We start from the raw sequence: 71,350 nt of genomic DNA, 5'->3' as shown, positions 1-71,350 counted from the left end.
GTCCTAGGCTAGACGCTGCCGTTGTTGATAAGCAGCACAAGCCACGCTCAAGCCTATTTGTTTGAGGCATTCACAGTAGCTTCATCAGGCTCCAGACCGCACACGTCCTAAGCAAAGACAGTTGCCCGTACTCGCCCCTCACGTAGAATGATTGCAGTTCCCGAAGATACAGCTTCCTCCTGCCTATCTCTCGCCTTAAGAGCTTTTGCTGCAAGCTGATTTGGTAAGCAAACTAACACACCGCAGCTATCTTCATTGAGCCAAAGAAGGGGATCTTACTTCTGTTTGTTTGCCGCTTTCCTGTGGTTCCTATCTATCGCCGAATGTCACAAGTTCTTTATGACTCACGGTGAGTGTGTGTTTTGCGGTATTTTGATTTATGGTATACACATTTAAAGCGGCAGAATTTCTCCCACAGAGCTATTATAAGCTGGTCCATCTTGTGCCACATCTTGTCGCTTAGTTAGTAACGGCGATATTACAAAGGTAACTAAAGCAAGACAACGTTTAGCATCCTTTATCTTTGTTTGTCTACATCATGCATGTCTATCCTAGTGCCGCTTGTAACATTGTTGGCCAAACTGCTCATAGCAACATGGTTTCGTCGAAATCCGCGAAAATAGCGTGACACATCGAGGAAGGAAAATGTTGTTTATTCATTCCAACTGGTGATGTTGGTAGGTGGGCCCCATGAAGATTATATGTCAAGACACACTAATGGGGATTACCTTCCCGCGCACTAACCTTCCGGAGAGAAGTAATCGTTGAGCAGTATTGCCGGAGACCGGGGCGACATTGCGATTTCCGGTTGATCGAAGGATGAGTTCATGTCGCACTTAAGCAGAACACCGCGGGCACTCATTTTCGCGCTGGAACTAGTAGCCGGGTGACTTTACACTAACCTGAGATTGTTCGACGTTTCACTTAAACATAGAGCAGGAGCACAGTTTGTTGATGGAGAGATTGGAAGCTGTAAATGTTTGATCCAGCTGATGTGAGGTAGAGCGGAACTAGCGTTGTTACTCAAAAATAGCGTTTTTCGCACACTGGAGCCTGGAAGGATTAGGCCAGTTCAGATAAGAGGTTTAGTGTCACTAATATATGAAGAACTCTAGCTTGTTGGCCCTCTGGATAGCAAAACAAATAAACAAACAAGCACACGCCTCTACGGGCGATGGACACACACAGTCCTCTGCTTGGTATCGTTCAACTTGTGCTGTTCTTATTTGTTGTTCACCTTCTTTAAACGAGAAAAACACAGCTTAGTATAGGCAACAAACCAGACTGGCTCTCGGCGATCTACTGACCCAGCACCCAGCAGCACGGACAAGATACACCTCAGATATTTGAATTTTGTTAGTTTGCAAGGCAAGACAGACAGACTCTCGCGCCGTTGCCCCGTGAACAAGCTGTATCGTCGTGTACCGTGCACAAACACACGTATCCACACATCAAGGAGCATATCGAGCGACACCAGGGGGGAATCACCTCCGGCTGGCTGTGGAGGTGCGAAGTGCAGTCCGTATAACCGATTCTCTGCCAGAGTAGAGCTAACCTATACAGCCGAACGAGTCAACCGGTGCCGGCCAGGGGGGGTTACTTGGGTACGAAGTCCTAAATATAGAAGTCCCTGCCGCCAACACTCAATGACTCTCCCTCCTAGGGGGGGAGAGCCACGTACGGTGGAGGAACAAGCGATCTGCCGAACTGGTGGGGCCGTCATGAAAATAAATACCAAAATATCGGTCCACACTAGAGGCGCTTGTTGCCGGAGCTGGCGCATCCGGCCGTACTTGACTTATGGGTGTCTCGCTGAGGACAAGAGGTAGTGGTTGATTGATAGTGAGCAGAGGGGGGATGGATGAACTCGACCTCCGGCTACCACACTTAGTTGCACTTTGTCGATCGGTCGAAGGTGCACTACCAGATATAAAAGCTTCTGGACACTGGTACTCCGCAGCGACCACACTAACTGAATATGAGGAACTCCGCTATACTCCACTGTGGTCCAGATAGCAACTGACCGGCACCGGCCAGAGCCGATCCGAATGGCCTGGTTATATCCCCGGTTGGGGCGTTTCGCGGACAATTATCATCGATAAGATAATTCTATTATCGCGTTAAGGGAGCGACACTCACGGAGATGCGCAGTGGGTGCCCGGCCTAAGGCATGTAGTAGTACGTGTTTCTCATTCCATTCCGTTGCATCGTTCCCCCGGGAGAGAGGGGAAAGAGAGATGGAAGCAAAAACGTGTCGAAAACAGCTTGTTTCGATATCGACTTCATGTTTTTAACCCGCTTTATATATATCGTTGCTCCGTCGGTCAGCTTGTAATACTCAAAGCGCATCGCCCTAGAGGTGTAGCCACAAGACACATTTTTCGTCACCGCAAGCTCATGATAATAGTTGGGAAAGTCTCGAGAATCACTTTTGGAATAACACCTGATGGAAGAATTTCCTCAACAGGAGCTAAAACTCACAGCAAAAGGCGCTCACGACAGACGATACCAAACGCACGGGTACCTTTCTTGAGGGGCATGTATGTACTGCTGGCGTTGTCGCTTCTTCAAACAGTGGCATCCGGGATGTATTGGATCCAAGTATCAAGCATTGGAACAGGCTGAGCGAGGCAGGAGCCGATTCGCTGGACTCATCCATCTCACTCTCGATCGACGGGTTAGCCTCGTCGAACTCATGCGTTCGACGTATCCTAACGTTCAAACGGTGTGTGCCGTTGGATACGGCAAAAGGACGGGCGGCAGGACCACCTACACCAGCGTACCCGAGGCCAGAACCCTTTCTCCGTGTTGGACTCGGGCCTGCATCGCCCTCTTTCCATTTTAGCCCGATTTTTATGAGGCAAGCTGCACCAAACAAGAACAACAAATGCATGACAATAAATAACACAACACGCGGTTGCCACTATCTTCTGTGTAAGTTATTGATAAAACATTTCAACCTCGCCTGAGCCGGTAAGACTTATGTCGCCCAAAAACCGAGGGGCGGGCTGATTTCACAGCTCAGGTAGTAGGGAAGGAGCATGCTTATGCGACTGCTGGGAGAGGTCTGTGCAGGAAGCAGCTGATGAGCACGTGGACTGTTGAGGCGTGCGCCGGAAAGCCTAGCTACATTTATGAATGAACTTCTGTTCCGTTTCCTACTGAGAGGGGAGGGGTGAGGACTCCACAGACTCAGACCAGATACCATGCGGTCAACGATAATGGCGGCGTACGGTGATGCGTATCGCTGCAAGTCAGCTGGGCATCAGCGCGACATCGGAACGGTCCCGTTGGCCGTTTTGCAGCTATTTACACCTTTCCCGAGTAGAGTTTTGTGTTTGTTTGTTTGTGAATGAAATGCCTGCTGAAGGCGGCCTACTTTGACGACAAAGAACGACGGGTCTTCCGCATGCATCCGTTGTTGTACATTCGGGGTCGGGGCACCGCCTTTAAAATCGGGTCGTGCGTCAGCTGAAACGAGGTGGCGGCAGGAGACATAGGGGAGCATTTTTGCGATTTTCACTCTGTCGGATCAGTGTTTGTTTACAGACGGCGAGGGAATGCGAACGCAGAGTCCGTCAGTCCCCGACCTACGGTTACGTTTTAAAGCCATTTCCTGTCTTCATTTGGAGGATACTTCTGCTGATGCTGTGTTTGGCGTGAGCGTCATTTCCCCATGCGACGAAGATTTAGATATCGGTTTGATTGTTTATATGATAACCAAAGCAAGCTAATGAAAATGTCATAGAAACCTGCTCCGGGTATTTCTCCGCGTTCGTCTAAGAATCTTTTGCGACTAACTCTCTTTATTTACGTAGACTGAACGCTTTCCTTCCGGGGGTGAAATCTTTAATCACATCTCAGGCATTGCGTGGGTTCAACCGCTCCTAACCTAAAAATAGTTGATTTATAGAAACGTGAGCTGTAAAACCACCTCCATCGCTTCGAGAAAAAAAGGCCTCGATGTCGGTTAATTCGTATACGATTTTACACCCCGGTAACCTAATCCGTAATGATGGTCATACATCGTTCATACCGATCGCCTGCTAGTGACAGTTTAGAGACATTTAATTCAAGGCGAATTGCGATTGCATTCGTAAATTCGGATCATTTTACCGGGGATTCGCAATATGTCACCTCGGAAGAGTTGTGTGTAAGCACTGGGGATTTGATGCTGGCGTTCTTCCGCGAAACTGACATTCACCCCACGGATGGTTTGAACGGGAGATGGCCTTCGGCGCTCGGAATGTGTCGTCGATCGATTTCGCCTCCGAGCGTCATAACTTGTCACCGCACATCAATTGGTTCGGCCGCTTGTAGTCGCTTCCTCTAATAACGTGACTAATTAATCCCCGCATCGGAGCGTCGAAGAAATTAATCACACCAGGAGAGGTCCGGGCGCGGTCGTCTCGCTGGCGCCTCTTGCCAGCAAAACCCCGTCGCTACGCCTCGCTCCTTTACCCCCTCCTCCTGCTCCAGCGTCGATCGACGGCACTTTTTTCCGAAAAAAGAGACCAACTGCCGCTTCGCTTCTGCTTTTCCGCTCCAACGACAACGACGACGGCGAGGGCAGCCCACCCCAATTGAACGGCAGCCAAATGAGACTATTGACGTGGAATGTTAATATTTTTTTTAATACCGTCGTCTTTAGTCGGCCGATATGCTTTCGATATGCTATCCCGCGTTGGTGAGACGCATTCGGGAGTGCCCTCTTTCGGGATGGCTAATTGGATGGGATCGACTCCCAATTGGGGGACCGAAGTAGTGATTGATTGCGTTAGGCGTTGTGGATGTTAGGTTAGGGACTCACAAATAGACTTTAAATTGTGTCCAGTGGAAGTCTCTATGTGTCCAGCTGATCTATTGCTGGGAGCAGCTACTATTGCTTGTTCCTAAGGACCACTGCGAATTCGTCAGACATCTGATACTTGTTTTAGAATCCTCCTGTCGAATATTGATTATATCCGCGAGCAATGCAGTGGTTTCGGCATACCAAAAAATACTATACGCACTCAACATTCCGAGATCAGCAACAACATCCAAATTTCTCAATCGGTGCCATGCATTCAAGCTATAAATGAGTCTTCTTTTCCAACGTGTCTCTGCCTTTCTGGTGGCATTCGCGTTCCAATTCTCCGATCGATAACTTTCCTCAAAAAAAACAAAAACGCACGACAACTGGACAGCCCGGAGAGTGTCGACGCTTGGCCGGCTGGATCATAAAGTCGGGTAAGGTATGTGCTCGTCTCATTCGGCGCCAAGCGTCCGGTTCAGGTCCAACGGTCAAGTCACGGCAGGTGAAACCAGCTCACAACTGGTAGGTGTATCAAGGGAGCCCGGGAAAGGCGGGGGCGCGCAAGGTGTGGCGAGTAGGAGGAAGTGGAATGGAATGGAATGGCGTTTTGGGACTCGCTGGGCAATCCAACCGGCTGGGCGTTTCACCGTTGAGCGAAACCATGGTTCAGCTCGAAATACCAGAAACAACAAATGCCGCCAGCGAACCTGGTGCCTTTCGTTTGATGAAGTGCATCACAACACCCACCAGTGGAGAAACCCAGCGCAAGGTGCAGATGCATAAATATTTTCGAACGGTCCAAAATCAACACCCACCCTCCGAATTCTAACGGTCAGCTTTGGCTTAAAAGAAAACTCCGGTCGACCGTTTGGTTTGTTGTAAGTGGGACTACCTAGCGTACCACAATCAGCACAACTTGATGTCGGTACGGTACCTCAACTCAGACGGCTGTATAAACATCGAACTTGCCGTGAGCACATAGCTTCAAAGTACGACCACTCTTAGGAGATTAATCAATGAACTTTCCGACGGAGCTCTGGTAATGAAAGTTCTCCAAGAATATCGAAAATGCGTGAAGATGCTAGAACCACTCAGTATTAGGAGTTCCATACACAGTGTATGCACACACCGATCAATTTGTTGACCTCACCGTAGTTGGAGAAGTGCTGGTCAGCCAGACAATGTTCCATCGACCGGAACAGAAGGAGTAATGAACGGGCTCCACGACTTCCAGCTTCGGTGTTTTCAACTACGTTTCTTCAGGTGTGTAGAATAACTTTATATTCGCCTCGTATTTTGGCCAATTTTGCTCTAAATGTTCGGCTCAGACGTATCAGTTATCGTCGATAGACCTTTCATGTGATCTTTTCGTTTGGTTGTAACAACTCAATAGAGCAGCCCTGGAGTTGGTCCCATTAAATACACTAGATGACCCTCTGACATGTGAACATACGGCGTTCATGGTCACACGGCTTCAGTTGTCCTGTTGAAATACTCCTAGTGTGCTTGAGCAGGGCCTTCAAAAAACATCGCTTCTAGTTCCTCATCTTCAATCTTTTGGACCCTATGGAACGTTTTTCATGTTTCAAAACATTGTTTCCCTCTTTTAGCCCATTACCGATAAGTTGCTTCAGCTAGGGAAGGGACTTTTGGAGTTGACACAAAAACGAATGGTGTATTAGAAAATGGAAACCCAGGATGATAACTTACCTGCCTTCAGCTTGGACGTGGTTTCCGCTTCGATTTCCATGTCAATATCGAAGGCGAACCGCTTCCGGGAGTTGTAATCGTTGGTGTTGCTCATTGTGGGATGGTTTGTAGGAGGTCCCAGTTGGTTGATAGTTGAATCGAGGTTCGATAAGATTCACTGAGTTTGGAGTGTATGATTCTACCACTTATTCACTGTGCAACACTGATAATGTCGTTGCGTTTAAACTCTGTCGACGATGCACTCTTTTGTACACTGTTTGTAATCGTTTGGTCAAACACACTCTCTGAAAACAATCAAGAACAATGTAACACGTTCCTAGAAACAGGTGGGTGTGAGGTGGTGTTTTCAAACCCTTGCCATGTCCGGAAAACTCCTCCCGGACACGAATGTACGCGAACTCGGTGGTCAAAAAAAAAATCTTGAGAAATGAGGCTAATTTTATCGATCTTTTTTCGACGCCGAGGGTACCGGTTCTGGTCAGGATGCCGGGTTTTGGTGTTCATAGAACGGCACACAATACACACAAACAGAGACACGCAGACACCAATGCACACGCTGATAAGGATTTTTACGACACTAACGAAACGAGGAAGTACGAAGGGACGACCCGACTATACTGGAAGGAAAACACATTCACATCGCTATCCTATTTAGGATCCCGCGGCCTCCTTGTGTGCTCCACCCGTATGTGTGTATATATGCACGACCAACAGCGTTTAGTGTCCACTCGGGGCCGTTGGCAGCATATCGGGGCAAACCAAAAAAACTTCGAAAAGAAAAACTAACCTAACGTTACTGCAACAACAGTTGCGTTTGGTATGAGGCCTGGTCGCTCCAACGTAGCTCCGACACATGCAGCAGTGGACTAGCGGAGGCAGACTAACTGTTTATGATACATGAACGCATTCAGCAGCATGAGTGAACCTATCGTGCCGCACTGGACAAACCGACTCGGGCGTATGTGCCGGCGCAGTTCGCCGAGATGAGGCCGAGATTCAAACTGAATAGCGTGTTCAAACGCCGTCTCCACGGAGATCACGCGTTCGCGAACCATTGCGCTCACTCTCTTGCATTCGCTCATTGGCAGGTCCGAATGGGCAGCCGCCAAAATAAGTGGACATTCGCGTGACAACTGGCTCATCTCTGCTGGAGGAGTATGGCCTAGCGCGATTCGTCTAGAAGTGCGACATCAACGAATACGTTGGGGCATACGCAGAATCCACCGCTCGCCGATGCGCTTTTCTTTTCCTGAGAGTCGACGACGGTGGTACGCATGTGGCGTTGCTTCCCGAGAGGGAAGCTGCACATGTTCTGGAACATTTCCGAAATGTCCTTGCGCCTTCGCCAACCCGATTCCGGTCTCTTTCTCTCTCTTTCTTCTCTTTTAACACCCACATTGGCACCCTGGACCTATATGCATTTCTCCAAACAGCTCTTGTATTTTGCGAAAATGATTTCACTTTCAACTGCTCTCTGTTTTCATTCCTATCTGCTTTCACTCGGTCACTTTGCAACGGTCTACAAGCTCAATTAAAAGAAAAAAACAATATTTAAAATATTTCAAATTAATGAAAAGTTATCATTACACTTAATGGCTTAAATTTTGCCACAAAAAAATAAACCTACACTCGTCTCATACGTTACTTCATCGATCCATTTAATATATAATATTTCGAGCAAATCAAAAAGAAAAATCTGGTAGCAGGAACGGTGGAGAGACGGAGCAGAAAGGCAGAAAGTGACCGGATCTTCCTCAAGTTGAGACGTGTCCAAATCCGATGTATGCTGTGCCTGTGTGTATGTGTGTGTGATGCTGTGAACAGCAACGCATTATCAGCTGATGGAACATCATGTTTGTTTATGCGTGTTTCTTTTTTTTTTGTTCTACTATTATTATTCCTTGTTGTCGGAGTTATTCTGATACCGCGGTTCGGAACCGAGAGAAAGCGTGTTGTTTTCGGCCCTTGTTTACGTGTGGGGTCACTTGCGCGTGCCTTCGTGTTGTAGGGTGCTGCCCGGTTGGATGACTACTTTCTTTTTCCCTGATAAGAAAGGCAGTTTCGGTGGCTCGGTTTGGCACTTTACCAATGGTCTCCAATAAATTTGAGCCTCTAGAAACGAATGTTGGCACTGACTTCTTCGTTCCCTTTCCGGTTTTCCCAGCTGATCCGGTATAGGATTGAAAAAGGCGATACAATGCACTGTATGCAGACCGATGTACAAACACTCCGGCCGGATTGCATTCTCGAGTGGATCGATTTTGAAGTTCGCCACAACAAAAATAAAAGGTTCGCACCCCATGTGTGTATGTGTAGGAGGGAAGGAAGGGTGGGGGGGGGGGGGGGGGGGGGGGGGCAACACTCTATTGGCGAAACGAATACAAACGCCACTCGACACTAGAACCGTGTTCACAGGTGTGTGCTCGGTGGGTCAGTGGCCACTCCATCGGATGTGTGATTCCTTGCACAACAAACACTGTACGTTCTGATTCGTGGATAAATGCTATGCCCTACAACCTAACGTTATCTAAAACCAAACAATGCTGGTAGCAGCGAAAAGAAGGCTCGGCCGGCTGAAATGCTAGCGATTCGACACGTCTATCGGAGATACCTAGCGCGAGCGAGCGTTGTGTTGGACTGCGTTGCGATGGAGTGTAACGTACCGAAATGGGCACCGGCTGCTGGGGCTTCCGCGAGCTTACTATAGCATGTTCGGCGTTGCGCCGCTTCCATACGCCAATACGGGGGGGTATATGGTGGGCTGCATATGCATACAGAGACCAGCTAGTCAGTCGGAGAGCCAGCCAACCAACCAGCCAGGCAGAGTCAGCCACTGCCAGCCGCGCTCTGCCTGCCATGCCCTGTCGTCGACAGCTTCGAAACCGGACTATCCAACCGGACCATTGCGTCGCCGTCGAAAAACACACAGCCGTCGTCGGCGTGGTTGTGTGTGGAGGCTGTCCCTTTGCACCATAGGCTATTAGATGGGAAAAGCTGAGGCAGTCAAGTTCAGGATGCTTCAGTGGCTAAGTTGACTGAAATTAAATTTGTTAAATGGAAACCAACTACAATTAATACTCCTGAAGTATCTTATTTCTAAAAAATCTAAAGCGTTACTGACTTATGTTACCTTTAAGGAGGATTCATTTCGGTGCGAGTTTAATTGCATGTTGAGTCGAGAAATGATTTAGAAGAATTTCGACTTCCCGGATATTTCGTGATCACCTTTAGCAACCTTTAATAAAAAAATATTTAAAAAGTTAGTCTCCGATTGCATGATAAATTCCAACTGTGCATCATCAGCTAGCTCACACATATGGACGCCTCGGTGTGTCTTGCGTAGTGTGCATCGAAAGCGTCCGGATGGTTCTTAATGTTTCCCCGCCTGGATGGTTCACGTTCGCGAGTGTGCGTGCGTATGATAGTCCGCAAACCCCAAGCTCCCTCCCCAAAGTCGGGCCCCTGCCCTAGCAAGATGATATACTCGTCAGCATCTGATGTTAGCATAAGCCTTTCGTATTGTATTCCGCTATAGCAGACAGGTTTTCTTGGTGGGAACAGGGAGCCCGTCGAAGCTCCACACACTCGGTCGGTATTGAAGCAGAACGTAAAAATAATAAAATAAAAACAAAAACTTAAACTGTACGTCAGGGCAATGATGGCGTTCTTGCGTACACGTGTACACGCGGATAGCGCACGCGTACGCTCGCGATAATGTGCCGCACCACTACCACCGAGGCAGCCAGCCAGCCAGCGGGCAACGATTGCGATAAAATCGCATCAAACAATACCATTCCACATACTGCGGCGCCACCACCGAAAAGTGTAGCATCTAATGTGCAATTATTAGCGACGCAGTTCGTTTGTTTCACGGCTTCATCTGCGTCACGGTCGCACTATCCCCACCCCACCACCTCCCGTTCCCGTTTGTCACGGTTCTTGGATGGCCATTGCGAAAAGGTGCCGGTTGCGAGAAGGTGCTAGATGCGCCATGAAACTACTTTATTCTGCTCTTAACCAGACTGACACTAGCCGCACTGTCGATGCGTTGAGAGTAATGGAAAGATTTGCTGCCCATGCATTGCACAGAAAGCAGACCACAATGCAGAGCATTCTTCTTTATCCAAAATAATCTCTAACGTATGAAATCACACTTCTTTTCCTGAGCCTCAACTAGCACGAAGAAAAGTTAAACATGAGACCATAATTTAAACGACCGTTTGAAGAGATCGATGTTAATCAGAACCAGATAGATTATTTAAAACCCGTATCAAATCCTGTCAATCAAGAAAAGGTAGGGCAAGACTTTTAGAAAGGAGGAAACATAGCATAATCTCTAACGTACGAAATCATACTTCGTTATCTGGGGCGCAACTAACACGGAGGAAATTTAAAAAAAGAGACCATACGACCGTTAGACGAGATAAATTGTCATCAACAATTGATAGACTATTTAAAAACTGCACCACACCCGGAAAATCAAACAAAGCTAAGGTAAGATTTAGAATTAAACCACAAAAAAAGAGTCAATAAAATGCCCCGAGTCGCACTAGTGTTTTCAGCGTCGAGTCAGCAAAAGGGCTGCAGCGAAGTTTTTTGCTACTGCGTGTTACGCGAGTCACACCTAGCCCGAATGAAACACTTTCATGACGCTCTTGGAGGTCGCCGTGCCGGGTTGGAGGTATGGCCATGGGGGGCGATATTTGTTTACTACTTTGTACACAAACGGGACCCTCTAACGTCTAACGTTCCATCAGTCTCGCCCCCTCACGCTACCAAAAAAAAAAACAACGATGCCGCTTTGGTGCCCCAGGTTTTTTGCGAGTTCCCTGCCATGCTGCGCCTCGCCTAGGAACAAATTATACGACTATAATAACACCCACCAGTCGTCAACCTATCTACCCATCCGCAATAGAACATTTGCTTTCAATTGTAAACTTTGTGTAAATTTTACAGTATGTTTTAAAAAACCAAGGCATAGCTTTTCGAGAGGATTTCTTTTATATCTTTGCAGGAAAATATAAAATTAAAAAAACTCAATTCGAATGAAATATGGACGTCACAAAATTATTATAGTTTTTTTTAAGTAAAGTTACTTGCACACTAAAACAGGGATTGTTAACAAAAAGGAGGTTTGTATAATTTTGACGACTTCATGCCATCATTGATTCAAAGGTCTATTCTGTTTCGTTGTTCCATCAAGGGAAATACTATCTGGTACCTTCTGACAATACAAAGTGTTTAGGGCACTGGTTTACTGCAGTACAATAACATAAAAAGATACTTAGTGTCTCACTGCTGGTGCTCGACATCGGAACGCTGTTTTAGCAGTCGGTACACCAACGTATTGAAATGCTGATAAGAGATACCCACACCTATGTTTAACGACGAATAAAATAATCATTAACGACAGTTACAGCCGGAAACACACATCACAAATAGAAGAAAAAAAAGGAGGCCAGACCATCCGTCCATAGTAATAAACCATAAACCGTAATCAAGTAGAGGGCTATTTCGGACTCCATTCTGACATACCTTTCCGCCGGGTTATGTTAGTTTAGAACTGAATATGTATATTTGCATTCGTTTATATATTAAAATAGAAGCATGTTTTGTAAGAACAGCTGTACACAATTTTAGAGCTTGGCTCCCAATGGTCAACGGTGCCGGTTTCCCGACACCTTCTCGGTAAAATTGAATAAATATAGATTAGTAGACATAGAAATTAGTATACATTGATTAACTTGCGAACACGCTGAGCTCCCTGGAAAGCTGGAGATCGTCAAGGAAGCATGGTGGAGCAGGTAGAAGGGCAGCCTTTCCGGGTTGGAATCCGATTCTGCCGTTTTTGCTTTCTTAAATCTTCCTCAAACGCAGCTGTTCGTCGTCCTCGAACCCTATAGGATTAAAGGTAGAGCATACATAAATCGAGACCAATAAACGAATCAAGTAATATGAACGGTTGAACCTACGATGATAACCCGCCGAGCAGCCACCAGCTTCGTCCGTTGGGCCATCCGTTTGAGGAGAAGGCGTCGGCGGCGGCGTGTGTTTCCTAGGCGATGCTTCCTCATATCGCCAAGTGGCGCACTGTTCTATATAGTATCGATCGGTCTGCTCCCCGGTTAAACGTCCGCCCACACCAAGCAGCTCGATACGTTCGAGCTGCTCCGCCGGACAATCGTTGCCGCGCGTCAGCTTGCTCAGGTTCGCCAGCAGGAACTCTTTGTCTTTTGCCTCCATGCCGAGGAGCTCCTTCAGCAGTCGCACCTTGGCAATCTGGGCCCGGGACTTGGCGCGCAGGTAGTACGCCGCAACACCCATCGTCAGCAGTACGCCACCGATGATGGCGGGCTTGGTGACGTAGACGAATATACGCCAGAACAGGTGCTCTTCGCGCAGCTTCAAGATGCCCTGCATGAACAGCTGGTACATGTACTCGGTGCCACGGAACGGACCACAACCGGTGCTGACCGGCACCTGCGTGATGATGTAGCCGTGCGTGAGCAGTACACCGAACAGCGACACGAACACGAGCACCAGCAGGAGCGTTTGCGTTTGGCTAGAGCGCCAGAGACGCACCGGCGGCTGGCAAAGGTAGATCAGCTCGAACTTGTTCACGTAAAACACGATCAGAAACTTGAGCGCAATGAGTGACACTAGTAGGGGTGCGAAGAGGACGCCAAACCAGAGCAGTGTTTGATTGTAGACCAGCCGGAGGCTGTGCGTTTCGATGCAGAACGGAGGCGGCGAAAGGCGATCCAGTGGACCGATTGACCCGTAGTGAGTGTGCAGCACGTACCGAAGGGCTCGAAGCGCCGTGAGCAGCAGCGTAGAGACGAGAAAGTCGACCACTATCAACCGGTACAACTCCTGACCGATGCCCGTCTCCCAGCAGCCGTCGGAATGTTCGCGCGTCAACCAGAACGCCAGCAATACACCCACGATGGTGGTCTGCAGCAGGAAGTGCCGTAACAGGTTAATGTTCAGCTGTGTCGCCACCTGCCGGTACTGCTCGAGGCGACCGAGCAGCTGGCAGGCGTACCCGAACGCCAGCATTGTGCCGTTCGAAACGAGCGCTACGTACAGCGCGGACCAGTCACTGAAATGCTCCGTCTCGCCGAAGCGGACCAACAGCGCCCAAAGCGCTGCTCCGACGGCACTTATGAGGGCCAGCACGATGAGATGGGCCAGGGCGTGCAGGGCGGTGCTACGCAGTCGGAGTAGTCGGCCCTCCGCCGGCGGTTCCCTCTGCCGATCGTCCAGATAGGCGCGCAGCTCATGCAGAATGCTGGCGTGCTTGAGCCGGGCAGCCTTCGGGTTTGCAATGCCGTAGTCCCACGAGCAGACAATCTTGTGCGTGAGGAGGTTCTGCACCGTCGCGCTCGACTCGATAAAGCTGATTCGGTAGGAGCGGCCCATGCTGACCGAAATCACGACGAACGTCGCCAGCACCAGCAGTGTGATCGTGAGGAAGTAGGCGTGCGGCAAACTATATTCGGCCGTTCCCGGCACCAGCGTGAACGACTGATTGCTGTACGAGCCATAGTATAGTACCGAGTTGGTAAAGTAGCCCTGTCAATGAAATTATAAGAAAAATTGATGTCACTTAATCGAAAATAGTTGGTAAAGGAGTATCTCTGGTTATGGGCCACCCTTAGTAACATTTGGTCGTAAACAGATTCCACCGAATTAGATAATGTGAAATTGCATAATGTTTAGTAGGAAAAAAGGAGCGTAAAACGGAACTAGGCCCATAACCGAATATATTCCCATTATCATAACCGGATACATCACATTACATAGGGTTTTGAACAATGAAAGCTTAATATGAGTGTGTCAATAAAGAAATCTACTGCTTGCTCTTTGTTATCATACGATTCTTTTCTTTTCTTACCCAATTCACAACCGGATGGTTGTAAAATACGCATTGGACCATATTATTTATCTTTACTTTATCTTAACACTTTCAATAGCAATTGCAGCAACTAGATAACAGATAAGTGTATTGACAGAAACAGTTCCAAACAAGGGAATTGCTGTATTGACAGAATGATTGGTTTGGAAGTCGGCCCACTCCAATGAACTCACAGTCGGGAAACCCACCGAAAGTTTACAATGATTTCCGTTGCACTAGCTGAATATGTTGAGTTCAGCAACAAGGTATCCAGTAAAATTGTATATTACAAAAGAAACACAAAACGAATGACCTGTAGCCCACAAACAACTTACCGAAGCTGATTCTATCCTCAATTGCGCAGCATTGGCAAGCATGCAAATTGTGGTTAATGAGTAGAGAAGAAACAAACGGTTTGCTCCTAAAATTAACAAACCTTTATCCTCTAGCTCTGTGTATGCCCGAGGAGGTTGCAGAGTGATTAATATTTACCTCACCGGTGATCAGATCACTCAGGTGGAACTGCATGCGGCCGTTGCGCAGCGGCAGTACCGAATCGTCGTGCCCCGCCAGCAGCTGCGGGAAGGTCACGAACGAAACGATAAACAGCAGCAGCACACAGTTCAGCACCAGCAGTCGGCGCAGAAACTTGAAGTAAGCGCTGATCCGGCTACCAAAGTGGCCCTCGATCTGCTTCATGCTGCCGTAGAAGAGCTCGAAGTTGGTGACGAATCGCTTGGCCAGCTTGGCGGCACGGGCGAGGTACAGCTTGCCGCTGTACCGGTAGCGACGCAGCAGCCCGATCGATTTGGCGCGGGTCGTCGCTCGCCGATGGACGGTCTGCGCTAAGTGCTCCCGGATCTGGCGCTTGGTGGAAATTTTCTGTGCGATTGATTTGATCGCCTCGATGCGTAGCTGCTCCGCCACCGGATTATCCTCCATCAGCTGCTCTCGCTGCCCGAGCTCCTTCGTGATGTGGTCCACGTCGAAGACGCTAGTCGTGATCAGATCCCCGTCAACAGAGAACGCTAATGGAAGGAAAAAAGATGGCATATTAAGCTCATCTATCAGATGGATAAAAATCTATTGCGCGTTACAAACTTTTCTGAATCCGGGAAGGCATCAGGCGAAGAGTTTTGTTGTAAACAGTACGCTTGTTGTTCTTTACGCTCCGTCCAAAGTTGCTCGACCAACGCCGGAAGCTCTACAACAACACAAAAGAAAGGAAAATAGAGTTACTAAGTGCACCGTCCGGTGAGACAGGACATACATGGTTACCGTAACTCACTTGCGAAAAGCTTATATTTGTTCCCACTGGCCGCTGGTTGCTTTCCCGCGCACCGACCTGAAATCGATCCTCCAATACGCTTCCGCCGACCGTTTGCTTGCCATAACTAGGTCCACTGAAACGCGCCGTTTCTCCACCGTCGGTCAACTCTTCAACCGTGTCAGCATGCTGCAGTACCTCGATTTTGTCCTCGTCGCAGAGGTTCCGTATCGAGCTTCCGTTGGCCATGGCGGATTGACCAATCCGTCTGTCGTCTGTATCACTGGCCTCGTTGTGGAAGTCCGCATCGCTCAACATTGTACGATGACGTACCATGTTCATTGGCGACTCTGGCAAATTATATTACAGCCCAGCAGCGACACTCCGATACGGTTGGTTTGATTGCCAGTTTATTCGGGAGCTTGCGTTTCGGATCACCTTCTTTTCAGCATCTTGCTTCTGCCAACAATCTTTCAATACGCACTGCCAGCACTCGCTGCCAGCTTCTGACCACTTCAAGGTGGAAAACTTTTTTCTCAACAACCCCACCCCGCGGACAACCCACCCATTGCTCCTGAAAACTGGTCACAAAACATCGGGAAAGTGTACACAGTGCATGACAGCTGTGAAGGGTAAACACAAGGTTGCTGCAACGTAGGTTACTTGCTTCTGATGCAGTACCGCTTCGTTCTATTACCCTTGCTATACCCTTTACGAACCTTTTACATAATTTTACAACATGGATGTCCTGTTAGCATAATTTTACATAATTTTACAACTCACATTTTTATATCTAAAAATACATACGAAATCAAACGCCCGATAAGCTGGACTGCCCAAAGTGCTGCGTCGAAAAATCTTCTATTTGGCAAAGCTGGAAACGTTGGGGCATGTTCCCGAAGAAAAAGGTCTTACATAAACCGAATGCAGTAATACAGTTTTACACAAACCGAATGCACAAACCTCCGTAGTGACACGTTTACGCAAATGCTAACAGTTCTTCGTAATCCTGCACAGCGGTTAGAAAATGATTATCGAAATAACAACGATATAAAAACAAAATACATATGTATGCACAAGTCGTTTTATACAAATTTTAAACCGAATAAAGAAGAGTAGTCACATTAGATTTTATCTTTAACTATATTTACCGTGCTATAGCATAAAATTCGAAAAACGATTCAAACGGTTCAACGACCAACTGTTCAATTTACGATAATTGCTGATACGAAAAAGTATCGGTTCCATTGCTCTCTAAAACACACTGATCGGTCGTGATACAGTACTGAAAGGCCAGTAATTTACAACGGCTGCAGCAAGTGTTGAAATTGCTTGTGAGAGTTTTCACATTATCTAAGGATTGTTTGTTGACCTCCATATTTTGATTTCTCTCCGGTGGGAACATATTCAGTTGACTAGAAAAGAAAGAAGACATTACAAAGGACACATCACATAAGACGCTAGTTTACTACCAGGCTAGATCGTAGGCGTAGGCGACCATGGCAGGTCCAACCATCGCATTGATTTGATGATTCGTATTCGGTCTTGGATGGAGATCAAACTCGTGCCACGATGCTCATGAGAAATGTTCTAACCGGTCTATACTTACGTTTGCTCGAAAAATAAACCATTTTGGCCCATAATACCATAGTACTAAAGATACCTTTTCATCTGCGGGACGGAGGCGACAGGAACATCAGATACCATAATTTATTCAATTAAATTCACCGCAAACTCCACAATGCTGCCGGGAAAACTGCCGGAGGAAAACAGTAATGATGGCCACTGGATAAATATACCCAACTTCTAAAATAGATACCGCGGGTGCCTCATGCCCAGCAGTTATAATGCCAATCGATAGGCTTTAGAAAATAATCACCGTTCATTTCCACAGGCCTGCCTTTTTAGAAACATAACTATGTTCAGGCACAGTAAGCCCGGTTTAATTGAGGGGTGGTGAAAAGTTTTCTGTGTTTGGGCGTTCTACCGGAGCCTTGCTGACTTGAGTTTTTACCGTCACCCTTGGATACGGATTTCGGTAATACATGCATTGTTTAGGGTAGGCCAGAAAAGTGTTGGTCTTATTGAGAAGCTTATCAGTAAGAGCCAAGAAATTGGGAGGCAGCAGGAGAAACTAGCATTGATTCCTAGGTGGAACATATAAGATGTAGACTTGAAGATGTGCATCCGTACAGTCATTGTAGATAACAAAAAGTTGAAAGTCATTCAACGGCTAGGGAATGCTGGCGGAACGTTAAAAACAAACTTGCTCCACCGGTGCTATAGGTCATCGATGAAAAGGCTACTTCTTCCATCCCTCCCCCCTTCCACTTTACGACGTCTACCCAGCTCGTAATCACCACTAAATGGGTCCTCGGTCCGGGCTAATGACGATGGAATAGTTGTAATCGGAATGGTTTGACTAATGATAAACTCTGTAGAGTGAATGGGCCAACCAGAGAAGGGGGGGGGGGGGGGGGGAGGGGGGGCAACGATGGAACGGAGTGAAGGTATAAAGGCCGTTTGTTACACGTGTGCATCTAGTTTCATTGAAGGAGTGTGAGATACACATGCACCTTAAAGAATGCTGTTTTGCAGTTAGGGTAATGGAAGGCAATATGTACTCATTGCGATAAAACCGTTCATTTCCACAGTTCATTTAAAAGAAAATTCGCAAATCATATCACATTGATTCTGTAACTTATCTTTTATAACCATAGAAGGATCAAAAAAGAACTCTAAAATTGTTACTAAAACCAATACTTTTAAGAACACTTTACTACACGCATAATTCAATTATTATTCAACTAGAGTTATTTGATTTTTTTAATTTTTCTGCATCTTCAATTCCAAAACAAGGTGGACATATTTAAATGACCTTATTCATAATTGTTCATAATGATCATTTCCAACAACAAGTTAAAGTTCGTTATATTATAGGAACAGTTTTCATCACTTGTGAGTTATTGATATGCAATGCACAACCGTGAGTTTAGAAACAGTTAGTTAAGAAACAAATTTAATTAGTTAAGAAACATTGAAAGAAAAAAACCACCGGTGACTTTTGCTCTATTCTCCCCTAAGAATGTTACATCATTTTCCCGTTACTTACTGGTGGTTACAATTCATATGTGTTCTTTTGGGACACATTTTGGGACACATGTATGGTGCTAGAAGAATAGAAAGAGGGTTTGTTTTCGGCATGAAGAACGCGTCAGAAAACATCTTAGATGATGAATGTTTCGCTTTCCTCCATGACTGGATAACTGACACCGTTTAAGGCCATCATGTGTCACATGGAGCAAGGTGGCGGTGAATACCAGCGGTCCACCATGCATTCGATTAATAAATCTCATTGACCAGCAGGTAAACACCAGCATCAGCAGGCCTTCCTCACTAATTCAGGGACGTACACACACACACTTCCTGTAGCTCCGCAGCGAAACTGACTTCATTTACTGTAATGTGGTTGCTAAACGGCCCTAGGGGGGGAGGGGGAGGGGGGGGGGGGGGCAACGAGATGCTGCTGGGTGCTGTGCTGAAAATGGTTTCGACAACCCCTTTTCTGCCTCATTTCAAACGTACGAGCGGCTTTATACTTCAAGCTCCCTGCCGTTTGCTTGTTATTTCGTCGGGAGTTCACACTTTTGTATTTGCACCAGCGTTGATCGATGGTTTTCCCCCTCGGGTTTGATCCCAGATGCTGCCGAAGGCACCGGTTACTACCGGGAAACGCAGCTGGAATGCGGCCCGGAATGGAATGTTCCGCTCGAGCTCAGCTCCATTTGCCAATGGTTCGCTGAAATAGGTACCCGTTCTAATAAAAATTCTACATTCATTCGAAGAATAATCGAAGGGCCAAGTTGGAAAAAAACACTGTTTAAAATCCACTAATCGTACTACAAAAGGTAATGAATGATTGATGAATTCAGCACCTTACGTTGCGGCTGAGGTAACAGACATGTTTTTGGGGGAAAACAAATTGGTGGTTTTGAGCAGATGGGGAGGTCCACCTGGATTAGGGAATGCGATAAAAAGCATCAGCACACCCTACCGCTACTCCCACATGCGAGAAAACGAACACACTCCTCCTGAGCGCGGTACTAATCCTTCCGACATTAAACCGGTAGGTTTCATCTCCAGATGCTTATTGGATTCGGGGAAGTAAAGATAGCGATGTTATAGGTGTATGGTGATTCGCTGAATTTCACCCATGATTGTTCTAGACGTTCGCCGAATAGTCTAAACCAGGACCTTCATAGACTCACATGTATGAACATAAGCATACTCTTGGTATTTTCTTTTTCTCTTAGGCAAGCAAGCTACTAAAGCCTAAGCCGTCTTTGTCCGCACAAAGGCCTAAAGCTTAAGGGGGCATTGTTTGCTTCCTTCCGGATAGGAACTTTAAATTCACACAATTGATAGTGGTTGAAGTTTCCCAATTAGTACCAAAATTAGTCGTTAATGCTCTCAGATATTTCCCAGAGGTTCTTTCCTTTTTCTTCTCACTTTTAATCTCTTTAGTATTAGTAATTTAAATCGCAGACACAATTCTTGTCAACAGTCTCACCCTACTCGATTTTTGGAAACTCTTATTGCACTCTCTTCGAGGGTTGCTCTTCGCCATATGGTTCTGTTTTTTTTTTTTTGGCGCTCCTTCACTTCCGAGTGTCGCTTTGCAAAGCGGAACGCCGCTCTAAGGCATTTGCCTGAGAATCGACACTCTAAATAATCAGCCTCGATATCAGCCGGCACGGTTGGTTTCTCCTTCCCGACGTGGGCTGCATTCCGCGAAGGACTAGAAGCATACGAATTTTTCGGTATTAACATTGCACGCGTCAGGCGGAACACTTCGCCGACGGTGGAGCGCCCTTTTCCGGACGAACGGAAGGATCGCATAAATCCTGAAACTAGAGCGCGCAGCTTCGCGAAAGGCTCGTCGCCTGTTCTTTCCCCAATTGTTTTTTTTTTTTGCTGGTACGACCCTAATCTTTAATCTTTCACAAACAACCACGGGTTAAATCGGCCGTAATGCGGGATTCATCGATAATTTGGGAAATTTTCCAAACATTTAGTTCAGGCATCGGTTTATCAGCATGCGTGTCACGCACCATCACCACCTCTCGCATACAACGCTGCCGTGGCAGTGGCGGTGAGCTTACAAAGTTGCCTTCCTTTGCGGCACCCGACAGGCTCCAATTAAGCGAGCCGAAGTATGCAAAGTAAATGTTCATCTGATCAGGGAATCGTAAATTAAACCACATCAAAAATTTGTGACACGTTTGATGTGGAAATCAATTGCGTCGAGCGTTGCAACGTCCTTTGGAGAACTTACCGAAATGCCAGCTGGTGAGGATGCATCAGTATGTTTTTTTGTTGAATTATTAAATTTTCAGGTCAATTAATTAATCTTAAACTTTCAGAAGCGTTCATCTATTGCTTAAAATGATTGAATTTCACCGCTCTTCATGAACATTTAATTAAGGATTAAGCAAATGAAACATTCAAACCTGTAAGAATTCCCTACCACAGTTTAAATTATAACAAATGTTGAAATTGATCATTTCAAAAAGGTTGCTAAACGAATACTGAAAATAATTGGATTTATAGTGCTTGTATTGTGTCTTTTCCAATGTTTAACTGCCCAACATAAATCAACTCATGGAAAATGAAGAGTTTTCGATATCTATAGATATTATAATATTAAATCATATACTGACTAATTATTGCAACAAAACAAATGTTTGTATTGGTCGTGGAAACAACTTTTAAAGAATTATTTTTTAACGAAAATGTTCCACCGTGTAGTGGAACTAATAATGCTACAAAAATCATACAGTTTAAAGATAGTTCTAATCATATGTTATTCTTGTTTTCGTTGTTGACAGTTTTTCAAAGAGAGTAAAACAACCAACAACTGTTTGGTTAAAAGAAGAGATTTTAGTGAATTAGTTTGCCAAGTTTGTTTTGGTTTAATTTTCCTGAGTGGACTGTGACAAATTAAAGCTTTTCGCTTAAGCGGTGCATATTTCACCACTTTCGGGACCTTCGTCCTTTCCTGCACCGTTGCCTTGGAGTGTTGTTCCATTTTTCCGCTTTTTTACCGAAAATCAATCACCTAGCCTTAGCGAGCTCTCGTTTTCAGCACTTTGTCGTCACGGTAGCAACGAAAAAGCTGGCGCATGCATTCCACACAAGTGTCTCCTCGTTCCGGTGCTGCACCAAAACTTAGCTTAACGAACGAACTAGCCGGATGAAAGGGATTTTTCACGGAACCGCTTTCTCGTTACTCGGTTCTGCCGAATTGCGTGGAGCGATCCATCGAGCGCGATGTCGATGCTCACATTCATTGAATGGTATACCATCAAATTGAGCTTTCCCGCTTTTTCGTGTGCTCGCGCGTGTATGTGTGGGTGCATGGTTGAGCCATTATCGATGATGAAATTATGCTGGAACCAATTGGACACGTACTCAAAGAACGCTCGCGTTCGACGAAGCTACAGCTAGCTGTTTATGTTTTCTTTTCTTCTCCCATGTTCGACTTTCGATACTTTTTCCCGAACAACGGCCACCCCTTCCCCATACGTCCGCGGTGATGCGATAATGAACCAAAAGTTGGACCATCGTTAGGCCGTCCTACATCTTGCAGGCTCGAAAGACTCCCGGCCCGGTTGTGTCAAAAGGATCCGACACGGTTGGGATGGTTTTTAAATTAATCTACACCCGACCGGCACTTCTCCCCGGAGGGGAATCTTACGCGCGCACACACACACACACACAATGGTGTAGCGGTCCGATGCCGAAAGGATTCATAAGGCTTCGTGTCGCGAAGACGCCGGTGCTGGGAGGAAAACTGATAGCATCGCGAATAGATCGAGAGGGAAATAATCGGAGCAACCCTTTCCGAGAAGGCAGCGACACAGTAAAAACAAGCAGCTAAATAAAAAAAAAAAGGAAGAAATAAACAACAATCAGGTCGTGAATGAGTGAAAGTGAAAAGTGGCGGCGCGAAGCCAAAAACCGGCCCACGTTTCGGCATGCTTCCCTACGAATCCTTGGGCGTGCTGCTGCTCCCGATGCCGGCGGTAGTTTTTCCGCCATATAACTGAGGTAAAATGAACTCCGAAAGTGCGGAAAGTGAGCCACAGGTGCCGTTGCAAGTGCGGTGGCACACAGTGATGAGGAAAAACCACCCCTCCCCATTCGGTCGGCAATCCGGGGGGTGGGAAATGCGAGACGCCGGCGTAAAACTGGAGGGAAAAGCGTCGGGAAAAGCGCCGGGAGTGTGAGGGAGAGCCGTAAGATGTAAGTGAAAAACGCTGGCTGGGCGATGGGAGCGCAAGGAAGACGCGGATACGGGGGAGTGCGAGCGAGACGGCTGGAGGTGGAGCGGAACGAGATAGATAGAAAATGGCGAAGCGCGCCACGGTGGGACAAGGTAGAACAATCAAGCGGACATTACAAAAAACCATCATCGTATAGATGATTGATTGTGTTTTACTAAAACATGAAAAAAAAGTCAATTTTCTATTGAAAATCTAATTGAACCTATTGTAGTGTCAAAAAGCTTCGAGGCATTGGCTTCTATCCGACTGATACCTTTGGGTCATGCAATACTCCATACCTCACGCGGTGGTAGTATGTTGACTTAACAAGCGTTTGGGAATATTTTATTTTTATTTTTTATATGAGAAATTCTGAATTGCAGCCAGTCACCCACTATCTGGGTCGTTGACCGTCAGTATTAAAAGATTGCAACCATGTTTTTTCTTCATTTTATCAACAAAAGCATGTTATTAGAATGGCTTATTTAACACGTTAACTACCACGCGTTTTAAGTACACTTGTTTTAGTACAAGCTTGTTTAATCAAATTTGTTTATAATCATATTTGTTAAACCGATGGTTTTCGAAGGCCAAACAAAGACTTTGCTTCCCGAAGAACTTGTTTTTAATATTACTATAGTTTTGATGTTGCATTTTCATTTATTTATTCGTCAAAAACATTTTAGAACTAATAACTGCATTCAACGTGTTAAACTAGAAATTTGTTTTGATATTCGACCATTACATCTCAAACATTCGTATTCATTTTAGGTTGACTAAACCATGGGTATGCTACACTTTTACACTTTTTTAAGTTTGGCATAGCACAGCTAAAACCTTAGGGATTGGTTTGAATTGATACTGAGGCTTTTTCATAGTTAACTATCTGACCAACATTGCATACGTTGGCAGCCAAGCGGTTTTAGCACTCTTTTTCAGTACAATATTTTTTGATAACAATTTGTTTATAAAATAATCAAAGCGGTAGTTTTTTGACGCCCAAGCACAGACTAAGCGTCCCAACGAATTAGTTTTGAATACTACTATAGTTTATATGCTGCATTTTCATTCATTTATGGGTTAAACACATTTTTGAACTAACTGCAGCTAGCTATCAAAAATGATAGCCATGGTAGTCAACGTGTTAAGCTTGAGACCAAAGTCAACTTGTTCCGCAAACGCCCGCCACTTTTCCCACCGTGCGCGCGTTCGTGTGGCGGGATCCGGACACTGCGAGGGCCAGTGTGCACTACCTGATGCTCAGTACGCCACGTGCTACGGTGCGTTGAACAACGGCATCCGGTTGCGGACCTTCGGAACACGCAGCGAAAACCCCACTCGGAACGTTCGCATTGACACATTGGGCTCCGGCCGTTGAGCCGGTTTTGGAGGCTCGAGGCTTATTTTAATTTGCGTTGGGAAGTGTCGTTGAAGTGGTACCTGCATTAGAAGAGGGTTAGTTCATGCTGTGTTTCCCCCTCCCCCCCTGAAGTGCGGTGCTCGAAGCAAAGTGAACAACTTGAGGACAGTTTTGTGCACGGTTTTAGTTTTCAAATTCGTCTGCGTGAGCGTGTTTTCGTGAGTGTTTTAAATCCTGCCTGGTACTTTCTATGCCATCCATCGCATGCGGAGCCCAACATTTCGATCAACCACGCAAGATCAATCAAAATGCTACCCCAACGGAGCTGCCAATGTTCTGGAGATCCCTTGATCCTGTCGTGATTGCGGGTGAGGAAAAACATACACACCGGTTCCGCGAAAGAATGGATGTAAAATTGATTGAATTTGTTATGCTAGGAAAACTATAAAACTGTCTGAGAAAAAGGGAACAACTCAACGATCAGAAAGAAATACCACTCGACGGGAAGAATATGTTGAAACCGAGCTAAACGACTGCAACTTTCACAAACTGTCAAACGCATTCTGAACTTCATCTATTAAACGTAATTGACATCGCAACGTAGAATATTTAATTAGTGCATCGTTTTTCCTTACACTCAACAACCTTTGGTTTGGTTAATTATTCACTCAAGCACTCAATCTATTGGTTTTGTCCGCCCTACAAAGCAATCGAACTAGTTTTGTATTTAATTGGCTTGATGTCTGACATGTTTAATTAAATTAAATTATTTTCTACTAAGCCTAAGATTAATTGAAGCTAAATTAGATTGAAAATTCCCGATCGCTGAAAGTTTCTATCATTTAGTTTTGTGCTTCTCGTGCGTGCTTTAAGGAGGTTCTATTTCTGCACGGAAACGTAACACGGCAAGCAGTGAGTTATTGGATGCGATATACACCAATTTCAACACAAGTTAATTCCACACTTGTCAAGCAAGTGCGGTCGACTTTTGCCGGAAATGAAAGCCCTCGTGCGCTCGTTGATGGTTTTGTCGGTCAAAAAAAGCACAAGGGCTGTTCTTTATTTTGCGGAGAACAATTAATCGGTACGTCAGTAAAGATCTATGGTTGGTACGTTTAATGTTTCCGACGGCGCGTTTAGAGACGATTTGTTCGCTGCCGGAAGCATGGGTTCGTTTGAACTTCGGTTGACTGCTGCTGAAGTCGAAGATAAACAAGCCAAGAATCACATTGTGCCCAGCATCTTTTTCCTTTTTTTTTCGTGTTCACTACAAAGATTTAATTTGGTCTTGTCTCTAAGAAAAACTTTTTCTAGAAAGTTGTATCTGTTTGGGAAGGACCAGGAAAACGCTTAGCTCAAATACACAAATGGTTTACGATCGGGTCATTGAGTGGAGAACAACTTTCCCTACCAAAAGGTAATCACAGTAGTTGATGGCAAGGTAGAAGAAAGGTAAAGTGCAGTAGTTGATGGCAAGCAAAGGTTAGGAGGGTCTTCAATAGAAGAGAAACTTTTTTGTAGGAAAAACAAAAAAACCCCGCAATATGATGCTCTACCGGAAGGGGACGACCGGGTTCATAACAGTCAATTCAAACACAAAAATAAGAGCACAAAACTGAACAATCCATTTCCATGTTCCCCGTGTTGAACTGCGTAGGCAAGTAACTGGGAAAATTGGCTCCGTTCATTCGACGCCCAATCCCTGGCCGAATCCCTCCTCCCCCCCCACCCCCTCCCTCCCCCTTTCCACAAGATCCACTTGTTTGTCGTGACAAGGTGGTGGATTGTGGTAGGAAGACAAATAGAGGTTGTCGCCTCAGGAAGACCTATGAATGGGTTCCGACACACCGGTTCGGCGACGACTTTCTAGAAGAAAAAGGATAAAGCGGCCATTGTGAAGAACCTTTTTAGAGGGAGCGCGAAAAAAAAAATCCGAAAAGTGCTGAACGCTTCACGGTCTACAGGTGCGGTCGGTGTTACTGATACGTTTCAATTGAAGTACGATCATTTTTAGTAACATGTTGAAAGTGCTGTTTCGTAACGCATTGAAAAAAAGTAAAATATCAGAAATCCATTATTAAACAAGAGTTGCTCACAAAGAAAGTTATTACCGAGAACCGGAGCGCTTACATTTTTTTCGAAACACGCGTTTGCTATTTTCAAACATTCCAACAACTTTACATTTCTTAAAACCAGAATTCTATTGTATGTATTTTTCGAAGTATGATTGCGAATTAAAAAGTTAGGAGTTATTTTTATTATTTTACAAAAAATAGCTTTTTTTATCACGAGCGCGGTGAGTTTGGGAAATATTTTACTGAAAAGTAAAACAACAACAAATTGCTTGTCAATTTTGCTCATAGAAAATTGCAATTCGTGGAAAATAATACCTTTGGAAAGTTATCGATTTTTTCGTACGAAAAATTGGCTTTGCCATTGAAAACTTTTCAATTGAATAACATCAAGGAACATCAGTTTTTAAAATAAAAAGTTTACTGTTGAATCTACTGCATGCTTTTGGGGTCTTCAATTTACAGTTGCTAGAGGTCACCAGCACGCAGGTTAAGGTTAAGCCTCTACCTTTAGGGCGTGATAAGTTAGAAAATGGCAATGCAGCGATTTGGTGCATTTTGTAACTTTTAATAAAAAAATTAATTACCTGCCAGCTGGATCCAACGGACGATTTAAACACATCTAATACGTGATTGATTTTCCAATTTTTTACACGTTGCCTAACATCCAAAACTACATCTAACAAAATATGTTTTGCAGCATTTTCGTACAAAATAGGGAACGGGAAAAAAACACTATGGAATGTTCAGAAATTCGTTATTTTGACGTCAATTTGTAACGTCCGTTTTCATCATAGAAATATGAAACTAGCTTTTTGTTTAAAAAAAATGAAATAACTATCAAATATTTAAAACTTTCTGAAAACATAAAAATAGAAAAGATGCTAAAAAAGTGAACTAAACACTAAGCCATTTATAGATCAGAGTACTCATTAAAACAAGCCGAAATGTCAGAGTTTTGAAATAGAATTGTCTCAAATTGACAGCTAAAAAGTAATCGGATATTGTCTTAAAGGAATATGTTCTAGTGTTTCTAGTAGTGTTTGTTCTGTCAACATTTTGGAAAGTTTGATATACACAACAGCCAACCCGAGCTGCTTATCTCGTCTATTGCAAGCATCGATGGTTCATCCATTTTAGTTGATCTTTCAATCTTTTGGTTTGTTGTTCGTATCTGTTATCGTGTCCACTATCTCTTCGCCACCTTCCCACTCTCTTCATGGTCCAGGTTTAAGCCGATCAAGTGTGCCACTTCCTCCTCCCCACCACAGGTTCGGATTAGGTTTTGGAACCCGCGCGGCGCGTCACTCACGGTCGCCATTACGCGAGACGGATGATAAATTGCCGCCGGTGAATAATTAAGCTAATTAACTATTAGCAAAGCCCGGCCGCTGAAGATCGCTCGTGCGGCAACGACCTCTTGCGCGACGACGATGATTTTATGGGCAGTGATCTGTTTTGCGGGCACCTTTTTCTCTTCCAAAAAGGTGGTCACATTAAGGTGGCCCGCCACTCGCTCCCTCCCTTTCGCTCGACGACACCTCGGTGCGTGGTGGACGTAAATTTCCCAAAATTCACCACCAGCAGCCCACTGCCCCGGGGAGGATATAAAATATATGCAAAGGGTAAAAGCTTGCCGTGATGTACAGCTCATCCCTATCCGTTGTCGCACCTCGTTCGGGCATCGGGTGTTGCAGCTGTTTTGTAAAGCTACCTTTGAAAACCGCAAGACGCAACGCAGCTCTCATCGAGCACTTTGTTTATAGTCGGTTTGGCGACACCGTTTAGGCTAGCAAATTTCCACCAACTCGTGGATATGACACGCGTAAGCAAGGGGTGGATATGCTCACTTGGCAAGAGGTGGAGTTCTTTTCTGAGAAATTCATATGCCCTCGAAAGGAGGCTGAAAATGTGAAATAAATAATTTGGTATGTTGCAGAGGACTTACGAAAAACACAATGTTGTATTCAAGATAAATCTCCTTCATTCTCTCACATATAGGTGTTGGGTTTTGGTTTGGGATTCGAACCCACACCGCCGAGGGGTTTACATTTGGTTTGGTTCCAAACATCTCTTCTCTATGGATAAGAAGGATAGTTTGATTAGTCATAACCACAATATTATTCATTCTAATGAACGAATCTGAGCGATCGGGTTTTTTAAGAGATCGAGATTGAAAAAAACAATGGGAAACAGTTGAAAATAGAACTCACTTTATATATTCGTACAGAAGTTTAACGAGAAATACAGAAAGAATAACTCAAAATGCTTCCTGTGTAAAGTTTGATTGCAGTGTACCTTTTTTAAACTAAACGGAACTCCTGGAAAGCATGGTGAAAGATCCATTTGAATGAATCTCGCCTAAAGCTTCATATGGCGATACACTAGCCACGGTTCTATAAATTGTCGTCTTTCATAGTTTATCTAAGAATTTGATAAATTGTTATATCTGCTAGTACTTCATGTACTAGAAACCAGTTTTGTTTGTGAAATGCTATGGGGTGAACAATTTAGATCATACAGCCCCTCCGAGCCAATGTGCCCCGGGTTCGAGATGAATATGAAAGTGGAATATTGATGTGAAAAACATCTAATACCGTCTGCGGCCTGTGGGACTTTCAGCATGACCCGCCTGTTACGGATGGCGGAACGGTAGGGACGGTCGATTGGCTTGCGACAGATGTCCACATTCAATTAGATTGGCAAGCAAACAAATTCATAGCGTTCCCCGTTCTGCCGGCAGGTCAGCTGTGTTACGGCATGTCACCCGCCAAACTCCGACCGAAGCGCGGAAAAAGTTTAGCTCCAGCAGATTCCCGATAGGCACGTCTTCTGCGAGTACGTCGATATTAAATCCGGCCAACGATGGCGAATATTAGACACTCCAGCAAACCGACTGGGGACTTGGACCAGAACTTTCAGGATTGGAAGGCCACCTTCTTCCTTTCTCAGAACTAAAAAGGAGTTAATGAACTAATGTTCAGCGAACCATACTGCAGCCATGTTTGGACTACGCCAAAAGGCACATTCTGGAAGTATTTAACGGGGCAAGATTTAATCAGTCGATTGTCCTACTTCGGGAATGACTTCCTGTTTGGAATGCGGGCTTCTACCAAAAAGGTCCCATTAAGTTGAACCAAGCGGATGAGCTAAGCTCTCTGCATGATCGGCGGCAGTCGACCTTCACCCTGTGCCGTTCGTCAACCTGACCCACGTAAGATGCGGAGCAGGGCGATCATTAGCGACGATCGTGGTCGTGTCGTAAGCTCGCGAGTGTGACGCTGTTCACGCGTATATGATTAAAACCCAGCCGGTAGCAAAAAACCATGGAAGCTGATGGATAATTAATTGGTGCTGCATTGAACCTCAGCTGAACCGTACCATTTAATCAGCTAGCCAAGAGGGAAAGAATACCGTTACCATGTGTGTGTTGCAGAGCGTAAGTCATCGTAGGCTCGATAAGTACACCATGTCCAATATTTTCTCATACACTTTATTCACTGAGTCGAATTGTGCTGTGTGAAATTCTATTTATTCATTATCTTTCGGAGTTCATTTTCAACAAACTGTACAAAAAGTTTCGAGCTGCGGAGAACAGCCAAGATAGGACTTAAATATAATTGTATTGTATTGTATACGACCATTAGAAGATGCCGTGGGACTTACTCGCAAAACTTGAATGAATTATCAAGCCTGTCAGGAACGAGTTCAATACAAAATTCAAACGAGGTATACATTAAGTAGCTACTGATTTTGGATTAATTTCATCCTGTAGCTGTCTCAGAATGTTCAAAATAATAGATTGTGGTCCGGTAGAACCTAGGATATTTCAGATAGGAGGGTATACGCATGCATCCCTGAAGCTTTTTTCCATCCAGAAATGGCGCCAGGGTCAACACTCTACATAATAAAGTTGATGTTTTGCTGAAAGGGAAGGATACTATGTTTAAAAAGGATGGAGCATCTTTCATTATTATTTGGTACCCCGATGAATGCCCAGGAACTTGGGGGGTTTTAATGAGTTATTTCGACTGGCCATACATGCCATTCACATATAAATAAAAGATGTCCACTGAGGCCGTAATTAATGCCGTAATTCTCCGAACTAGGGGCGAAAATCCCTTCCATTAATCCATTCATTACGGCTACGATCTGTACGAGAACAAATTAGACACGGTGTATGTTTGTTTTTTAATGCTGAACTCTGAAATTAGGAGAACAGATTTTTAAATGTAGCTTCTAAATGGGAACAGAAACGTTACATAAAATTGAAGGACTACCGAATCTGATTGGCAAACCACTTTGTCACAGCTGCGTGCCTGCCTACTTAAATACACAAATGACCTTTAATGAAGTGAACTTGTGGCGAAAAGTAGACCGAAACGGGCAAGCGGACTCCCTTCGGGGAGGTGGGGAAGCGTGAAGATGTATCGCGATGCTTTTCCACCACGGACTCGGCCATCCTTCGACCATCCTTTCCGGGGCCGCAGCGTGTCCTGTTCTTAGTGGGCGAATCCATCTCCCCCTCCCCCTCCCCTCATGCCCTGCAGGCTGTTGAGTAAGTGGGCGCGTGTCCGTGGCCTTTTTTCGGTGGAAAACTTTACCATCGCCTGTCTGTCAGCGGACGGACCGTCGCACCTTGGCGTGGGTAATTTCGTGACAAGCGTATCCACCGGGCGAATCGGTGGCTCCCCGGGGAGCGGTAAGCGTGCGGGTGAGGGGGGGAGGGGGCGCAAACTTTTTCCTTCCAAGGTGGATAATTATGGGTGGCACGAAGGGCCGGCAAACATGAGCAGCCCGAATCAGACAGCGAACAATAAGAAGTTGTCTTCCATAGTTGCCCAACGAACCTCGGCCGGTTCCACGTATTTGTCTTGCCTTCGGATTTCCTTTTTTCGGTAAGCCTCAAAATGAACCAGCAGGCTTCAGTTTCAGGTGCAGCCCGGCGGGGACGGAAGCTCAGTTTGGTCTCGGGTGGAAACGACTGACCTTTTGACGGCTCCATCGGTGTCGGACACCAAAGTACACACGGGAGTGTCCGGGACGCCACGAATCGCGATTGCAATGCGCGCTGGATTGCGGTCGGATCAAATTCGGGCTCGGAGCTCCCGAAATTGGGGATACAGTATGTCCTGAAAACATTTCACCAGCAGAAACATTGCGTTGCGTGGCAGGAAATATCCAACCGATCAATGGAATCGTGTTGGGATATCGATTGATATTGAAATATCGACCAATAAGTGTTCATTTTCAGCGCACCTGCGTTCACAATGCACTCATTCGGCAAGATTACCAATAGTTCATCCATATATCTGCCGATAAAACAGCTGTCAAACGCATACACATTTTTCGAGTACTTGGTAATATCAACAAATATTACAACCGTGTGTGGGGGGCACGACGCTTATTTAGTAGGAGGGTATGGTAATTGCAAAAAGCTATCCTTTGGAAAGCTTAATCTGTTTGTTGTTTGAATCTAAACAATCAATACATTTTATCTAAAAAGATGATGAAGATGTGTAAAAGCCTGCTTGGCAGTCAAAATGTTTAAAAGTTTGGTAGTTTCAATTAAATACCACTGAACGATCAGGTGGTGAATGTTGTCGCCATCAAGACAACAAACCCACTCACATCTCATCGCAACGAAAACAAACCTTTTAGTAGATTAACCACCGCTCGCATACACCCAGATGCTACAGAACTACACTTTTCTCGATTTCTAGAGGTTGTATTTAACCGCCCACAATAATTATAGTCGAATAGTAAGATGGCTATTCTTGGAGTCGAACCCATTACGAATTAGCCTGCCATTAGAGTTTGTCTAAATCAAATTGAGTAAGTGATCAAATTGACTCATTTCCAACGAACGAAATGCTTGTTTTGATTACCCCGAAAACAGTTCGATTACGTCGATCGGTTTTGTTGTGCTGCTTCGCGTTTGTTTACTTTGACGGTCCCCTAGGTCGGGTGTCCATGACGACGGGCGTACGGGCATATCTGTACTTCCCATTTGGGGGTGGCACTCATGAAATGAATAGTAAATTCATATTAAATTAAGCGATATTAAATGCTCCGTATCCGGAGGTGTCACCCGACGTGTGATGTCGGAGGTTGCACATGCGTTCGGTGGTTGAGCATATGTACGGTCCCGTGGAAATTTGGTTATCACGATTTCCATATGAACCGACCCCCCTTCCCTTCCACTCAACCACTAGCCCCTGCCTCTTATCACACCAATTTACGGGCGAATGAAATTCAGTTCTGACGCGTGGGAAACGTTTGTGAGGTTAAGTTGGCCATGAGTTGGCGAAGTTGGAGGGACTGTTTTACCCCCAAAATGCGATGACTCGCCGATTACAGCAATCCAGTGCCCTGTGGCCGTAAAATACGTGCTGTGAGGTGAATACCAGATGAAGCCCCCTCCCGGAAGGGAAATAAATGAACATTTCCTGGTTTGTCCTGTTTTTGGTTTGTTTTGTTTGTAGGGTTTTTTTAATTGCCTTCAACGGGGACCAAAGTTTTTATGTTGGGGCAAGTCCTCCGCGTGAAAGCTCCGTCGAAATCGATCGAAATGTTTTCCCGGTCTGCCCGGCGAAGTTTTCTAATCGGCTGTAAAAATAATTTACCGCCAGTTGTAGGCAGTAGGTGGTTATTTCGACACCAAACAAGGGGGCACCTGGTTCCTGGTACCTTCCCGTTCGTTCTGAGCCATATTTTACGAATGAAAATTTGCGCACGAATTTGCTCATTGGATATTCAAGAATAAAAATTAATTTCTTCGCGAGCCTCTACGTACACCCTTGCGTATTCTTTCGCAAGTTCCAGCTCAAGGGAAAATCCGGATGGAAGTATTTCGTTCATCTCTCCTGCGAATCCTGTACTTCCCTCGCCTTTCTTTGCTCTTCTCGATGTACAGTACATTGTTTTGAGTGGTTTTTACCCTTTTGTGGTGGAATAATAAGCCTCGGTTACTTACGGCATCTTTCAGCTGTTTTTCAGACCAACTTCTGAGCCTAGAGGTAAGGTTAGGTCCAAAACATTGGTTTACCTTTCAATTGCCCAGATAGTTCTGAACTCTAGCGCCCTTCAAGGGACTTACATGTCGCTATGTTCTGCCAACAAGAAACAGTCCGTGGGATGTGTAAGTGGTACAATCAAAATAAAGCAGTGCAGTTCAACAACAACGTCACCGAACGTTGAACGATCCACGCGGGTGTACTTGTGTGAAAGATCAACTCCGGCCAATCATTCGCATCGTTTTGCGTGTTTAATTGGCATTGACAACACTTCACCCGATGCGAAGACTCCAGCCGCATGTCCTTAAGACAGTAGGACGTGTTTACCCCCGCCTTTCCCCGACACACCGTACCATTCCTGCTTTGGAATGCAAGGGACCGGGTTCACCGGGCGTCTATTTTTATGGCGGCGTTTTTCTTACCTTTGGTTCGTTTTCGTTATTGGGCTGCTTTTTTACTGTTCGGTCGAGGAATTTTCCCCACCGTTTTAGGCAGCTCGTTCACACTTTTCCATTTCATTTCTATTCCGGTACCGTCGCCCGTCGTTGGATGGATTTTTCTTTACGGTCCCGTCGGGTCGTAAAAGATTCCACCGTCCGCGGCGAAGGCTTTTCCACTATCTCCCCGGAGCCGGAAGGATGGCAACGCGTCGTAAAACGAAATGAACCTCCGACCGTTTATCCGCAGCCCGGGGGCGGGGGAGAGCGGAAGGAACGGGTTCGGCACTCGCTAGGCGATGGGCAATTTCGAGAGGACTTAACGGGCAGCGATCGATTATGGACCCGAAAGGGGTTCCCGGGGCGAACGGTCGATAAGGATCTGCGTCCAGAAACCGGGGCGCTTCTTTTCACTTACCGGAAGCCAAGCAGCTGGCTAAACTGTTTAAGTTCATCCCAGGCTTTTATCGGTCGGTTTACTCAGCCTCAGGTTGGTGCCGGTTTACCATTTTCCACCCGCCGTTTAACGTCGTGTGACTTTTCCCCGAATGTTTACTGATGTTAGATTTGGGTTTTCAGGAACTAACACTCGAGAGCCAGAGATTGCATCGCACTTAATAGACCCGAGCCGAAGGTAGGTTGCGTACCGGTTTCCCTTCTAACCCTTGTGGAAACTTGCTTCCAATACCAATCGCTTTCCGATGGCTGGCAACGTGTTGCTCCGGGTTACGCGGACATCGTGAAAAAGACAAATTGAGCGAAAACGGTGCTGGACCACTCGACCGAATCTGCACACCACCGTTCGAAGGAAATCGATCCTCAAAGGCTACCTCCTGCTAATCCACTAAAGCACCAACAGAGGGGGAGGACATCTTGTTTTCACTTTGCTGTGCGTTGTTTCAATTTTGTTCCACTTCAGCGTTGATAATTTCGTAAAATCCGAATTCGGTAGCATGTAGTCTGAAGTTGTTGTTCCCAGAGTTTGGAGTGGGCAGCTCGAGCTCGAGGTGGAGTTGCGTCGACTTCCTCCTGCTGAAGTTAGATGGGCCCCTTTGGACTACTCCACCGTGCGGGAGTCCCACTAGGGAAATTTCTCGTGGGGCCAGGATTTTGGTAAAATAATTTATTGTCCTTGAGCTCAAGTGGGTGTGAATTTCGGATGTCGTTACCGTCGCTTCCACCTCGAGTGCGACGACCCAGTCACTCTAATTGAGCCCGCCGCAATAGCGTCAAGCAGTTAACGAAGCTCCCCGAAGTCCGACACGACCCGCACGATGGCTCCTACACACGCCGTTCGTGCGGAAAGAATATGAGCCTCAAGCCTGATGTAGGAATGGCTCGCACGCGAAGACGGTGGCACAGGCACACACGGGCATGATGGCTTGGTGTCAAGTTATACTTTTATGGTGGCCACTTTGCTGCGGAATATTTCTTCCAGCCGACGGATTTCGCCAGCCTGCCAACGGGCGGTGAAAGGCACACCGGGGATATGGCGTTCGGGTTTATATGCGAACCTACTTCACCCTTATCAGCATCTCTTTCGAGACACTGTACCGCATCGAAGGAGGTACTGTTTGTACATCTGGTGTGCTGGACCGGCACAAGACCATAGAGTAATAAGAAGACGTGTAAAACCACAAGCAAGCTGTGGGCAGGCATGAAGTAAACAAAACTTAACAGTCCAATAAATATTTCAAATAATCACCATAAAGCGGGGGTCTTCTCCCTAATGGGATTCAGCAGGATTTTTTTCCAAAAAAGATACAAATATGCCAAGAGTGTGTATTACTGTAACTAACTAACAACTGATGTTATCTGTACCTATGTTCCTTTTTATCACAAATTTGTTGCAGGAGTTAAAAGCAGAGGATGTGAATGTATCTTGTACGAGGTAGCAAAGTCAATTGATCCTCGACAACGTCTTCCGTTGGCGTGTAGCTATAAAGAGAAGTGGTAGAAGTGAGAACTTTCCTTCGAAAAGTTTGACGAAACATAGAGCAAGTTGTTGTGCGAGATGTGGACTTCGATGAGCTCTGGCTATGTCCGAGCTCACGCCACAAGTGCGATGAGGAGAGAGCGGGATGCCCAGCTGCTGCTGTCGACGTTGGCGTCTATGATAGTCCCGTTCACCGATGGTGCGAGAAGGCTCGACAGGAACGTCACCACAGTTGCCAGCTCGATGCTGAACGCTACAGATGAGCTACTGCGGTTGCTACCAACCACCATGAATGGGAGTGAGAGCGATGGCCTGCCCGGAGGTTCCTACTCCGACGCCGACAATCTGACCGAGCTGTACGGACCCAAGCGGGACCCACTGTACGTGGTGATCCCGATCACGATCGTCTACCTGGTGATCTTCATAACCGGCGTGGTCGGTAACATTAGCACCTGCATCGTGATTGCGCGCAACCGGTCGATGCACACCGCCACCAACTACTACCTGTTCAGCCTGGCCATCTCGGACTTCCTGCTGCTGGTGTCGGGCGTGCCGCAGGAGATCTACTTCATCTGGAGCAAGTACCCGTACGTGTTCGGCGAGACGTTCTGCGTGCTGCGCGGCATTGCGGCGGAAACGTCCGCCAACGCGACGGTTCTCACGATCACGGCGTTCACCGTCGAGCGGTACGTGGCGATCTGTCACCCGTTTCTGTCGCACACGATGTCCAAGCTCAGCCGGGCAATCCGGTTCATCTTCGTCATCTGGCTGATAGCGATCGTGTCGGCGGTGCCGCAAGCGCTCCAGTTCGGCGTCACCAGCCAGGCCGGCATCGATCAGTGCGTGGTGAAGCGCATCATCATCCAGCACTCGTTCGAGCTGTCGACGTTCCTGTTCTTCTTCGCGCCGATGACACTCATCACCGTGCTGTACGCGCTCATCGGCCTCAAGCTGCGCTCCTCGACGCTGATGCAGCGCGATGGTACGCTCCAGAGGCGTAACAATGTGGCCGCTAGCTCGCGTCAGTCGTCCGCCACCAGTCAAGGCACCAGGCGAGTCCTCAAAATGCTTGGTAAGATCCTACTCCTTCCTCCGGTGTCTACTGGCCACGAATTATATACTCTAAAATCTCTTTTGCAACCATCTAGGAGTCAGTAGTAATCATCAAAAGGAAAGCTCGATTTTGGACACTGACTTCTCTATTATTATCTTCGACTCAGCCGTCGGTACTCAACCACAATGTATGGTTCTAACACAATTTACCACCGACCCAGAAAAGGTTTCGCCAATTCCTGGAACGCCCCATTGCTATTCAAACAGCTTATTCTCATTCCCCAAAGTATATACCAACATGCAACCGAACGCCCTTACTGGAAGTTGGCAACTTCTTGAACTTCTAGTGCCCGGCTGTGTCGACGTGGTTTGCCCTTCCAGGAAGGGCACTACGAATTCACCGACAATGGACCAAAATCGTGCCCAATGTCCATTATGCCTAATCCTACGATGAAAGCGAAACGTCAACACAGATATCCAAATTGAATCAACCGAAATCAAAACACTTCACCAAATACATCATACGTAGGGATTTTCTTCGCCTATTGAGTACCCTTCCAGAAGCGGAATAACTTTTTACATGGCCCTCGATAGGCATCTTTCTGTTTCCTCCTCGTCGTCGTTTTTCTTCGTCGAAGGGACAAACATTGGCAGACCGAAACCAAATCTGTCATGATAAAGTTTAATTACCATAGTGTGCCATTGTTGCGATGTGGCGTTTGGAATGTCGCTTTAATTGCCAATTAAGACATAGACAACAGCACTTCCAACTCGAAACGACCGAACGAGAGAGAGAGAGCTTGCCTACTTTGACTGCAGGGAAAGTCCAGGGACTGCTGCCGTACTTCCCAGCCATCGTTCAGCTATTGGCATACTTTGTAAAAGTCGGCAAATCGCAAATGGGCAGATCGCTTACACTGTGTACCGATAAGTTATAAAATAAATTTGTGCGATGACGAACCGGATGGGACGAGAAGCAGGGGTGGGCACGTGTTTCGGTACACTTAGAATGCATAAATTATTCATCACCGTCCGGGTTGCTGTTGTTGTTCTGGACTTGACTGGCGTCTGAGACTGTGTATCATTTGTGAGCGACTGTAGAAACGGCTGGCTGGGAAGCAATGGCAAGGAATATAAAATGTACAACTTAATGTCCTCCTCAGGAAAAGTGTACGCTACAAAGAGCTGGTGATAAACGATGATTTTGGCGAAAAAGTTCTACCGGACATTAAACCGTCTTGGCGACGTCCACGCTCCACGCTCTGGGCGGCTTTGCCTCCGTGCAGTTCTTCGGCGTGGGAAAGCTTCACCTAGCTGCCATTTGCTTATGCTTACTCCCTTCCCCCCATTCCGCAGTTGCCGTGGTCGTTGCGTTCTTCATCTGCTGGGCACCGTTCCACGCGCAGCGCCTCGTCTACATCTACGGCGTGGACAAGGACCACCAGCCGTCCGACCCGCTCATACTGCAGCTGTTCGTCGTGACGACCTACATCTCCGGCATCCTCTACTACCTGTCGACCTGCATTAACCCGCTGCTGTACAACATTATGAGCAACAAGTTCCGCCAGGCGTTCAAGGTACGTGTGCGCCACTCACCAGAGCATACCTTCACACCGCCCGTCTCACCACTCCGCCACCATCTGATCCACGTGTGTGTGTGTGTGTCTATGTCTAAGCATGTCTGTCCGCGTGCGTGTCCGCTGTCATAGGGGTTGCCCGGCATCTGAGAAACTCGTTTTTCTGCTTTTTAATATCTAGCTGAGATTACCACCAAGGGTTGTTTATCGAGCTGAGGCTCACGTTTCCGAGGGGAAAGGGCTTGCGCTCGGGGGAGCGAAGAAGGGGAGATGATGTTATGAGCTGCACGTATTTCCATAGCAATTAGATGTGAGTTCAAAACAGTTTAAACTGTCAACTCTACCCCCCATCCGTGGTCCATTGAAGCTGTTCGTGGACGTCCAGTCGTTGCTCTTTTTATTTGCAGGCGACTTCTGTGGTAGACTAAGCAATAGTTTGTTTCTTTTAGAGGCCTTCGATCGAATTCTTTTGCGAAACAAAGGTAGATATGTCACTCATGTCTAGAGTTATGTCACTCATATCTTTTTTATTGAAGAACCAAAAATTCGTCTGAAATGTCATCCATTTACAAGACAAATCGGAGAAACGTCATTTGTTCTCAGATCTCCTGAAGCTTCTCTAAATCCTAATTCTAGTTTAAATCAGATTAAAACATTCACCAAAGAGTTACATTTATGAATCTCGTCGAAAGATTCACAAGACCCATCTCTAGCTTTATCCCGCTTGGAGGACTGTCATGTTAGAATTATTTTATTTACAATTTGAGTCTTTAATAATGCTTCCACGTAGGCGACTACTGTTGCTAAACGCCCACGCTGCCGTCAGAAGTTTTAGGCGAGATTGCAATGCACCAATCGACTAAGGTTGGAATGGCAAAGGGTTGGCAGAGTTCTCATCACATCTTCGGCCGACATACATGTGGGAAGGGATGGGTTCATTAATTAGACAGCCAAATATTTGCAACTACTAGTAAGAAGAGAAAGGGTAAAAGGGCAACTTCTGCCGTCTGAAGCTTAGCTTTGCCGTTCGTGTCGTTCACCCACTCGGTGGAACGCTTCTTTTCGGCATGTCCTTCTGAAAATGGAAAAATGACACGGAACATTTTTACCAACGAAACATGCCCTCCTAAATTTAGGGGAAAGTGGGGTACGAATATGTTCAAAAGCGTTTATCTAATACATCCAATGAGTGAATTTCACGGCTCTTTTTCAAAATGTTATCAAACTTTAAATCATATAAAATTTCGCTACCATAGTTTAAGCAATACTAAATATAGAAATATTGCAATGAACTGTAAAGTAATCATTCACAACAATTAAAACTTTTAAAGAAAACTGAAAAGACAAAACCTGACACATTCAAACTGTTAAAACACATTAAAACTGTTATTATCTGTGTTACCATAACTTATATATGATTTAATTCATCTTATATTGAAGATACATGTATATACATAAAACTAATTTTCATTTGGTATGGACACTAATTTAAACACACTCCCTTGAAGTGACTAACTTTGCCTTGGACTTATACATGCTTAAAACATAGAACTCTGTAAACTGTTCTAATAAAACTATTAGTTACCTAATTTATGCCAATTTTGCCCACGTTTTTAAAAGGAAAATTTTGGTTTTAGTAACAGTGTGAGATGTTTGATAAATTAGTTATATCCTTTTTCGGTGAGAAATTGTTTCGTTCCGCGCATATTGCCTCCCTTTCCCTTACGCGCTTTGTTTTTTGTTTCACTCTCGCCAGGAATTTTTTTTTGAGTGATTGATTGGGACGCAACCGGCGATCATCGCATGCACCTGCGATGGTGCGGTTGTGTTGTTCCTTCCCGGGAGGGTTTTCCCAGGGTTTGTCTTCCACCAAAAAAAAAAACCCCGCTCTAATTCTTCGGAACCAAGGCAACGACAAACTTGCGCATTTTCCCTTTTGCGAAGCGGTTCTTTTATTTTCCACTTTCGCCTGATTAGCCTTCCCCGTATGCAATGAAGCCGCGGTCTATCCTCAAGGGTGCACTTCTTCTCACACCCCCTCCCCGTTTGGGTCACCCATCGACTACCGATCTATCACTTCAGACGAGGGGGGGAGGAAGAAAAACAATGTGAAAAAACAACCCGACAACCGGAAGGCAAATGGAGTGTGGAGCGTGTATGGGAAACTTTACTTTCGCGTACGCCGAAAATAAATTACACGTGTCAGCCCCAAACCGCACATTGCGCACGGATGCGGATAAAAAAAAAAGAAAAAGGAAAATAATGGAAAACACCGCGAAGGAAACCGAAAATGTTTTCTGGCGAGGAAAGGGAGGACCCATTTTCATTGGTATTGGAAAGTTTTTCTTCCTTTCGCTGCTGTCGTTCCGTTTTTGCCCGTTTTAATGCCCTCCACACGGTTTATCTATTCGGAATGGATGGTTTGGACGGACCCGTTCACGGTGGAAAGCGGGAAAATTCTTGGCATTCAACAGCGGCAACAGATTTATGCGGCTTAAAGCGTCGTAAGCAAACCGGGTTTCCGGCACCTGAGCCCAATTCGGACTCGGACCCGGCCGTCGTGTCCCGGTGTCCCTGCGGTGCGATTTTCCCGAAATCCATTTTTTCCGGCGTCGAAAAGCGTGCCCGTGCTTCGGCCAGCTTCGGGACACCGTGACCGCCATATAGAAGAACGCAAAGATACTGTCACAAAATATAGCAGCTGTCGGGCTATCAGCGAGGGCGTAAAATTCCCTCCCTGACGCAGCTTTTTCCACTCTCCTCTCCTCCCCCCCGCACGGTGGCCCGATTTTTCCACCCGAAGTTTGTCTGGGGGCGGAAAAATAAGCAAAATAACTACAACGAAATATGGGCATTGTTCGCAGGAGTTATTTGAACGTAACTAACTAATAAAAAAGCACACACACACACAGACAGCTATGCTTCACGGAATGCTGGAAACAGGTGGAAAGTTCTTGCCGCTTCGGCGAAAAAACCGTCGCCCATCGGTAACGCTCAATATTGCTCGTCCTCCTTCGATGCCTTCCGGCCGGGCGTAAATGATCAGACGGGCGGCTGCGATTCATAAATCCTATCTCGCAAGGATTTTTCCTTTCCCCCATTCCCCTCCACCTCCCACGCCAAGGGTGCCAAATGACGCCAAGGGCGGGAAAAGCGGCCGAAAGGCGCCTGCCAACAATAACAACGCGCGCCCGTGCGAAAGATGAAAGTACGTGTGAGTTCGCGTCGGCTTTTCCCCAGCGTTTTTCCCAACCCGCGAGGTCGTGATTGAAAAATCAAAACCCCCAATTGACGTGCGTGTGTGTTTTTTTTTGTTGCAAAACGAAATAAGCGAACGAAAGTCGTCTTTCCGACGAACGCTAAATATAAAACGCGACGCACCTTCTTTCCTAGGAGGTAGGAAAATATTGGAAGTCCTCTCGTACGTTGCTGGAAGATCAAGGGTATGACTAACTCTGTCGACCCTGACCGTCTCGATACGCCGATCGTGGAAGGACTGTGCCACGAAATGTGTGGTTTTTCCAGAAGGGTTAATACTTTTAATGGGAGCTGCTTGTTCCTTGGCGTTCTTTTTCGTTAGGTTTTCCAACGAATTTTGAGTTGACCCTCCTCCTCCGTGGAAAGTTTATGGGGCCATCTGCGCTTGTTAGGATTGACAAGGTTTTCCACTTGTGATTTGATGGTTATTTAAGCCTTAATTACAGGGAATGCCACAAATTTTGACTTATTGATAAAACCTACCACGATTGAAACATCTAAAACTTCTGTTTTTGGCAAAACGCATCGGTGGTGCTCTCTTAAAACTCAAAAGAAATCAAAACACCATCGATTAGTAAAGTTGTGGGACTTTATTCTTGTAAACGACACTCAACTTCCCAAAATCAAGGCAATAGCATATGTAATTTACCTATTTTGCCTCATTTGATTCCGTTCAACGAACGGGATTTATTGGCAGTATTCGTAAAGTTCATTTATTGTTTTGTTTGTCATGTTTTGTCAGTCAGTTGATAAAATTTGACTGTTATCTAACGCTTTAAAGCGTCAGTGGTGGCCTCTTAAAGCCGAAATAAATTAAAACACCATCGAATAGTTACGTTGTTGGACTTTATCGCTTTGTAGATGACACTCAACTTCCCGAAATCAAGGTAATAGCACACTTACCTTCATTTCATTGTCCAACTATACAACTTTCATTGTCCAACTACTTTAGAATCAGATTTAATCAGATATATCAGAAAATTATTGACAATATAAATAAATAAAATAATTACATGGTGTACATGAAAAAATGGGTAAAGAATACATGCATAACAGTACAATGTAGTATCTATGTGTAAATCAATCATTATTAGAGCCTAACTATCTAAAACAAGTATGGTTAACTCTGCTATTATCTTGTTTTAGTGTAGAGACGAAACTAGATGCATTAGAGATAAAACATTATGTAAGATGGCAAAACGGGATGCCTTATGTAAAAGCATTGATACACTAATTGCAAAAACATGATACTCAGAGACAATAACACCTGCTTTTCCATTTTAATTCAAATTAAATATATGTTCAGCGGTTTTGTTAAATGTTTGTTTGTGTGATTTCGTCCGATCCCTTTGATGCCGTTTAAACGTAATTACCCCTACAGCTTATGACATAAACCACATCCTCTAGCCCTTTGATTAGCTCATCCTGCAAACTATGTATGTGTATCTGTGTGTGTGTGTGTGTGTGTGAGTGTACTTGTCCCTGTCTATCAACTCCGGTCTGTAGCCTGCCGCAACCACGCCTCGCACACACCCATGCCACCACGCTTGGTCTCCCGTCTGGTCTCACCTGGTCATTTAAGACGATTCATTTACAGTCCATTTTATTTAGGAGACGCTGGCCAACTGCTGTCAAATCGCGCGTCAATCAAATAGTGCGGAGCGATCATACCGAATACTGCCCCGCCGCGAACGCCGTTCTGCTGCAAACAAGGAATCCTCCGACGTCTCAGGTAGGTGCTCTAGGCCCCCCCCATGACCCCGCAAACCCCCCGCCCTCCCGTTCTAGGTTTGCCGAAAAGAAGCCCACTGCGATGACATTTGATATGGGCCTGGCGTTGGTGTTGACACTAACATACACGGTGCGGTTGCCCTCCAATGTCATGAAGTCGAGATATGTCGATTTTGCGAAACCATGTCCTAGCTACCTCAACTTCGGTTGAAAATTCGCGGAACAGTTTATTTTAAACGGAGCGATTAACTAACATTATTTCAAATGAAATCTCCTGCTGAAGCAGATAGTGTGTGCATATGCCTAACAGTAAATTCCCGGTGATAGAAATTGCAGAGATCAAGAGAATGTATCTGGAATGGCCTTATCTATACCTGTTGACTCAAACGATTTCCAGAATGACGTTTTAGCCTGTTGTTTTTAGCTGCTTCCAGCAATCAAAACTGTTGCGTCGTTCAGAGACAGAGAAGATAGATATTTTATTGCGGCTTATGATACTAGTAAACCCTGTGCTTGAACTGTAAATGTATTCTATAATCAAACATGTTTGATTTAAACTCGGAAGAAGTGAAACACAAACATTGGATTATATTTCGTTTACTTTCTAATTTTTTTTATGTTCTGGGTTTACTTTTACTCAGTTAATGTCCTTCCGCTTGTACCTGAACATCTACATTAGATGTTACGTCTTGAGTTATTGGTGATCTTTGTTTAGATCTTCTTCTGTGGGAGTTTAACTTAAACCAGATAACGCTTACTTTTGTTTACAATTTTATAAATCGCTCAATCCAAAATGGATTTATGGAAGAAAGCGTCTGGACTCATTTAAATCGGCGCGCCGAAAACGCTTACCTCTAACTGGGAATCGTTTCCTTCTAACCAATTGGATGTAACAGCGCCTTAAGGCGGTTGTCAGGGACGTCTGGTAGAACCTAATGACGGGTGGCAGCCGGCCTACTTTAGGAGCTGTTCATGGAAAGCAATGGTAATCAGTGTGTGTGTGTGTTTTTCTTTCGTTCCATGTATCTCCACAGGTACATGTGCGATAAGGTCCCTGAGTAGGACGCGTCAAGGATGTCTTAGCACTGTTAGATGTAAGAAGATTAACACGTGGCGGGCAAGAGAAGCTTGTCATTTGCTTCAGGCGACCTTCTCCAAACGATTTCCCCTTCGGGAGGGGTACTTGCTGTTGTTGAATGGGCAATCAGTTCGTTGTTTGTAACCTTTTTTTCTTTTGCTATCGCATCGCCACACACGCACACACATTACATCCCTTTTCTCGAAATGGAATGCAAATCAACAAGCTGCGACCAACTTAACGCAAACGATATTATCGTTCCACATTATGGCGTGGAGGAATGCGTCGGGTTCGCTTTCATGGCCACTTTCCCCGAACCAATTCAATTCCAGCTGAAACCCAATTGCAGTATAATTTATAGAGCGGAGATGCACGATGTAGCACCCTACCCTAACCTAACCGCACGTTCAAACGGGGCTTCGGGGGAGGTTTTCCTTCTTATTTTGATCGGCTGAAGACCTGCATGGATGTGTTTTTCTGTTTCGTTATTTGCTGCTGCTTGCGTAACACACTGCGTCGTCGCCGGTTTCGGTTTATGCAAGCAGGCCTGCATAATGGATTGGATACTTGAGTGGGATTAATAATCTTTACCCCGTCTCCCACGAAAAAGCGGCGACTTCCGCTTCCGCTCCGGAATGTTTTTTGGTGTTCCTTCGAGCTGTTTGCTTTGCGCGGCCCCGGGGCGGAATGAGGCTGTCGAAGGCTGTTTATCTTTGATTTGGACTGTGGGTGTATTTGATGCGCGCGTGTGTGTGTGTGTTGATGTGGAGAGCTACATTACTACAGGCCAGGGGTTGGCAAAGTCCGCCCTGTCAGCTGATTTTTTTTCCGGTCCGTAAGAAAGTTTTAGTACTTCATACAAAAACCCATCTTAAATTTTATCGGATTTGTTTGTTGTCACAATGTCAGTTTTATGCTTTCCCAAAAATGGAAATTAAACGAGATGGTTTTGAACACCACAAGAGAATTTCTCCTAAAGTTTTTAATATACTTTTTCTATCGTGGTTGAATAATTGCTCGTGCTAAAATCTACTAGTCGCATGAGTATCGTCCAAAATCCGGAGGTAAAACCTAGTTTACTTTGCATCCAAAATAGCTACAAACAAGAAATACAGTGTAAATACTCATTACGATGCAAACTAAGACTCGCAACATTGAAAACTTCGCGTAGCTGAGGTAAACTAGCGAAACGAATGCATTTTGAAATAATTTGAGTAGAGAATTAATTTCAAGTACAATTAAAGATGTTAATTAACAGTACAACGAACCAAAATGTATTTGTTGAAAACGATCAAAATCAACGAAAAGAAGTATGAAAATGTTTAAAAAAGTTTAATGGTGAAATTTCTTATATTTTATCTTAATCCACTTTTTAATGTAATTAAACTATTTTATAAATTGATACTCTATTCAAAAGGGTTAAGTATTAGTTTTGAAAACATTAAATCATCATTTGCGGTATCTTTCAAATCATTTGACCCTTTTTGGGAAATGTAATACCGACCCCTGCCTTAGACGGCTGCCAGAAGCGCCTTCGAAGAGTTCAATTTTTGTGCGTACTGCCCATTCATGCGTGGAGTCGTCTGATTTGCGGTTGTGGGAGGTGTGAGGGAGTGTGTGGTGGTGGTTTGCCGGTGGCTGTTTCGGTGCGTTGCAGGATACGCCTGCATCCGGCAGTGTTTGCCAGATAAACAAACGAGGCGATTGTACCGAAATCGTCCTTCAGCCATATACCATCCAAAATATCCATGCGTGTATATGTTTGTCTCTGTGTACCGTCCTTACTGCGAAGGGAACGTATGAACGCACCCGTTGGGTGCAAATGGATTTGTTTATGTTTGATTTCGGGTACGAGCCGGTTTCTTCTTGCGAACTTTTTTGTATCTGTGTTTGTAAGTTTTAGCTGCAACTCCAAGCAAACGGTTCGATGCGTGAGTGCGTGTCCTAAAAATTGAAAAACGAAACTTTTACGGACGCACGATGGTACGTGCCATCCCCGCTTTCCAACCCGAAGAAACGCACGGTGGAAATGCGTCAGTTCTAGTGTTGTGCTTAATGAATCTTTTGGCGAGATTCATTCATATGAATCTTTTACCTAAGATTCATTCAGATGGATTCATGAATCTTTGCGGATTCGAATATTCAAAGCTTAATGAATTTTTCGAAACCTTAATGAATCTTCATGAATCTTTCATGGTTCTGTCATGAATCTCCCCGATTCTGTCATAGGCGTGGACAATGAGACCAAAAAAAAAAAAAAAAAAAAGGTGGTCCCTCAACCGACTTTTGGTTGGTGACTTTACACCATTTGGTGTGTCTTTGGGATTCATGAATCTCGCGGCGAAAGATTCATGAATCCCTTATCAGGCAGAGATTCATTCAGATTCATGAATCTGAATCCGATTTACACAACTCTAGTCAGTTCTTCAACGACTTTTCTCGCTCCGACGGCTCGGCCTTGGGTGTCTCGTAACCGAAATTGGCAATTTAGTTTCAACTGGTAAATCAAACCGTTTCAACATTTTCCAGCAAGTGGAACGTTTTGTGGAAAACGGGCTCGCTCGCATGCCACGGTTGATTTGGAAAAGTCATGTTCCGGCACCCGAAAGTTAATGCCAGCGAAACAAAGCCCCGATACAAGTGGGCAGTAAATTGTTGGAAGCTATTTTTGGAACACAGTGATGGGCCAAACAAAAAGTCGATCTCATAGTGTTTTGATTTTCGCTCAATATTCTTCTTCCAATCCAAGTAGATACAGAATGCGACGAAGAATCCTTGCTCACCTTTTCTATCAATGATTGTTGGTTCTAACAGATAGTGTTATATACGGGAATTAATTTGCAAGTTGATTGTTTTTATCAACCATTTTAAACTTATCTTTCAGTTCGTTCTTTGCTTCAAAGGAAATATAACAATTAGAAAATCTTAATTTAACTCTTGTTTGGTACTTAAAATGTTATAAAATTATTAAACAACTTAAAACCTTCAATGGCTCGATGTAACTTAAGCTAACCTGCATGACAGTACTTAGTGCATCTGTTTTGCAACTAGAATGGTTATAAATAAACGCTTTGAATTCAGATAAATGTGGTAAGAAGAATCAGTTTGCTTAGTAAAAAGAAAAGATCAGAATGAGGAAAACGATTTTAATCAAAGGAGTCAAAAATACTGAAATGACAAGTACTCGTGAAAATACTGTGTTTTGAAAAGTAATAAAGGCTGAGGAATTGCTCTCTTCTTTTGTCATTACTTTCACCATTAGTTGTTTCTTTCTGATGCTTCACAGTATAAGTTTAGATTTGTTGTCAGATATATTACCATCTTGTCACTCAATCCTGAATCCTGTTTTGAATTTACCTTCAATTCGCCACGTGTCCAGTTGTTTCGTATGTTAACAACCTGCTTGACCAATGGGAAATTCGTGTCGAGTTTGGAAACATATGTTTCGATACGTGTTGATCTGTCAAACATATTGAAGTGGTTTGATTTATTGTCTATTTGATACAAAACAACTTTTTTGTGTGTGTTATAGAACGCTATAGCCTTCCATGGTAATTATTGCAGACATTCTGGGTAAAAGCATCAACTGTCACACCATACCGTCTAAGAGTTCTCTACGTTAGTTCTTATCTTTTGGTCTGTTTTTCTTTCTTTTTTCCGCATGAAATTTCATCTCTAACCAACGCTCCGAAACCGAAGGCAATTCCATCCGGGACGAAAGCCTGTACTCGTCCTCTACTCAGAAACAATCCTTCGACTCTATAACGCTATCCCGAGGCCATTCGCTCAAGCGTCCGCCATCGACGTCCGGTGGGCACGGTGGGGCAACGGAGGGCATGCTGTTCGCTCCGGTCGCACTTGGCAGCTTCTACCAACACCACAGCCACAGCCTGCACTACCACCATCACCATCACCACGACGGACCGCAGCAGCAGCAGCAGCAGGTGTTTGGGTGGGGCGGAGTGGCGGAGACGGCGGCGTTAGTCCCTGAGTGTGTGGTGGAGGGAGGGAGCGTGTTGGTTGGGGCTTCCCGCCACGGTCGCTCCGAGCTGGACCTCTACACGCAGGACCGCGAGCTGCAGCTGAACATCTTCTCGGGCACGTCCGGAGGACCGCCGGGCGTCGGTGGAGGAACGCTAGGACACGGTGTAGCTGGAGGGGGCGGCAGTGAGGCACCGGGCGAGTCGCAACAGCTGGCGCGCATCAGCATCCAGGTGAACCGGGTGAATCGCGACGAAGGCGAGGGACTCACACCGGAGGTAGCACCGGGCGGGCGAAGCTCACGTCACGCACGGAGGCCGGATTCACTGAGACTTCTGTGCCGGCAACCGAGGGGGCAGGACGGTCGGGTGGAGATATTTGTCCGCAGCCGGCAACGCCAGCGGCAGCGGGGCCGTGTGCGGTTGCTGCGATTCTTCCAGCAGGTGCGCCAGCTCCGGCAAGGTGGACCTCCGCTGGATGGGAAGGAGCTGGCGTCACCGGGGGCAGCGGCGGTGGTACACTTCTTCGGACCGATCCGGCCGATAGCGGAGCTCGAGGGTGAGGCGTCGACAGCGTCGTCGGTGTCGGCGGAGCGTGCCGACGATGGTGTAGGTGTTAGCTGTGGGAGCAGCATTGCTCGCGGCAGGTACTACGGATATCCGAACACGGACTGTGCCACCGTGTCCACCACCCTCGAGGACGATCTCGACGCGTACATGCGGGAGATAAAGCTACGCGAAACGACCATCCGCTAGACGCACGAGGACTGCTGAGCACGGTTGACCTGCGAACGACTTCCTACTACCAAGACTTCGTGTACCTCTCCTGCCGGGCGTACTCTGCAGGACACAGGACACTCTTCACATAAATCACACGACATCTAATCGACGATCGGGAGCCGTCATCGTTCGGAACGTCGTCGACAATGTACTGCGGGCACGTATCTCAACCGGCCGTATCAAACCCACAGAGCTGTTGAGTGTTATCTCCGCACTGACAACCAATCTGGCCCTAGGGTAGACCTGATGCCGCTCCATAGAAATGGACTTTTTTGTGCTCCTGGCGTGTGACAGAAAGCAAAGAAACGGAGGAGATCCAGAATGTCCACGGACTTGCTCTGTCGCTTTCGTCGCAACAATCGCACAACAAACCAGTCAAACGGACCAGTCTCGTTAGCTACTAAGATAGAGGTCAAATTTGTGCGTGTGTACGAGTGTGTAAGTGTGCGTGTGAAGCACACGCTTTAACTACAGCGTTTCTCGCCGTTCAGTGCCAAACGCCGCAGGATTTTATCAGCCGTCCGCACTCGATTGCGTCAACGAGCTTTTAACTAGCTGTCGTATTTGTCATTTTTCATGCGGCTCTACTTCAGTTAGTTAACACCCTGCTAGCCTCACTCCTCTACGTATCGATACGCGAGCAAATCACAGGATTATCGGTGATGTAAACAAACACATGCGATCTTTCTGTTACGTTCACACTTTAATGATTTGTTTCGGCCGTGCATTAGGTAAGTACGATAAGTAGGTTTTGTTTACTAGTTTCGCAAAGATGGGAAAAGCAAGAGGACACCAAAAAAACAGCCGGCAACAGGCGAATTGAGTAAAAGCGATAGAAAGCACCGTCAGGGTGTCAAAACGTTATTCGCCAAGCCGATCTCGCTTCACTTCACGCTTCACACCACAATTTCGATTCGTTCAACCCGGACCTCGAACCGAAATGGTCATAAAGCCTTTTGTTACCGATATCAAATCGATGCGTCGAGGAGGAAGAATGGGAAGAAGTAAAGTAGTAGATAGTTTTGTTATTTAAGCGCTAGCGTGTCCAGTTTATCACAGTTGTCGTCCTTCACACATTGACCGTATGGATCCTTCAGGAGACTGACAGACCAAATGCGAAAGAGATTCGATTAAATTCATCGATGAACATAATGAATCGCTGTCGATCATTGCAGTGACTGCCATTGCGGTTGACGTGTGAATCCTTCAACTATCGCATTACAAAATGACAAATGGGACAGTTTGTTGGAGCTTGGTTATGTGCTAATTATATTATGCGCTTCATTTGATAAAGAGTTCAGATAGTTAATAAAAACAAGAAGCGTTTTTAAATGCGTGCGGCAACGCTGGCATTAAACACCGAGAAATGCTGCATGGCTTGTGCGAAACGTGTGTACTAGGTTCTGGTTAACAGCCGGAGTACGGAGTAGTGTGTAAAATAAGCTAACTGTATCTTGAAATAATGTGAAGGATGTTCGAACCCTGAGGACGCAATTTTGCAACCGCTTTGATATATTGCCAATCAATACCCTAAAAGGAACTTTTCCGGTGTTGTGAAACATCTCCACATCCTAAAGCATCATTTGAAGATATCCCGCTGAAAGAGCTGATAATGAAAAATACAACTTTTATCTACACGTCTTACGTTGTTGTAGATACCGTTTAGGCTGAGTTGAGTCTATGAAGACGTGTCCAGTGCACGGCCGGGTTGTGAAGATGTTGAATCAACGTGAATGCAGCTGTGATGACCCGATTCGCAGTCCCTGTGGATGGGGCTGCTGAAAAAGACTTACGACGGCCAGGATTTATTGGAGATAAAAACTCTCGAATTAGGACGCAAAGGTGTAGCTGTAATGACCATAGAGTAATTTACCTCTGTTCAATGTGCAACGTCATTTCCGACACAGGGTAAAGAAGTTTGCTGCATTCGTTAGAAAGGCTTTAAAGATGATGTTAGAATTAATAAACGGAGAAAAACTGCTTGCAGAACGACAGAGTGTGGAGCCGCGACCTACGAGTGTGAAGTAGTAGTTGTTGGGCAGGACAGCGAACTTTGCGAAAGAAAAATAGTTGATCATAGGTGATCGTCGTGAAAGCGAAAATCGACCAATTCTACGATAGCTAAATGTAAACTTAAATCGCATGAAAGGTACATGCTCCGCGTACGATGTTCTATGTGTAACGTTCTATATATCTTTATTAGTAAAACAGTAATGAAGCTGTTTGCACAGCTGAATCCATTTGGCGGAAGTAGTTGAATATTGTTTTAGTAAATACAACGACACATCTGTAGGTATATATGTATGTATATGTATGAATGTAAATATTGTAATCAACCGACTGCACTTCCCCCACCGCTCCCGCGTACCCCTTTTCCGCACCAGTGCGACTTGGTCGTTTTGCTTCAACAGCAAATTGAAACTCTCGTTGTTTGTGTCGATATCACAAGATGTGCGTACTTCGCTCTATGCAAACATTCTGACGGATTAAAATCGTTCTATCTCACCCGGTTTTTGGTAGGGGTTTCTCTAAAGCATTCAGGTCGTTACCGCTTGGGGCTCGATTTTGTTTTCAATAGGAACAATACACTTAGAGTGATCACATGCGATCTGGTTTTCCGTTTGTTAGTAGTTCACTAAAATACCCGCATCGAAAGCTTACCGATACAATCCTAGCATTTTGTGGAACCTTTCCATTGGACTACTCTTCTCTTCTCTCTCCTTCTCTCTCCCTCTCTTTTGGAGTACACTGCGTTCGATTCCTGCATAATGCCATCCCCATTTTGCTAAATGTTGTAGGTAATATCTTTTGTTTTTCTTTAAAAATATAAAAAGGGTATAAAGAGCTTTGCCTTTTCAGCACCTAATTATAGCTGTGTTGGGTGTATTTGTAATATTCAATTTATTTCATGAAACTACTGTCCAGTTTCTATTGAGCCACTTGCGAGTTCTTCACTTTCAGCACCATAAATACTGGTTTTAGTAACTATGGGTATTAACTATAAAATGTTCGAGTAGTAAGCAGTTCTATAGTTTGATGTATTCGGTTTGAGAGGCTACTAATATGGTTTTGAGTTGCGGATTCTTCGATATTTTTCCAGGTATCCGAAATATATCTTCTAAGTTTACTTAAGCCAATATCCTCCAAATCGTATTTTTCCCTAATGAAGATCATGAAATAGAAAAAATAGAATAAAATAAAAACCCATAAAAGTACTCAGTTCTAAATCGTCAATAAACGACCATATTCATGTTTACAAAAATTGCAGCTCCCACTGATTAGTTATATTATTTAGGTGGGATTTGCAGTTTTTACCTTTCGAGTCCACTTTATAAGTGTTGCTTTAAATTTCTAACAAATTTTTGCTGAATCGACAAGGTTGTCACAAATTTAAATTCTAGAAAGTTTAGATCACCTTGTTTCTCCATTTCAGGCCATTATTGGTCCTTTTTCTTCTCTTTCGAGAACGTTTTCCCTTGACATACCAGGCGCTTTTCCTGAAATTTGAACTTGTATTTCACGAAAACGCAGAAACTATAATCTAACTAATTGTAGTATGTGTATGTGTTCAATTATCCGCATAAAAATTTCGTAATGGATAGCTTTTCAAAATGTATGTTTGAGCTTTTCACTCCGGGCTCTATAGAAGCTGGACGCAGCGTGTATCGAATGTGTTATATCTACGGGTTTTAAAAGAGCTGGTCTTGGGGTATCCCCACGCCAATGTTTCCGTCACTAAAACTATCACTATCATTGCTGTGTACCACGTTTTTAAGTTATAGCACCATTTGAATCAGCGGTGTGCAAATGCGCACGAAAGCTTCCGCTCCACTTCGGCTCCGAAATCGGTAAATGTACGAAAAATAGTTGATTAATTTTGTTTGTTTTGCCCCGTGGCGTGCCGGCGTAGTTTATCTTTGGTTTGGTTTGTTATCGGAAAAATGTGTGTGCGTGTGTATGTGACGGGTTAGTTGTGTATTATTTATCTAAGAGTTTGAAATATTGCTTCATCGCAGCAAAGCGCAAGAACGAAACCACGCGCGGGTTCGTTTCCATAAATAGCCAGCACAGGAACCGGAAGCCGTAGGATGGTTGCAATAAAACACACGCACCCACACACCCGTACGCACGGTTTGTAAAACGCTCCAGGAACGGACAGTTCGACAAACCGCTTCAGAACGTTTTCGAAGGAGCTAGAGCTTTCGTTCGAGCTTGTAAAGCTTTCGAGCCCGATCAAAGGTTGGAGTTTCTTTCCCGTTATCATCTCAACTGAACCTCGATAATCGTAAATCTCGATTGTTGACAAACGGCTTGCCGGAGAGTGTGTGTATATTTCAACCAAACTGCGCCCGATTCGTGTGCCTTCAAATTGATCTAGGTTTTTGCGTGTATAAATATTGCTAGCCATTCGCTTCCGGCAACAAAATGGCCGAACTTTTCGGGGCGGGGGGTGGGATGCCTGCTGATGCTGTACGAGTTGCGAGCTTTTGTCCGGAGCTTGCGGAACTTATGGAGCGCCATCATTGTCTTCAGATGCTTCGAGCGTGGACGGCTTGGTGCGGGAAAGCTCCGACTCTGGCGCTGGCGGAGGTGGAGGCCGGCCCGGGACGGTGTGGTGCACCTGGAGCGAGTGGAAGTCGTACCGGCAGATGTAGGTGGCCGGCCCGAACCGACAGTGCCGCTCCGGGCGTTCGTTCCGCCCGGTCAAGCATAAATCCGTCGGCCGGACTGGCATGCCTTCGGTCGGCTCGTTACCGGGTTCGATGCCGGATTGCGGTCGGTCGACACCCGGCTCGAACTCGGACGATCGGAGCCTACCGGGTTCCGGGTCCGGTGACACCACCGTTGCGGTTTCCTCCCCCCGGCTCGAGCGCCCCGAAAACTGCCCGGCCCGGGGACACTCCGACGACGACAACGAGGGCCGGCCACGCACACCGACAACGCTCACGCTGGCAACGAGGCGCTGCGTCGAGCAGGAATTATTTGCACCCGAATGCAGCGAAACATTCCTAAAAAACAGATCCGTTCTTAGTGGGTGGCTCGGTGGGAGGTTGTAGTAATTGGCCAGCATTTCCTATACCAAACAACAACGACAACGGCAGGTTTGGAAGCGGGAAGCGGGGCCGGGTGGTGGGGGAGAGGGAAGCGGGGTTTGCATTGTCGTAGTCCGATGTCGACAGATGGTCGAAAGATGACTCGCATGTGACGTGCGGGAACCGGAAACCAACCAACACACACACGCAAGCGGGGACATATGAGAGGGTGAGGTGCGCGCCCGGAGACACGTGAAATGGAACAAAGAAAGAAAAGAAAGAGAGAGAAACTGTGTGAGCGAGAAAGAGAGAGATAGAGTGATAGAAAGCGGGGGAAAGAAAATTAGGAAGAGCAAAAGAGAGAGAGAGAGAGGTAGAAAGAGGGAGAGAAAGAAACCCAATACACCGTTTTCGGATCCATCTTAGGCTGCTGTCTCAAGACACATTCCAACGTCTTTAGTGATGCATTTTCTAAACAAATTTAAAATATTCAGATAAACCTAACCGCACAGGAAACGTTTTTATGTTAGACATCAGAAAAATAAACAAGAGAGCAGTCGGTTAGCCACCACCATTTTTCAAGTCAATAAAATGTTTGCTAATATTGTAGTTAAATTTTGAATTATTCGGAATAAATTTTGCTATAGAATGCATTTCAACCATTTATATAAGCTTCTCCTTGAGATTTGTTTTAGAAAGCATTTTCTTCTTCGCGCAATGAAGATATGCAATCGTTTTCCAATTGTTTGCACATATTCTGCGATTGTGTTGTGCTTTTTGGTAAAGAATTAAGATAAGTAAAAGTGCATAATTACTATACTCAACTGATTGCTGAACATCTATAATTTAATTTAAAATGCTCTTGTAGAACGTCAGCTTTGTGCTCCATGTTCCATGTTATATGCTTGTCTTAAAAAAATGTTAATACCGACGCGATAGCGAAAAGATGGATATAATTCATAGAAAAATGGTACGAAGTGTTATAATGCACCAAAAATGTTAAAATGTCAATCATAATTGTTAAGTTAAAAACACACTGATAAGAAAATGTTGTCATACATCCAACCAACGTTTACTTGGTTCAACTGAGTTCGACAACACCGGTTTATATGGAGAATATATTGGAAAGATCACTTTAAAAGTTTGTCTCACGAATAAAGCAAACGTAAACACGTCGAATGTCCCGTTAAACTTAAAAAAAGAACCACCTTATCCTGAGTACGTCACAGATTACCACCTGAAGACAGTTTTAAACTCGAGAAAATCCCGATAGTGTATTTTTACACTTCATCTGCAAATGTTTAAGATTGATGATCGGTTTGTTTTGGTTTGTATTTCATGCAGCTGACGTTTCAAACACCAAAACGATTAGAGATACCCGCTATTGAAGTTAACGATCTGTCACCCAAGTTTAACAGTATCCTAATGAGGTTTAACAACAAGTTCTCGATGTTTAAGGGTGCGTTCAACACGTTTAGACAACACAGTTATGGTGGTTGTTTGATTGTTCTCTTGGTTTGACACACTTTCCTTAAAAATATCTTGCTAACAATCTATCCAATACTGTCGGAATGATCTGAGTATTGTTAAACAAGAACAGAAAATAATTTGTAAAAGTGTTCATAAATACATATTCGAACAGTGGATGTTCAAATGGAGGCGGAAACAGTGTAAGCTTCGTTGGTGGGTCTGTCCATTTCCAATTAGAACGGTACGCCTGGCCTTCCTGGCCTATTTTCAAAACAGTCTTTTATTTTATTTTATTTTATTTGCAGATTTAACGACACCGCACGCTTTTAAGGTGTAGGCTTTTGCGTACGGTGACCAGAATGTGCATATTTTATCGCAGCAAACCCATTTGCGGGCGTTGGTTTTAGTCGAACAGGTGGTGGGGGGGGAGGTTAATAAATTGTGCAACACAACGAGGAGACACTACTGAAAGAGGGGGACGGGGGTGTGCATGAGAGGGGCATGAGCATACACACTGGTGCACCGGCTTCCCCTCGTCCCTTACCTGGAACGCCGCACGAAACTTGTGGCTCATGATGTTGTACAGCACCGGGTTGATGCAGGTCGAGACGAAGTACAGTATGCCGGACGTGTACGTTAGCAGGTCGAAGGCCCGGCGCACGGTGGCGTCCTGGTTGTGCTCGTTGGCGTACACCGCCATCAGGCGCTGGGCGTGGAACGGGGCCCAGCAGAGAAAGAATGCAATCACGACGGCCACTGCACGAACGGTAAATGACAGCGAAAGTGACGCTGAGGTGATGCATATGACTACCACAACTCCCGGAAGGGATGTCAAAACGAACTGGCAGATCTTACAGCTCTGGCGGAGGAGCAATATAACGAATGGCATACTCCCTTCCCGAAGTTCTTTTAACCAATGATTCATGCACCTTACAAAGAGTTAGTATTCAAGATAATATCCAAACACTGGCTGAATTACAGTAGACTCCCAGTTATCCGAGAATGTTCTTCGCTTGTTTGATGTTCAGTTTAATAAGTGACGGTGAGGCAAGATGCACCGCCATAGTTTTGGTTGGGTTGAGCAGTTTATAGGTGTACTAAGGTACTAAATAAATGGCACGACTCTATTTAAAGACATTCATCAGATGAAAAACAGGATAAAGCCAATTAATTTAGCTTCCTTGGTTTATATCAGAACCATTGTTGAAATGAATATACAATGTTATAATTAATCTACAAGTTAACTTGTTTACTTTTCAAACAAAATCAGCTCAAGTCAATTGAAATGCTGCAGTGACAACTTGCAAATGTCAAACTTTCGATATACCATACTGAATTTATATGATGTCACTTGCAACAAAACGAATTTTCATTTTGAGTTAGAAACAAATGTCACTAATGTTTTTTTAGAAGTTCACCAAAAAGATGAAAAAATTGGATTTCATATGAAATAACTCAAAAGCAAGCGATAAACTTCAAACTAAGAACGATTCCATTTTTTGTTTTGAAACTTAATACCGTGGATAATTGGGAGTTCACTGTAGTTATTTTCAGCCTTCCTTAAACGGAGTGCAATATAACAATTAAATAATGGAGGAAAGGTAAGAAAATTAAGGCAATAAATCTAAACTGATATGTTGCTTTGAGCCGTTCGAGCGTCAAAACGACTAATTTCTTAGGCAGCTGTCAAACGAACTCTGTAGTAAAAGTTGCTGGCATACTTGTACCTTGTTACGGGCTTCACTGTACGACCTTACCTAACATTTTTACCACATGGCGCGTGCTGTTGTACGCCGTGCGGTTGGAGTAGTTGATTCGACCGTCGTCGGACTCGCCCGAGGGTTGCGCCTCGATGGGAGCGTGAGCCTTGGGGATGGTGACGTCAGCGGGGGCTCCACCACTGAAGGACCCATGGGCACGCCGTGTCTGTGCCCTCCGGAAGTATCGCTTCTGTCCGCCTAGGAGACCCCGACGCTCAGGTGTGGAGGCCTCCGAGGTTCCACCGGGCGATAAGGGAGTCGGCTGGATGGCTTCCGTGGGCTTCGGATCTGCCATCGAGTTCGTCAGAGCGCTCTCGCTGCAATGACCCGGCGATTCCGTCCGCTCGCCGTGCAGCGTAACGATTGTCCGTTGCGAGCGTCGCTTCCGCACGCTATGCTGTAGGAGGAGGGGCGAGAAGAATACGGCTACTAACACACTTTACTACACCTTCGACGGAAAGTTCGGGCTCACCCTCAAGCGCACGCTGGAGCCCCACTGGGAACTGCTGCGGACCAGCTTCGAGCGGCGCAGCTGCAGCCAGATGAGCAGGTACAGCACGGTGATGATGCTCATCGGAAGCATGAAGACGACCACGGTCGAGATGAAGAACAGCGACTTGCCCTGCTCGTGACGGACGGTGCACGTTTTGTACTCCTGCTCGATGTGCACCGACAGTGCCTGGTCGAGTAGAGCAATAGAATCACAAAGCTCAATTCAGGTAAAGAAAGCTGTTTACAAATTGTAGAAACACAACAGACTGTATCACAAAAGAAACACCATCTAGTCGAGTACCTTTCTTTAGGCTAAATACACAGTTTGAGGGTTTAAAGTAAGTCATTATTTCCAGAAAAGCTAAATAAAGAAACACAAACGAAGTCAATACAAGATAACGAAAGTTTAATGATTATACCGAAGAGTTAAAGAAACCATTTCAAGGGAGAGTCATGTTGATAAAAAAATAGACATGTTGATTACAAAGCACAGGAAATGGAACAATGAGAAGAACGCGAAAACGAGGGGAAGTAGATTTATATCGTGCTAGACGATCAGAAAGAGTGTAGTGTATGTATTATAAGTTAAGAGAAGCAGAGAGAGCTAGCAGAGAAGAAAAGCTACAAAACTAGACAACATTTACCACAAGAGTAGCTTAACATTAGTACAACATATTTCGAAAATCAAAAGTGTAGTATACTAGAGGGAAAATTACCACGAAAGATACTAAAATAATTGAAAAAATATCTAGAATTTTTTCCTGGAAATTGTAAAAGGAATTGTAGAAGGGTTCTTTCTCTGTCCTACCTGCGGAATTGCCAAGCTCAGCGCAATCAGCCAGATGGCCAGCACAAACCGGACCGCCCGTGACAGCCTCGATAGGGTGTGCGAAAGAAACGGCTTGCAAATCGCAATGTATCTGTGGAGTAAATGAGCAGAGGGACACGCTTGTTAGTGGTTCGCTTCGCGGTGCAATGAGATTCGAGCGTTTTTAAGAGCAGTTATGAAGCACCCGTGGGTTTTACGTATGACTACTCGTGCCGCATTCAATTGGAGGGTATGGATAATTTTTTTACAAACCACTGGGCGCCTCCACCATGGAGCTCACTACAAAGTACTGGGCGCCTCCACCATGGAGCTCACTACAAAGTACTGGGCGCCTCCACCATGAAGCACATTACAAACCACTGGGCGCCTCCACCATGAAGCACACTACAAACTACCAGGCGTCTCCATAAGTATGCTCTTTTACAAAGCACCAGGCGCCTCCATGCGGTGCACTATATTTGTTATCTTTTCGTAGTTGTTTCTCAGAATCAAATTTTCCTTACCACATCATGCAATCGGGGACCTTACCTCTCCACGGTGAACGCCGTTATTGTCAGCACGGTCGCATTGGCGCCCGTTTCGGCGAAAAAGTTCGTCATGATGCAGACGCGCACGCTGAACGGGTACGGGTACCGGTACCAGAAGCAATAGATCTCTTGTGGAACACCTAACACCACCGCAGCGGCATATAAAAAAAGATAATTTATTTTCAAAACAGCGTGTGTTTGTGTATTTAAGGTTTGTTTGTTTATACAGCTTCGACGATCCGAATGATGTGAGATTAAGGGTAGGAGCTGATGTCGAGCAGGACAGTCTACACTGAAGAAGCTGGGAAGTGGGTTTGAACAGACCTGATTGCGGTTCTAATGGAGTTAGAAGATGGACAGCCCTCGGGCTCATTAGAGTCGGTTTGTTAGCTGCCTCCGCTCACCTGTCACCAGCAGCAGCAGGTCCGAGACGGCCAGGCTGAACAGGTAGTAGTTGGTGGCGGTGTGCATGGACTTGTTGCGCGCTATCACCACGCAGGTGATGACGTTGCCGAGCACACCGACCACCAGGATGGTGGAGTAGATGACGGTGAGCGGCACGACGATCCACAGCGTATCGCGGATGCCCAACGCCAGCATCTTGACGCCTCCTCCTGCGCCGAGCGTTCCGTTTCCACCCGGCAGGTCCGTCTCCAGCCCGAAGCTGGCGTTGAGGGCGATGTCCGCTTCCGCCCCGGACCAGAGCGTCGTGTTGTACGAGCCGGTACCACCACTCATCTCCCGACCTTCCTCCGCCAGCGTCACTCCCGATCCCACTCGCCACCCGAACTCCTCGGCCGATCCATTGGCGGGGTCGAACCAGCCCTTCAAAAGGCTCAAGCGGCTAAAGAAGGCTACCATTGGCAACATCGCCCCGGGTTGATCACTACAGAGTTTGTCGTGTACACTTCCCCTCCACCTCCCTAGATGTCACACCGTTCGAACTCGGCCAGGAGTGCTTCGGCCGACGAGTGGCTAGATTCCGAATGCTCCACACTAGCGCCGTACATTCTTTGGAGCAACTTCCGGTTTCTTACTGGCGAAAAAAAAGGGGATGAAGCACAAGCGCAAATGCGAACGATTAGAACCAGTGTCTAGCTATTCTTGGAGGTGGAACTCCAAGGTGGTCGTGCAGCGTTCGTATAAACCAGAGGTGTCAAACATGCTTAATCCATTAATGTGAAACGAAAGTCGAGCGGCCAGGCAGAATGGCTCCTAACGACTTTCGCCTTAACTTCGCGAAAACTTAAATGACGAACTAGCGGACTTAAAAGACCTAAAATTAAATGGAAACGCGACACACTGATTACCTTACCCTGGCACTTCCAGGTCTAAATTCCGAACCTTTATTCAACAGTTGATTGTTCTTATATACTAAAGTCATCCCTGTTGTCCCATCAGCTCTCCGCCCTCTTCCCTTGGTCAACACCTTCGCCTAAGCCTCAACTTCGCCGCTTCGTTATCCGCATTCCAGAATGGAAAACATTCCTCGGTTTCCGCGATGCTTCTGCGATGCTTTGTCATCAGCTGTGCTTGGGTTGAACAACATCTTAACTTCCGCGATCAACATTTCTTCTTCCGCTGTACACAACTCATAACCAGGTCAAGCTCAAGTAAAGTTGTCATTGTTACGCGATCCTACCGTTCAGTGACGGTGTCGTAGGTGCGCCGCTGAATTCTGCTGACAATGGGTTTTCGGCACGATGAGCCATGCGAGCTGTGCGGGTTCCGACCTTGGCTGTGTTCTGCTGACGCGATGTTTGCTGGCGGTTTTCGACCTTGGCTAGGTTCTGTTGACGCGATGTTTGCGTTTTCGCCGCGCGCGTTCGCGATGTGTCATGCCCGGCGAGCTTCCGTGGTTGCGGAGTGTTCTCTCTGCTGACGTCGATGTTTGTTGGCGATCTTGGCTGGCGGTTGGTGGCTTGAGGTGGAAGACGGTTGGGGCTAGCTGTTGGACAAGCTGGGTCGCTTCATCCCCCCACACTTATTCGAGCTCAAAGATCTATCTAGAAGAGAAAGATCTGAGCTAGCTGCACGGTGGTGTCTAGCGACACGGCTGGTTCTACCTGTAGTCCGGTCCTGTGGGTCGCTCTATCCCCCCACACTTATTCGAGCTCAAGAACGGTCTAGGAGAGGGAGTTCTAGAGCTGTTCTACGGGGATGGTCCATGTCGTCCTTCGTTGGGCTTCAGCTACCGATGCACTGTTCGTCGCGATGCGTCGTGATCTTCCTTCAAGCGTCCTTCAAGGAATCTCGTGTAGCCCATCGTCCACATATCCGGATGTATACTTGTCCGGATTGTCGAGAGTCGGAGTGCGCTTTAGTGGTTGCGCGTGATGAGTCGTCGTACGTTGGGGCTTTCGGGGAAGTCCTGCCCTTTGGTCTCCTAATAATCTACGTGGTTGCGCATGGATGTTGCACGTTGGGCTTTCGGGGAAGTCCTGCCCTTACGATGTCCTAATAATCTAAGCACCTGGGACTACACGTTGGGGCTTTCGGGGAAGTCCTGCCCTTCGAGGTCCTAGTAGTTTAAGTAATCGCTGCGTGTTGGGGCTTTCGGGGAAGTCCTGCCCATGACGGCGGCAAATCACCTCACGTTGCTTAATACTAAGGTACCATATTAGTAATATAATGACAATTCTGCATTTTGCCGGTTTCTTCTTACTGTAAGATTACAATGTATTTGGCCCTTCGCGTTCTATCGCGGTATTGTTATTCTAAGTTCTTATTTTCTTGCTTTTCTGAAACTATTCTATTGGTGGGTGTCCGTGGTTTGTTTTCCTTCCTATAATACTGAGCAACGATCGCTCCTTCGCTATTTTGAGCGGTATCTTACTTTTTCTGCCTCATGCTACTCGACCAGGAAGGGGTTCTGGGAGTTGCACCCACTTACACATTTCTTGGTTTGAACCCGTTCAACTTCCTAGGATTTAAGCATTTTACTATCCCTATCAGGCGTTAATCTGCTTTGGGTGTCGAATGGGCTCTGGGAGTTGAACCCATCACTAAGACAATCGTTGGTTTGAGCCCGTTCGATTCCCTAGGCTTTATGCGCTGTCCCTAAATATTCCTAACTGAGCATCGTTGGCTCCTTCGCTTTTTGCGGTATTTAACACTTAAGTTCTCTACCCGATGTTAATCAACTATGGGTACCGATTGGCTCTGGGAGTTGAACCCATCACTAAGACTTTCCTTGTTTCGAGCCTGATCGATTCCCTAGGATTTAAGCATCTCGATCCCTAACTATCCCTACTTGAGCATCTTTGGCTCCTTTGCGTTTTCATTTCGCGTCCTACTGTCCCTAACTATCCCTATACGAGCATCTTTGGCTCCTTCGCTATGTTTTCGCGGTATTATTTTCTCTGCCTCTTCATTACCTTAATCTCTCGTTAGCGGAGGATGCCTACCTTCTATTTCGTGTCTTTTTTCTACCTCATTCTTTACCCCTTTACCCTAAACTCATTTCATGATTCTTGCTAAGCTATGCTTAAATCGTTATTATATTTGCGGCGGTGTATCTCCGATATCCTCTATGCGCACCCTTCGAATTTTCTTACCTAGAACCTAGTGATTGTTTATTAGACCCGGGATAAAAATTAAAACCTAAATATTCGAATCGAACATCGAATGTAACTAAAACCTAAATACCATAAATATTTGTTTATTTTATTTTCTAATGTTCTTTTCTCCCTTATTTTCTCATAGCTTCATCTTTTCTTTCGTTTATAATAAATTGTAAAGAGAAAGGTTTTTTTTTTTTTTCATTCGTCTTTTATTTCTCCTTCCCTTTTTTTTTTTTCTTTCTTTTTTCTTAGCTTCATTTCATTTTTCTTTCATATTTTCTTCATTTTTTTTTTTTTCTTTCATTTTTTTTTTCGTTTATAAAATTTAGTAAAGAGTTTTTTTTTTTCTTTCGTTTATAAAATTTAGTAAAGCGGAGGTTTTTTTTTTCTTTTTTTCTCCCATTCTCATTTGCTTTTTTTTATTACATTTTACTCCTTCCATTTTTCTCCCTTTTGTTTCACTCCTTCTTTCTGCGTTTCTATCCCTCTAGGGATTTTTTTATTAGCTGGTATCCCTCGTCGGCAAGGATCGCGTAGGCTTGCCGGATCCGCATGTACCCCCTGGCGTATTTTTCTGCTGACTCCACCAGGATCGGTGGCACCTCCATCTCCGGGTGTTTGCTCAGAAGTTCCAACACCCTTCCCAGCGCCTCTCGATATTCGGATTCCCGAGGGACGGGGTACTTCCCCCAACGTCGGTCGTCTTGGGGTTCGGCTTCCTGTCCTGCCTCTTGCAGCGAGTGGTAAATTTGGCGCAGGGTGTCCATTTTGCTTCTGAGTGATTTGCACTTCTTGCCCCTCATTAAATAGTTCCTTCCTAATCGATTCTTCGTTCTTCCCTCTCCCTCCTACTTTTCCTTGCAAAGTGTTTCTGATGTCATCGTACATTCATCACCTGAAACATTTTTTGCTTTGGCTTGCTGTCTGACTTCTCACATTTCTCGCGAGACCCACATTCTCGTGTTTGAATGTCCTCATTCAACGGGGGGTTTTTTTCTTCAACAACTATTTTAGTGTCTGCTGATCCCTTTACTTGTACCTTTTCACTAGGTGCTTGCATAGTTGTTCTTTCATTTTTGTGTCTTATCACTCTCTTTGCTTGGGCAGCACCCTTTGGGTTTGCCTCTCTTTCCGTTGGAGCCAGTACTTCCGATGTAACTTCCACCGGCGCTTGATTGAATGGTTCGCACGGTTCGGGTACTGGTAGAAAAAATTGCACTGTGGGTAAAGTGTGGTTTGCCTTAAGGCGCTGACGCCGCTTGCAAAACCAGGCCACAAAATATGCTACAATAGCAATGGTCGCCAAAACGGGGCCCGTTACCCATGGTTTTTCCAGTGGTGCATACACAAGATTTTGCAATGTTGTTCTTTGGTGTTCTAAATTGTGAACAGCAACACCGAGTTGGAACAATTGCCGTTGGTCAGCAAAGGAGTATTTCTCGGCCGACAAGTTTGATGCTTTCACACGCTCTACTTCGCTTCCCGCTAAACTGAGTTTTGGAATGTTGATTGTTTCTAGCATAAGTAAGCTCGCCTCTCCCGCATCTGATTCCTCCTTATAGTGAATATCGATGCTGGGCGTGTGCACGGAAGTTCCCCGTTTTAGATGTATTATCCCGCTCCCCTTTATTGTTTGTTGAGTGTGGGTCCTGTTTATAATAGTGGTCAGGATAACCTCATTGGGAGAAAAATACATCCATTGATTGGCTACCCACGTTTCTATCCATATGTCGTGTGCAATTCTTATTCCCCTACTAATGCAACTTTCTGAGCTAACGTTGGTCAGTAGGGAAGGGAAACAGTCTAAACTATTTTCTAATGATTGAGTGGCTCGGTTCACTGTACATAATCTTAACTCTCCTAACTTTCGGCATTTATTTAACTCTTCCTCTGTGAGGGTATATCCTAATTTCTCTCCCTCTCTCATGAGTAGTATATTCCGGTCAAGATCGGTTATTATTAGCGTGTCACCCGATAGGCGCGGTGATACGACTCCTTTAATCGTCTGATAACTATTAGTTTCAACTATGGGTACCTCCAGATGTAATTCTATTATTCCCTTTCCCGTGACCACTGTTCGTTGGTTCATAAAACCCAGAATCCCCATGTTGATCTTTCCGTTGGCTTTCCGAGGAAAACTACGGTTAGGGGGAAGGGTTCGCTCCCTACGATCCATCTCGGTCATGAATTCTACCGGGCTAACTAATGTCATGAGGTCGGAAAGGGGTACGTCCTGGTTCATTAGTGCCGTTAGAGCAATTCGCTGTTTACGATGGATATCGTTAAGCAACTGTATAATCCACAAATGTAGCTTTACTAGCTCCTGTTCCATCCGGATCATTTGTCGGTGATGGTTCATATCGCGGATTCCCTCTCTCCACTCTCTTCTGATGGCTTCGAGTGCTATGCTATGGTTAACTAATCTCTCGTCAATATCCTTAGACGCATTCGCTACCAAATCATACATAGCCGTTACTACCCCCACTTCGCTATCTAGCCTGCGTTTCAAGTTTTCCTCATTGGACCGTACTTTATCGAGATCGAGATCGATTCGGGACCGATCCTCCGAATCCATTGCCCCCAGATACGTCCATAAGCTCCTTGCGGGTCGTCGTGGAATCAATTCCTGTTGCAGCATCCGCTGTTCTTTTATCTTATTATACTCGCTTTGTAGATTGTCGATCAATCCGTTACATACGTTGGAGGACACTAGTTGGCATGTTTTATTAAAAGTTTTGGTTGCCGTTTCCAACGCCTCGATTTCCTTGTTCAGCTTGTCCCAATCGAATTCGACCTTGAATCGAGCCTTTCCGCGGATCAACAAGGTGTCTCCCAACTGTTTGGTGTGCAATTTCCCACCTTCCTGAGATGCTGCCATGGCGATTAACAGCCTGAGGAAGAGAAAGGGAGAGTGTCGGGATAAGCACCTCGTCTGATCGCTCCCTTTCCTAGTCGTAATATTTTTTTAGCCTATTGTTATGAACTCTCTCGAGTCGATTGCCATTTTTGATGATCGATGTTTGTTCGGTTGGCATATCCATAACTATATACGGTCCCTTCCAAGTGTTCTGTAGCTTCTGACCTGCCCCCATTGGGTTAGCTTGCAGCAATACTTTATCTCCCCACATTGGCTGCCACTCATTCGTGCCTTTGTCATAAATCTCCTTTCTCTTTTCTTTCGAAATTATTAAGTTGTCCCTGGCTACTTCATGTGTGTGCTGCATTACCTTCCTCATTTCTAGTGCGTAATTGTGGTAGTTTTCTTCGGCCAAAGTGCCTTTGTAGATGGACGTAGGGATTCTTGGTTCCCTTCCGTACATCAGCTCAAAAGGAGTGAACTGGGTTGACGAATTTACCGTTGTATTATATTCGAAACAAAAGTAAGGTAGATGTTCGTCCCACACTCTTGGATCTCCTCCGACGAACTGCCTCAAATAGGTTTTCAGTTCGCGGTTTGCTCTTTCCACCAGGTTCGCTTGTGGGTGGTACGCACTTGTGTTGATCTTCTTAATTTTAAGAATTTTACATATACTCTTCATGACCTGACCCATGAAATTAGTTCCCTGATCCGTCACAAGTTCTTCGGGTACTCCAAATTTACAAATAACATTTTCTACAAATGTTTTTGCTACGGTGATGGCTTCCTGATTTACCATGGCTGCTACTATCAAATAACGGGTTAGGTCATCTTGGATGACCAATCCGTATCGGTTTCCATGGCTAGTCTCGGGCAATACTACTATGTCCATGAAAACCTTTTCGAAGGGCTCTGATGCCGTCGTCGAAAGTTTCATCGGAACCCGATTATACTTGCAGATCTTATTCTTTTGGCAGGAGTCACATCGACGCACATAATTCTCAATATCCCGTCTCATGCCCTTCCAATGGTACAAATTGGACAACCTCTTGCGCATGCGTTTGGCCCCCACGTGACCTCCTAGAGGTGCATCGTGGAATTCCTTCAAAAGTATTGGTATTTCTTCTTGCGCAACTTCGATGCGTTCGGAACTAGCATTGTACATCGTGATACTTTTGCCATGCTTGTCTCCCAGGAATTGAATCATTTCCATCACCTCAAATTGCTTGATTCGTCTAAACGATGTTACGTGAACCGTAGTTATTGGTTCTTCACTCTCCAGGGACAACCGTGTCAAGCAATAGTGAAACCTTTTGAAAAATGTTTGTGCCGTTATCAATGAATTGCTCTTCCCTTCTATTATAAACCCAAAAATCTTCTTCGCGGGCATGCTTATAATATTGTCTTGTGTATAATCTTTCAACCCGTGCGGTAGCTCACAAATCTTGCTCAAGTCACTGTGAGCCGTTCTGCTATTTAAGATGACTATACGGACATCTCCAGCTTGGTTTTCCGGTGTCTTTTGAAACTTGATTCTTCTTACGTCGATGTCTCGTTGCACATGGCATTGCTTGAATTCGGTGTACAAGGTTTCTGATTCGTCAGCAATTTGGTCCGTTACCGGGTTTGTGACGTCTAAATTCATAAGGTCAGTTACGTGTCCATCTGAATCAGCTGTTGAGTCCGTTCCCCCCTTTTCGTTTGCGGTGTGGTCTAAGTTTCCGCTGACCTTGGGGTTCTTGTCCACTGTACCTTCGCCGTCTTCCCCTGCGCTTGGTTTTGTGGTATGAAGCGCTTTTTGCTGACCTCGCGTTGTTACTGCTATTAGCCCGGCTTCGGTGTTGTTGGTTACCTTTTCTGGTGCCTCCGAAGGGGGTAAGCGGGACAGAAAATCGGCCACCACATTTTCTTTTCCCTTTTTGTAGCGAATTTCGCATTCTGTACCTTGTAGCTTTAAGCGGAGGCGTGTCAAGGTCGGGGACGTTTCTTTTAGTCGCCATATGGAAACTAGAGGTCGGTGGTCGGTGTACACAATGAATCTTCTTGCGAACACATACGGTTTAAAATATTTATACGCCCAGACTATTGCGAGAAGTTCTTTCTCAATAGTGTGATAACGTACCTCTGCGCCCCTCAGGCCTCTGCTGGCGAATGCTATTGGTCTATCTATTGTCTTTTCGTTAGAGAGTACTGCGCCAATCGCGTATCCGCTGGCATCTGTAGTAAGAACAAAAGTGTCGTCGTATTGAGGACGGACAAGTAAGGGTTCGGTAGTGAGCGCATGCTTGAGTTGTTTGAAAGCTTCGTCACAGGCCGGTGTCCAATTGAATTTCACCCCCTTTTTCAGCAGGTCATTCAGTGGTTTCCTCAACGCGGCTACATTTTCAATGAACTTGGCGTAGAAATTGATCGTCCCTAAGAAGGATCGTATATCATGGATCGAGGTGGGTGCCTTTATATCTTCTATGACTTTCACCGCCTCCCGGAGTGGCTGTATTCCGTGTTGGTTGAGTCGGTGACCCAAATACCGTACCTCTTCCCTTAAAATTTGGCATTTCTTCGGTTCAAGTGTTAACCCATTTTTACGGAGTCCTATAAGCACTTTACGCAGATGCTCGTTATGTTCCTCTATGGTGCGACCGTATACTACGATGTCATCCAAATAAACTACTGCCCTTACTCCTTCTATGTCGTACAGCACGTTATTCATTAGTCGTTGGAAGGTGGAAGGACTATTCCTCAGTCCCATTGGCATTCGGACGTACTCGTAATGTCCCGTCGGAGTTGAGAAGGCCGTTTTAGGCGAGTCTCTGGGGTTTAGTGGGACCTGATAAAACCCTGACTTTAAATCTAACGTAGTGAAGTATTTGCTATCCCCGAATGAATCCAACAAATCGTTTATAAATGGAATCGGATATACAAAGCGTATCGTGACCTTGTTGAGATCCCGATAATCCACTACTATTCGGTACCGTAGTGTTCCGTCCGCATCCTTCTTCTTCGGGATGGTCATGACCGGGGCATTCCAAGGACTCTTGCTGGGCCGTATAATTCCCTGCTTCAACATTTCGTCGGTCATTTCCCTCAACTGTGCCTTTGTGTCTTCTGGATATCTGTATTGTCTTGTGTTGATCGGAACGTTCGTGCTTGTCTCTATTTCATGTACTTCCTCCGTGGTGCAGGGGAATTTATCGCCTTCCAGGAAGAAAACATCGTTGAACTCTCGTATGAGTTGCTCCATTCCCTCTGCCTTGGTATCGATACTCATTGTTTCGATTAGTGTCTTTATACGCTCCTCCCCCTCGATTGGTTTCAATTTTTTGTATTCCACGAGGTCATAATCCTCATCTTTATCCAGACTATCGTCACATGAGTAATATGCTTCGGGCATTAAGGGTGCGTCCTCCTCTACGTAATATATCTGTTCAGGTTCCAACTCCTTTTTCTTAGCCCTATGACCCTTCTTACTTCCTAATTTCTCTCCGTTTCCGTCAGAGCAGCTACGAACTCCACATGTTAAGTGCAGTTGGTTTGTTTTCATACTTATCTCCGCTCTGTACAACTGGAAGAACTCCATTCCTAATAACCCGGGTGGGCCGTTTCCCCCCGTCCATACATGAAATCTAGTGGGGCATATGTGGCCTCCCACATGTAAATCTAAGGTACATACTCCTACAACTGCTAGCTGGTTCCCTGTTATGCCGAATAGCGGTTTGTGACCAGAAATATCTAATTGTGTTATCCCCAGCCTTTGGGCTTCCCTATATTCCAGCAAGTTTACCGTGGCCCCCGTATCCACAAGAAACCTCGTATCATGTCTGCGGGGATGCGCTTGTGTCGTTATAGTGGCAGAAACTTGACCGTCTTTAACTGTTATTGGGTGCACAATTTCGGTATCTGATGTCTTGCAAAGGCATGTTCGTGGGGAAATATGAGTCGTATCTATTTTACTTACAATATTGCGCAGGTCGGGGAATCGTGGTAGGAAATTTGACTCCCCACATATTAGTTTTTTGGACCGTTTCCCTGGTTATGATTCTGCTGCCTGGGCCCTCGGTTATTGTGGCGCCCTTGATTCCCATTGTGGTTATTCGGTTGCGGCCAGTTACCACCTTGTGGGTTTGCGTATCCGTTTTGTGGCCCCCATGTTCCGTACCCTTGGTTGTCATGGTGAACCTGACCTGGCCCATTTTGGTGCCATCCTTCATAGTGTTGACGTTGCGAGTTTTGTGGCCAGCTGTTTGGCTGCCACCCCTGAGGGTTTTGCATACCCCCGTGCGGGTATTGGAACCAGCCTGGAGGGTATTGGGGCCATCCAACCGGGTTCATTTGGCCTCCCTCATACGGATTGCTGAACCACGCGTTCGGATTGCTTCCGTTGTTAAACGGTGCCTGAGATGCCTGTGCGGCTCGCAGTCGCCTAGTCGCTTCCGCCACACGATCGGAATTCTCGTGGACGTCTTCCAAATAGGACATGAGTGCCTCTAGATCGAGCCCGTTTTGAGTGAGTGCTAACACTTTCAAATTCGGGTCGATCAGTCCCGTCACGAAGTGGTCTTTTATATGCCGACAGGCATATTCCAATAACGATTCGTTGTCTGGGGCGTATGCCTTGACCATCTCCACAATTTTTCTTGCCCTATCCCGGTATTTCTTGAAGGTCTCGTGTGGCTTTTGACTCAACGCTTCGGTGCGGTGGAAAATCGTTTCCACCGTGTATTTCAATCCAAACTCATCGGCGAGCAGATCCTTCATGTCGTCCCATGTCTCTGCTTTGAGGCGATGGCAGTGGCCTACCGCTTCACCCCTTAGTTTGGAGAGAACTATATCCAATAGCTCATCCTCCTCCACAATCTTGCGATCGTGGACACGGTCAACTATCCGAACGAACTGCTCAAGCTCATCCACTGAGCCTCGAAACTCAGGGATAAGTGCCATCACACTTACAATCGTAGCGTCTTTGGATTCACTCATCTTTAAGTTTCGCAATGTGCGGTTGAGCGACAGACTGTCTCGTAAAAATTCCCTTTTTGCTCGCTGGATGTTGGCTTGATGTTTCAACTCTCTTTGTCCCTGCAGTTCCTTATACCTCTCGTGCTGGGGTGTGCTTGCACAAAATTGATTCACTCCACGTTCCCCGAGATCTCCTAGACTGGGCGCGCGTGTGACACTGATCTCCTGCACTTTCACTTTCGTCAAGTGGGAAGGTATCTCTAAATTATTGAGACTACCTGACCTCTCGGCTTCTTTCAGCTGATGGCTGCGAAGCTGTCTGTCGGTCATCGAGGGACACGAAAAACAAAACTAATGCTAATGGTTCGCAATTTGCCAAAAGGAAGACGGTATCACTTCAACTCACCAGATGACCAGTAGTGTTGTCTTCATTCCGGTAGGAGTCATCCGTGGTTGTTTCGCGCTGATGTCCGCTGGTTCTCTTAGGGTCCCGACGTCCGTTGTTCCGATGTCGGCCAGCTGCTGTATGCTGGATCAGTCCTTTGTTTACTTTTCGCTACACTTTATTGTCACTTTATTTTATTGTTTACCACT

General features: G+C 45.6%; 3 protein-coding genes across 3 annotated transcripts; 1 reads left to right on the top strand and 2 right to left on the bottom strand.

Annotated features, from left to right (window-relative positions):
- Nucleotides 1-12,095: 12,095 nt before the first annotated feature.
- On the bottom strand, nucleotides 12,096-16,222 carry LOC131290724 (transmembrane channel-like protein 7). The gene is made up of 5 exons (XM_058319892.1): nucleotides 15,691-16,222; nucleotides 15,504-15,606; nucleotides 14,895-15,430; nucleotides 12,478-14,080; nucleotides 12,096-12,402 (listed from the first exon to the last, which is right to left on the bottom strand). Exons 1-5 carry the CDS (start codon nucleotides 16,009-16,011, stop codon nucleotides 12,362-12,364), a joined length of 2,604 nt encoding a protein of 867 aa, XP_058175875.1. The 5' UTR covers nucleotides 16,012-16,222; the 3' UTR covers nucleotides 12,096-12,361.
- Nucleotides 16,223-36,049: 19,827 nt separating this feature from the next.
- On the top strand, nucleotides 36,050-49,248 carry LOC131290577 (uncharacterized). The gene is made up of 5 exons (XM_058319735.1): nucleotides 36,050-36,887; nucleotides 38,225-38,445; nucleotides 43,315-43,435; nucleotides 48,212-48,363; nucleotides 48,442-49,248. Exons 1-5 carry the CDS (start codon nucleotides 36,059-36,061, stop codon nucleotides 49,246-49,248), a joined length of 2,130 nt encoding a protein of 709 aa, XP_058175718.1. The 5' UTR covers nucleotides 36,050-36,058.
- A 4,531-nt stretch (nucleotides 49,249-53,779) lies between these two features.
- On the bottom strand, nucleotides 53,780-59,974 carry LOC131290576 (pyrokinin-1 receptor-like). Its single transcript, XM_058319734.1, has 7 exons — nucleotides 59,788-59,974; nucleotides 59,385-59,523; nucleotides 58,836-58,947; nucleotides 58,008-58,214; nucleotides 57,533-57,932; nucleotides 56,287-56,531; nucleotides 53,780-54,346 (listed from the first exon to the last, which is right to left on the bottom strand). The coding sequence occupies exons 1-7, from the start codon at nucleotides 59,852-59,854 to the stop codon at nucleotides 53,780-53,782; spliced, it is 1,737 nt and encodes a 578-aa protein (XP_058175717.1). The 5' UTR covers nucleotides 59,855-59,974.
- Between the last annotated feature and the right edge of the window lie 11,376 nt (nucleotides 59,975-71,350).

Source organism: Anopheles ziemanni, chromosome X (assembly GCF_943734765.1).
Source record: "Anopheles ziemanni chromosome X, idAnoZiCoDA_A2_x.2, whole genome shotgun sequence".
Taxonomy (NCBI): Eukaryota; Metazoa; Arthropoda; class Insecta; order Diptera; family Culicidae; genus Anopheles; species Anopheles ziemanni.
The sequence above is the reverse complement of the archived record's forward strand: the minus strand, read 5'-3'. Positions and strand labels throughout refer to the sequence as shown.

Coding starts and splice junctions, on each gene's coding strand:
- LOC131290724 (XM_058319892.1), bottom strand. CDS start 16,011: ATGAACATGGTACGTCATCGTACAATGTTGAGCGATGCGGACTTCCAC. Junction 15,431..15,503: donor GCCTTCCCGGATTCAGAAAA/GTTTGTAACGCG, acceptor TCCTTCCATTAG/CGTTCTCTGTTGACGGGGAT. Junction 12,403..12,477: donor CTGCTCGGCGGGTTATCATC/GTAGGTTCAACC, acceptor TTAATCCTATAG/GGTTCGAGGACGACGAACAG.
- LOC131290576 (XM_058319734.1), bottom strand. CDS start 59,854: ATGCACACCGCCACCAACTACTACCTGTTCAGCCTGGCCGTCTCGGAC. Junction 59,524..59,787: donor CCTGCTGCTGCTGGTGACAG/GTGAGCGGAGGC, acceptor CGGTGGTGTTAG/GTGTTCCACAAGAGATCTAT. Junction 56,532..57,532: donor CCATGTGGTAAAAATGTTAG/GTAAGGTCGTAC, acceptor CCGTTCGTGCAG/TGGCCGTCGTGATTGCATTC.
- LOC131290577 (XM_058319735.1), top strand. CDS start 36,059: ATGCTGAACGCTACAGATGAGCTACTGCGGTTGCTACCAACCACCATG. Junction 36,888..38,224: donor GCGAGTCCTCAAAATGCTTG/GTAAGATCCTAC, acceptor CCCATTCCGCAG/TTGCCGTGGTCGTTGCGTTC. Junction 38,446..43,314: donor AGTTCCGCCAGGCGTTCAAG/GTACGTGTGCGC, acceptor CATTTTATTTAG/GAGACGCTGGCCAACTGCTG.